At 32.5% G+C, this 69,942-nt stretch overlaps 11 protein-coding genes and 1 long non-coding RNA gene across 12 annotated transcripts; 9 read left to right on the top strand and 3 right to left on the bottom strand.

The window, feature by feature from the left end:
- Positions 1-2,479: 2,479 nt before the first annotated feature.
- LOC126683244 (L-ascorbate oxidase homolog) lies at positions 2,480-7,827 on the top strand. The gene is made up of 8 exons (XM_050379093.2): positions 2,480-2,752; positions 2,841-2,950; positions 5,317-5,587; positions 5,726-5,828; positions 6,217-6,562; positions 6,770-7,135; positions 7,272-7,350; positions 7,506-7,827. Exons 1-8 carry the CDS (start codon positions 2,609-2,611, stop codon positions 7,716-7,718), a joined length of 1,632 nt encoding a protein of 543 aa, XP_050235050.1. The 5' UTR covers positions 2,480-2,608; the 3' UTR covers positions 7,719-7,827.
- Positions 7,828-10,587: 2,760 nt separating this feature from the next.
- LOC126682788 (GDSL esterase/lipase At1g71250-like) lies at positions 10,588-13,231 on the top strand. Its single transcript, XM_050378547.1, has 5 exons — positions 10,588-10,850; positions 11,087-11,223; positions 11,982-12,230; positions 12,317-12,566; positions 12,913-13,231. The coding sequence occupies exons 1-5, from the start codon at positions 10,607-10,609 to the stop codon at positions 13,119-13,121; spliced, it is 1,089 nt and encodes a 362-aa protein (XP_050234504.1). The 5' UTR covers positions 10,588-10,606; the 3' UTR covers positions 13,122-13,231.
- Positions 13,232-16,494: 3,263 nt separating this feature from the next.
- On the bottom strand, positions 16,495-19,122 carry LOC126683346 (uncharacterized). Its single transcript, XM_050379207.2, has 3 exons — positions 18,504-19,122; positions 17,166-17,285; positions 16,495-16,722 (listed from the first exon to the last, which is right to left on the bottom strand). Exons 1-3 carry the CDS (start codon positions 19,059-19,061, stop codon positions 16,711-16,713), a joined length of 690 nt encoding a protein of 229 aa, XP_050235164.1. The 5' UTR covers positions 19,062-19,122; the 3' UTR covers positions 16,495-16,710.
- A 9,708-nt stretch (positions 19,123-28,830) lies between these two features.
- On the top strand, positions 28,831-32,782 carry LOC126680633 (rop guanine nucleotide exchange factor 1-like). The gene is made up of 5 exons (XM_050375783.2): positions 28,831-29,304; positions 29,617-29,733; positions 29,974-30,512; positions 31,449-31,802; positions 32,132-32,782. The coding sequence occupies exons 1-5, from the start codon at positions 29,043-29,045 to the stop codon at positions 32,561-32,563; spliced, it is 1,704 nt and encodes a 567-aa protein (XP_050231740.1). The 5' UTR covers positions 28,831-29,042; the 3' UTR covers positions 32,564-32,782.
- Positions 32,783-33,297: 515 nt separating this feature from the next.
- LOC126680634 (F-box protein SKIP23) lies at positions 33,298-35,843 on the bottom strand. The gene is made up of 2 exons (XM_050375784.1): positions 34,473-35,843; positions 33,298-33,497 (listed from the first exon to the last, which is right to left on the bottom strand). The coding sequence occupies exons 1-2, from the start codon at positions 35,697-35,699 to the stop codon at positions 33,486-33,488; spliced, it is 1,239 nt and encodes a 412-aa protein (XP_050231741.1). The 5' UTR covers positions 35,700-35,843; the 3' UTR covers positions 33,298-33,485.
- Positions 35,844-35,929: 86 nt separating this feature from the next.
- On the top strand, positions 35,930-37,307 carry LOC126680635 (uncharacterized). Its single transcript, XR_007641258.1, has 3 exons — positions 35,930-36,423; positions 36,891-36,983; positions 37,129-37,307. It is a non-coding gene; the product is annotated as an uncharacterized LOC126680635 (long non-coding RNA).
- A 586-nt stretch (positions 37,308-37,893) lies between these two features.
- On the bottom strand, positions 37,894-38,765 carry LOC130015533 (uncharacterized). The gene is made up of 2 exons (XM_056105860.1): positions 38,541-38,765; positions 37,894-38,325 (listed from the first exon to the last, which is right to left on the bottom strand). Exons 1-2 carry the CDS (start codon positions 38,763-38,765, stop codon positions 37,894-37,896), a joined length of 657 nt encoding a protein of 218 aa, XP_055961835.1.
- Positions 38,766-42,286: 3,521 nt separating this feature from the next.
- On the top strand, positions 42,287-43,496 carry LOC126681491 (uncharacterized). The gene is made up of 2 exons (XM_050377032.1): positions 42,287-42,533; positions 42,706-43,496. Exons 1-2 carry the CDS (start codon positions 42,287-42,289, stop codon positions 43,494-43,496), a joined length of 1,038 nt encoding a protein of 345 aa, XP_050232989.1.
- Positions 43,497-48,739: 5,243 nt separating this feature from the next.
- LOC126683387 (acetylserotonin O-methyltransferase-like) lies at positions 48,740-51,075 on the top strand. Its single transcript, XM_050379260.2, has 2 exons — positions 48,740-49,531; positions 50,637-51,075. The coding sequence occupies exons 1-2, from the start codon at positions 48,779-48,781 to the stop codon at positions 50,931-50,933; spliced, it is 1,050 nt and encodes a 349-aa protein (XP_050235217.1). The 5' UTR covers positions 48,740-48,778; the 3' UTR covers positions 50,934-51,075.
- A 3,692-nt stretch (positions 51,076-54,767) lies between these two features.
- Positions 54,768-56,913, top strand: LOC126680566 (heterodimeric geranylgeranyl pyrophosphate synthase small subunit, chloroplastic). The gene is made up of 2 exons (XM_050375706.2): positions 54,768-55,192; positions 55,995-56,913. The coding sequence occupies exons 1-2, from the start codon at positions 54,824-54,826 to the stop codon at positions 56,658-56,660; spliced, it is 1,035 nt and encodes a 344-aa protein (XP_050231663.1). The 5' UTR covers positions 54,768-54,823; the 3' UTR covers positions 56,661-56,913.
- Positions 56,914-58,524: 1,611 nt separating this feature from the next.
- LOC126680565 (F-box/LRR-repeat protein 10) lies at positions 58,525-61,532 on the top strand. The gene is made up of 4 exons (XM_050375705.2): positions 58,525-58,773; positions 58,846-59,051; positions 59,132-59,225; positions 59,878-61,532. Exons 1-4 carry the CDS (start codon positions 58,594-58,596, stop codon positions 61,333-61,335), a joined length of 1,938 nt encoding a protein of 645 aa, XP_050231662.1. The 5' UTR covers positions 58,525-58,593; the 3' UTR covers positions 61,336-61,532.
- A 1,782-nt stretch (positions 61,533-63,314) lies between these two features.
- LOC126682353 (lysine-specific histone demethylase 1 homolog 1) lies at positions 63,315-66,281 on the top strand. The gene has a single exon (XM_050378006.1). The coding sequence runs from the start codon at positions 63,362-63,364 to the stop codon at positions 65,702-65,704; it is 2,343 nt and encodes a 780-aa protein (XP_050233963.1). The 5' UTR covers positions 63,315-63,361; the 3' UTR covers positions 65,705-66,281.
- The last annotated feature ends 3,661 nt before the right edge of the window (positions 66,282-69,942 follow it).

The raw sequence follows: 69,942 nt of genomic DNA, 5'->3' as shown, positions 1-69,942 counted from the left end.
GTTAACAAATGGTTAACTAATGATTAATCAATAATTTTAAATTTAAAAAAAGACGATTTAGATTTTATTTGACGGTTGCTCTTGCAGTGATGAATGCGGAGGGGTTTGTAATAGAATTTTCAACTAGTTTAATTGTAATGGAGGTTTAAATTTGTAATATTTTTGTTTTTTGGTTAACCAATGGTGTTAGTATACCGCTGGGTGACCAAAATCGTATTTCTGAGATTAAAAAAAATATTTTTGAGAATAACAAAAATTATTTTTGAAAAAAAAAAAGTACAAATTGTATTTCTCAAAAAAAAAATTGAGGTAGTATTCTTGAGAATATTTTATCTTTTTTAAGTATATATCTAAAGAAGCCTTTTTAGTTTGTGTTTTACAATAAGTCAGCCCGCAATCTCATCCATATATGAGAATTATGCACCTCCTTATATTAGTAATATTTTTTAATTCCAAATTAATAGATATTATTTTTTATTTTAAATTAAAGACAGTTGTTAAATATTTAAATATTTAAATTAATTTATTTATTTTTCAAATAATTTAATTTCTTAATATTTTGTATTTATTTTTAAACCGTGTATTAATTTTAAGACGTATAAAGTATTTCTAATTTAAGAGAATACACGTTTTTAAGACAGAAATGTGAATACAAAAACCCAATCATATTAACAACTCTTTCTTCTCTGCCACTTTTATCATTGCTGGACTGCCCATTATAGCAGAATTCAATTACAATTTACGCGTCAATTATAGAAAAAGAATTTCAAAAGTTCATCACATCATAGCCGTTGATTTCAACTGTGGGTCCACTATAAAAAACGATCTCCGCCGTGTGATTCCATAAAAGTTGATTAGCTAAATGTCCCACATGGAACATCCGTGTGTCTCGTCCGTAATCACGGATGTTGTTGCGCCAATCACCACAATGCATGTGAATTTTTTTAAATTAAATCAAACACGCGGTTACCCTCTTCTTTTCATCTACATTAACCCTCACAATATCAATAGTATTTCCATCATAAACTAAAATTCTATTGGTGTAAGTGAGTCAATTTCACTCAATTAAATAAAGTTTACTAAAAATTAAATTTTCAAATTTATTTAGTATAGACGTAGGTGGCCACGGTTCATAATCTGACGGTTTCGAATCAGAACCATTGAGTCGTGCTTTAAAAAAAATTGAAACCGTCCTGAAACCGTCTAAGTGACGGTTCCATGACGGAGGGTTGGAACCGGACGATTGGGAACCGAATGGTTCCAATGACCGTCCGGTTTCGGGCGGTTTAGAAAAAAATTGAAATTAAAATTAAAATATAATTACCAAAAATTATAATTTAAAAAGAAAATAACACGCAAAGATAATATTGTAAGAAAATAATAGACTAAAACAATTTTTTAAATATTATGTTAATTGAAAAATTAACTAAAACAAAATATAAAATATATCTTATTGCAATAATATATATATATTAAAACTAAATAACGCTTTGTTGACGGGTTCAACCATTAAAATCCGCCCGGAACCGGTCTTTCTAAGGTTTTGGTCCAATTTTGGACGGATTTATGGGATGACCCGGTTCATGGCTAGCTCTAGTTTAGTAAATGAGTCATATCTTAGTGATAATTGATCATAATTTCGCGATAAACTCGTCCATATATTTATGCTCTATTTGATACATTATAATTTTAATTTTTAATTTTTAAATATTTAATTTCTAGTTTTATTAAAAAAATAGGTATATTATGGATCACTTAAAGTTATTTATATATAAAAATATATTATTTAAATTTTTATTAAATTATTAGATAATCTAGTTTTAATTTAAATTTATTAAATAAAAATGAGACTCGATTCGATTAGATTAAACTGATTAAACTAGTGAGACTTTAATAAGTTCGAAAAATACATAGTATGTAGATTCGAAAATAAACGAGTCAATCTCAATTTTTTTAATATTCAATTTGATTCGATTCGTTTACTCCAAAATTATTTTTAGTAGTCCAATTTTTTTAGCTCAACTCTATATGAAAATATAAATGATTAAAAAAAAATTCGCCTCATTTGTTTAGAGAAAAATCCTATTGTTTGAGGCTTTCTCTAAAACTTCGAGATAAACATGAAAAAAAAAATACGAGTGTTTATTAGATAATTAATACACATCTAATTTTTTTTAATAGTGAAATTTAATTATATTAATAGTTAGTAGTTAATTTTTTAAATAATTTCAGTAGCTCTATTGAAATTTGAAATTAAAATATCACTATTCCAAAGTAAATAAAAAACAAAAGTTTCATATTGTCAATACCCTTTAAAATGTCCAACCGACACGCTGAAAGCTAATTTGTTTCATCATTTTATTTCCATTTATATTTAATTTCTATTTCCATTTATATTTAATTTAGATGTTGTTTAGAATTAGTTGTACTTTCCCTCCTTTCTCTTTTCTTGCATTGCCACTTTAAATAAGTCCATCCATCTCTCTATATATCACAATTCCAACTTACACAAATTAATTCTCCCTTTCAACTCTCACTCATACTCCAATTTTATTTCTCACATTACTCCTTTTATTTCTCAAATTTCATAAAATATAATTAATTAATAATGGTTGCTATCTTAAGTTGGCAACTATTGTGTCTCTCTGCTATTTTTTCTAGCTTCCTCATTGCAAGTTCTGAGGATCCTTACATATTTTTGGACTGGAATGTTACCTACGGCGACATTTATCCGTTAGGCGTAAAGCAGCAGGTAATATTCATTTCATTATCATATGCTAATGTAATTTACGGGCTGTGGATCCGTTGTTAATCTTGTTAATTTGATCGAAAAATTGCAGGGGATTCTTATCAATGGACAATTTCCAGGGCCGGATATATATTCTGTTACTAACAATAATCTTATCATAAATGTGCATAATAGCTTGCCGGAGCCTTTTCTCATTTCATGGTGAGTAATCTTTTATATCTTTATTTTTCTCCATTTAGTTTCATTTTCCCGTTCTAATTGATTGAGTCTACAAATGAAATACTACAAATCAGAACTAAGTACAAAGAGAATAATGTATGTGAAGAATTAGAGTAAAAAAAATTTACATTACATTAAATCAGTGGCCGAATTTAAGATTTTATTACAATGAGACAAAAATAAATTTAGTCGAACTATACATTGTTTAGCTATTTTCTTTGACCGAACATGTTTTTGACTTTATTTATGTTTTAAATCAAACAATGTTGTTGTTTTGACTTAATTTCTTTTAAAAGTTATTCAATCTTTATTAAAATAATTATTCTTTACTCATTCGTCTCGTACATTTCGAAACTAGAGTGGAGCGGCCGTCTCACCTCGCTCCATCCTAATTCCGCTGTGCTAACATGTGTTTTGCGTCCAAAAATTGTATCTATCTGAGAAGCTTCATAATATACATTATACAGTCATACTGATGTGTTTCGTTCAAGTTTACACGGTTAGCTTTACTTCCTCTCAGGGTTTAGTGGTTATGTGAAGGGCACTAACATTTACCACACACATGCGATGCATTTATTTTGTTAATATTCTAAAACATAATCTGTGTGAACATGCACAAATTGGTAATCTAGCTAGTGCCACTGAGCAATTTACATGGAGATAATATTTTTTTTGTTAGTGTATGTTTCTCTCCTAATAAAAAAATCAAAAAAAAAAAAAAGTTTCAAATTTAAATAATCAAATTATATTACTTTATAAAGTGTCCACACAGTTTATTTTTAAAATTTCACTCTATTCGTCCTATTTTTTGTATCACTTTTTACACTCTAATACTCCATCCGTCCTGTTTAAAAAGAGACATATCTCAATTTTTTTGTCTCACATCAAAAGGCCAAATCATAATTTTTGTGTCATTTTTCAAGAAATTCTCTTTTATACTCTCATGTTCTCTTTCTATAATTAAAACTAATACTCTCCCACAAATTATAAAACATTAATTAATAGAAATAAAATAAGAAAAGTCAAGAACAAAGAGTATTATTTTTTAATTTATGTGCAAAAAGGATATGTCCCTTCTTAAGTGGCATAGAGCGAATTTTATTTTTAGTAGTAATTGAAATGAAAATTAGGAGTATTAAATAATTGGCTTAATGGCGTAAAAATTCATAAATTTTAGCGTGTTTTGCAAATTGAACATAAACTTTTTATTCATAAAAAAAAAACATAAACTTTCAATTTTGGTAAATTAAATCACAAATTTTTGATTTTTCGCAATTTTAGCACCGATCAATTTTCCTTCAAAAAATACAGAAAAATGCTGATGTGGACGCCAGAATAGTGGTTATTCCGGTGTACACATCAGCATTTTTTTTCACGAAAAATTGATCGTTGCTAAAATTGCCAAAAATCAAAAATTTATGTTTTAATTTGCCAAAATTAAAAGTTTGTGTTAAATTTATAAAACACGCTTAAGTTTGTGATTTTTTACGCAATTAAACCTAAATAATTTGAGACAGAGAATATTAGTGACAGTATGAAAACTATATGGTTGATTAGACATGGAATGAAATTAAGATTAAAAGCAAAAATACGGTGGTGTATATCTGGGTCCATGTGACATAATTAAATCCAACATTAATTCTGTTGTTGAAGATGTGATGTTTAGATTTACGCACAAAATTTTCCTTTTTGTGTTTTTGGTGGTTGCTTGTTGGGTTTGGTCTAAAACAACTGTAAAGTGCCATCAAACCTAGTTTTGACTTTGCCTTTGTTATTTAAAATTGTGATTATTACGCTTTATTGTCACGGGTCAAGGTTTTCGTCTCTTGTTTGTCTTTAAATAATTATTTAAACCCGATTGGGATTATTGTTTTAGAATTAAATAACATTTTCTTTTATAATTTTGAATTAGTTACTTAACTTCTTTTAACTGTTTATTTAAAAAAACTACTACAATTTTTTTATCAAAAGAAAAACTAATTATCTTTTTTTTTTCAAACAGCAATTTCAATATTAGAAACTTTAATATTTTATAATTTTAAAAAATATTATAATATATATTAATTTAAAAAATCTAATTAAATCTCGAACACCTATTTCACTTGGTTTAACTTGTTGAATTAATTATTTATTTTATTTTTCTATTTTGTGTATTATTATTCATTTTCATTGAATTTTGTCTTTGAAATCAGGTCCGAATATTTTGACATTTTAAATTCAACCCGAACCTCAATTTGACCGAGATTAATCCGGTTTTAACCGGGACAGCCCAATTCATTAACTTCTATTTTCTCACAAATGGTTAATACGACTTGCACTCAAATAATTTGATGTGAATAATGTGGCAGGAATGGGGTACAACAGAGGAGAAATTCATATCAAGATGGTGTATATGGAACAACTTGTCCAATCCCTCCAGGCAAGAATTTCACTTACACATTACAAGTCAAAGATCAAATTGGTAGCTTCTTCTACTTCCCATCTCTTGCCTTCCACAAGGCAGCTGGTGGCTTCGGCGGCATCAGAATCCTTAGCAGGTCGGTGATTCCGGTTCCGTTCGACGAACCTGCCGGGGATTTTACTCTTCTTATTGGAGATTGGTACAAATGCAACCACACGGTACATATTAACAAATTTTGATGTGCAACTTTATTATTAACTTAGTCAGTCCAGTCAAGTCAAGTTATTACTTTAGTACAATGTTTTAGTATATAGTTTCTTTGATAATAAAATATAACAAAATGTTGCAATAAACAGAAATTGAAGGCCATTTTAGATCGTGGTCACAGGCTTCCTTTCCCAGATGGAATTTTGATCAATGGTCAAGGACCTAATGCTACAACTCTATCATTTGAACCAGGTAATTTCTTCTCGAGTAATTTATTTTTAATATTGAGGATCAGAGACAATTAAACTTACGCTCAAGAACTGATTCTTGGGCTCTCCTTGTATCAGTGGCGTCTCAACTTTTTAAAACTATTTTTTTCATGTTTTTTAATTAAAATTATATATCAAACAAGTATTTTAACTGTTTTTTAGTAGTCAGTATGTATAAATTAAAAAAATAAACCTCAGATTTACTTATATTTCATGATAGTAGTATGTGAAAATGATACACTTACAAAATTGTTAACCATATCAATAACATTAAAACTGATTTTTAGCCGTGTTAGTAATCAAGTTATCCGAAAATTCTTAAAAGGAATTTTTCCAATATTTTAATGTGGAGAGTTATTTCCAAATTGCAGGGAAAACATACAGGCTAAGAATATCAAATGTGGGGCTGCAAAATTCTCTAAATTTTCGCATTCAAGGACACAAAATGAAGCTGGTTGAAGTAGAAGGAACCCACACAGTGCAGACAAGCTATTCTTCATTGGACGTTCATCTAGGCCAATCCTACTCAGTTTTAGTCACAGCTGATCAGTCAGCTCAAGACTACTACATTGTTGTCTCAACTAGGTTCACCAATAAACTCCTTACCACCGTTGGTACACTTCATTACACCAACTCCGCGAAGAAGGTTTCCGGTCCACTTCCCGGTGGACCCACCACCCAGATCGATTGGTCTCTCAATCAGGCTCGCTCCATTAGGTACTCATTTGTCTGGGTTAATATTTTTACGGTTACAGAACTATTATTTCTCTATAAAATAGTTACCGAATTATAAAAAACTACAAACTGGTTATTAAACTATTGTGTTCTATTAAACGGTTTTCAAACTATAAAAATTTATAGAACAGTACCGAACTATAACTTTTTTACAGAATAGTTACCGAGTTATATTTCACTGAATTTCAGGACAAATCTTACAGCAAGCGGACCAAGGCCAAATCCTCAAGGATCATACCATTACGGACTAATAAACATTACTAGAACAATGAAGCTAGAGAGCTCAGCTGGTCAAGTAAATGGGCAGCAAAGATATGGAATCAACAGTGTGTCATTTGTGGCAGCTGATACTCCGCTTAAGCTTGCTGATTACTTCAAAATCGGAGGCGTTTTTCGAGTTGGAAGCATTTCAGATTATCCGACAGGCAAGAAAATGTATCATGACACTGCTGTTATGGGTGCTGATTTTCGAGCTTTCGTTGAGATCGTTTTCCAGAATCATGAGAACATCGTCCAGAGCTGGCATCTTGATGGATACTCGTTCTGGGTTGTCGGGTAAGTGTTTCCTTAATTAGTTACTGTCATTTTATCCGAAAATTATTTCTTAAATCCAAACATTTGCGTATTTTATCAAGTATGCGTTCGAGTAGGAATGACTCCCTGATCTACAACTTGTGTTTGCATTATGCAGGATGGATGGAGGAGTGTGGACACCGGCTAGTCGTGGTCAATACAATCTCCAAGACGCGGTTTCACGTTGCACCACACAGGTCAGATCCTCAAAATATTTCTAAACTCTACCACTAAAAGTCGGGTGTGCAAAAACTGAATCAAATCGAATAATTGAACCAAACTGACAAACTAAATTCGATTCGGTTTGATATTATAAAAATATTGACATTTTGTAGTTTGATTGGGTTTGCAGGTGTATCCAAGGTCATGGACAGCAATATATGTAGCACTTGATAATGTAGGAATGTGGAACGTGAGGACTGAATTCTGGGCAAGGCAATATCTTGGACAGCAGTTTTATTTGCGGGTTTACTCACCTGTCATGTCTCTTCGAGATGAGTATCCGATTCCGAAGAATGCCCTTCTTTGTGGCAGGGCTAATGGCAAACCTACTAGACCTTTGTAAACAAACCACACTTTGTAAAACTCTATGTGATCCTATCTCAGGCTCTCATTCTTTGATGTTCGGGTAATTTTTTAGTATCTAATAATAATTCTTTCGTTTATTTAGTAAATTTTTTTAACTTAATGCATCCTATATCAGAATGTGAAAAGATGGTTAAATTCCATGAGTATTCTGAACAAGTGTATTATTGTGCAATTAAATAAGGAGCGTGATAGATTCATATATTTACTAAACCCGTCCGGTTATTCCAAAATCAAATAGAATCTATAACAAAGGTAGAAATTGTAATTGGGTGGCTTATGACGTAGCCAAAAAAGCCCTTAGAGATCCGTCTTTTTGTAACAATTCTCTAGTACAAGTGATGTGGCTAGATACGAGACTGTAATAGTCGATCTATCAATGAAGATTTTCATCTTTCCGGCAAAAAAAAAAACAAGGTGGGTTCATTATTAATTGATTTACAATGCCGGCCTTAATTGTTTGTACTGTTAATTGATTAATGTCTGATTTGCTTGTGGTTATTAGAGAATAAGAATCGACTGTCATAATGACAAAGGATAATAACAAAGACAACTAATGTTCCAGGTTTTCCCTTGTTTGCACTATACAAACAACTGAATCTATAGGTTTTAATTACAACTAATGACCAACAATTCAAACCTAATTAGAGACTGTGATTTAAACTGACACATTTCTAAAGAACTGCATATACTATGTTATTACAGGACGGCAGCATCTTTTAATGCAACTTATTTGTTTATTTAAGGCAAAAGATACAAAAAAAACCCGGCAGGTTTCACCAAAAGGACAGTCAAATCCTTTTTCTTTTTTTGGGCACAATAAAACCCTTTAAGTTCCATTTTCGAACATAAAAGCCATTCCGTCCATTTTTCTGACTAACGGTTGTTTATCTGCTGACGTGGCGATAGGAAAAAGGTTCACACACCTTTATTTAAAATACTTATCAATTTCATATTTATAAATTTTTTATATCATTTTATCCTCAACAAAAACTCAAACACACCTTCAATGTTTAAAATACTTACCAATTTTATATTTATAATTTTTTTTTTTGTATTATTTCACCCTCTTATTCCTAATTAACTTTATTTAATTTTTTTTTATTAAAAATTGAACCACCGTAACCCGACACTCCCGGAACAAACGATAACGGGCACAACAGATTAATGCTTTTCAAATCGAAAACCAATTAAATCAATCAAAACTAATTAAACACTTTGAAACGCAATTAAAAAAATAAAAATTTAATTAAACACATCAAAATACCAAACTAAATTTTTTTTTAAAAAAAAAACCTCGTCCGGAGGCGAAATCTCCGGTCGCGTCGGCCGGAGATTTCGCCTCCGCCGGTCTGTTCATGAAGAACAGACCAGCGACTATTCTTCATGAACAGACCAGCGACTGTTCTAGAAGAACAGACTAGCGCTGGTCTGTTCTTAAAGAACAGGGCACCGGAAAAGAAACCTTCGGACCAGAGATTTTTTTTCCGGGTGAGATTTTTAGGGAAATGTTTTTTTAAAAAAATAATTGTGTTTAATTATGTTTCGGTGAGAATAGGGGAAGTCGTTTTAAAAAAATAAAAAAAGGAAAAAGTTATCTCATTTGTTTGTTTCGAGATGGTCGGGTGACGTGGTTCAATTAGATTTAATTGTATTTTAAAAAATTTAATTGGTTTAATTATGTTTTAATTGGTTTTAATAAAAATATTAATTAGAAAGAAGAGGGTGAAACAATACAAAAAAAATAAAAATATGAAATTGGTAAGTATTTTAAACATTAAGGGTAAGTTTGAATTTTTGTTGAGGATAAAATGATATAAAAAAATTATAAATATGAAATTGATAAGTATTTTAAACATTAAGGGTGTGTTTGAACTTTTTTCCTATCGCCACGTCAGCAGCTAAACGTCCGTTAGTCAGAAAAATGGATGGAAGGCTTTTTAGTTCGAAAATAGAACTTAAAGGGTTTTATTGTGCCTAAAAAAAGGGTTTGATTGTTCTTTTGATAAAATCTGAAGGGTTTTTTTGTACTTTTTACCTTTATTTAACTAACTCTCCTTTTGCCATCAATTTATTGTCCAAGCTGGGATAATTAATTCTAAGAGTCACTAAACTTTCATTTTTTTTTTCATTTCTTTTATTAAATTTAATTTTGTTTTGTTACTGAATTTTTTTTAAATTAGTTTTCTGGTAAAAATTGCTTAAGTGGTAGGTGGATTTTGACATGTGCTAGCCGAAATTTGTTACTTTTACATTGAAAGCTTATAACACATATAATTTTATTTTTGAAGGGAGTTTTTTGAGCAAATAATGTATACATGGCAAGTTTTCATGTAAAAAACAAATAAATTTCAGCTGCCATCTAAGTATTTTTGGCCAAATCCGAAATGAAAACAAATTGAAGTTCAGTGACCTATAGGATCAGTTACCCCCTCAATAAGTGACAATTGTGATCATGAGTATTTTTTTTTTGTTTACTTAACTCGTAAAGACAGAACCTCAATTCAAAATCCTTCTTTTTTATGCTTCTTTTCTTATGAAATTAGCAATAATGCTAATGTTCCATTCTAAAACCGTACAATGGGATGACATTATAAATCATTAATTTAATGTGTAGCATTGTATCTATAGTCATAGCTAGAATTATTTAACATGGTCAATCCACCAGGCACTGAATAGGACAATCCGTCTAAAAAATGAAACTCTTCTAATTGTTGCAACATTGTACTAAACCGCCCAGTCGGCACATAATCTATTTTGTCCGAAACTATTATTTTTCCATATAAATTCTAAGTTAAGTTTCTTAGTACAAAAGTGAAGAAAAATACTTTTAAGTGAAGTATCTTTTTTTCATCACTACTTCCTTAAATGGGAAAGAAAATATTCTTTCTAGGCCTTATAAGCCTGGCTATTTTAGTTCTCATGATTAACATAGCAAATGCAGAAGTGCCGGCTGTTTTTATATTAGGAGATTCAACAGCGGATGTCGGAACCAACAATTTCTTGCCCGGAAGCACACACACATCTAATTTTTATCCTTACGGCATTGATTTTCCTTTCTCTAGACCGACTGGACGATTCAGCAATGGCTTTAACAGTGCCGATTTTCTCGGTTAGTATATATTAATATATCTCATTCTCACTAGTCCGGTTAAATATTTTTGCGGTTACTATAACTTTGTGTACACAATGGTTACATCATTAATATTATTAATGCAAATTTTATAATTCTACGCGATGAAAGTTCACTGTTTACGAGGGTCATGAGTTCAACTCGTAGCATTTCGTAACCTTATTAAATGAAAGTTGATTAATGTGACATTTGGCTGTAATGATTTTTTTATTCAGCAAAGCTGCTTGGATTCAAAAGAAGTCCAGTACCATTCTTCACGTTACAAAACAATACAAAATTAATCAACAGGCCGAGCTTCCGAGGAGCAAATTTTGCATCCGCAGGCTCTGGCATTATCAACATCACTGGACAAGTAAGCTCTTACATACTGACGTAGCATAATTAGGGGTGTGCATCGGTCGGTTCGGTCACCGAACCGAACCAAAACCGAATTAACCGAACCCGAAATGTTAGAGAATTCCAAAACCGAAACCGAACCGAATTATATTAAAACCGAACCGAAACCGAACCGAAATAATATTTCGGTTCGGTCGGTTATTTCGGTTAACCGAAATAACCAAATTTTATTAAAATTAATTATTAAAAAATAAAAAATAAAATAAAAAATAAAAATTTTAATACTAATTTATAATTTAAGTACATTTTGAGGGGTTTTAGTAACTAAATTCTAAAAACATTACAAAATTACCTTAACTTTTTTTAAAAAATTACAAAAATAACACAATTAATATATATAATTCGGTTATTTCGGTCGGTTCGGTTAATTCGGAAATTCCATCGCCAAAACCGAACCGAACCGAATTAACCAAACTTTTTAAAAATGAAAACCAAAACCGAACCGAATTAACCAAAAACCGAACCAAATTAAAATTTCGGTTTGGTTCGGTCGGTTAATTCGGTTTTAACCGAATACTGCACACCCCTAAGCATAATAGTATGTAGTTAGGCATTCGACAATCGTTGCTTCAAAACGAATTCCGAGTTTCGGAGTTCTAAATATGTGAATTTAGCCAAAATGAGATTGTTGCCCCATTTCTAAAAAATTAGATCCAGAAATCGCTTAATCCGCATATTTTTATATTCTGACAGAATTAGAAATATATTTTTCAGGTACCTAATGGACCAAAGATCAACGTTATATCACTAGCAATGCAGATTGAACAATTTTCCACAATCTACACACAGCTTGTCACCCATAAAGGTCAAGCTTATGCTGAAAATTTCCTCTCCAGATCTTTGTTCTGTATCAGCGTCGGCAGCAATGACATTTTCGGTTATTTCGCTTCCAACAGCAGTACTATTGTTCCGATACAAGAGTTCCTAGCTAGTTTAGTAGGTCAATACGAATTCTACTTAAGGGTACGTTTATCATTTTCATTTTTTCTGTTTTCCATTTCCGTGCTACATAGTTTATATCTTCATCATGAACCTATTTTGGTATGCAGAGCCTGTATAAACTGGGTGCGAGAAAGTTTGGCATCATAAGCATTCCGCCGATTGGTTGCGTTCCAATTTTAAGGACTCAGAATGCGACAGGAGGTTGTTTGGAGGGATTGAATGATATTGCTAGATATTTTCATTCAACATTCAGTTCCATATTAATCAAGCTCAGCTCAGAATACACAGACATGAAGTATTCCCTTGGAAATTCTTATGAGATGACTATAAATGTAATAGACAATCCAAGTCCATTCGGTAAGCAAGCTATACATTATCTCAAAGACTCGGGTTATTAGCCATTCGTAGTACCTAAATTTAATTTATATCAAACTCATAACCTAAATTTAATTTAAATTTCAGACGATGGTAGTTGAACAAATTCCGACAACTCCATGCTGATGTAGCATTTGGAGATAAAAATATTGTTCAATTACCATGTGTCACGTCTGCAATGCATCAACGCAAATTCAATTCACGGTACCATTTGATATAAATTGAAGTACGGTATCAAGTTGAAACTAGTCAAACGAGCTAATAACCCGAATACTACTTATGTTCATAAATGTATGTTTCGTAAATCTTATCTTTGAACGATTTTCAGGATTTACTGATGTGGCAACTGCGTGCTGCGGAGGTAAAAAGACAATGTGTGCTCCCAATGTAACATTCTGTTCGAATCGGAAGGAATACTTGTTCTGGGATTTGTTCCATCCAACACAGAAGGCGGCTTCATTGGCTGCTGCAACACTTTATACAGGCGAGCCACGATTCGTAGCCCCAATTAACTTTAAACAGTTGGCTGAAGCTTAATCAGTCACATTCGCGCTACCTTACAATAAAAGTAGTCATTCTCTACTATTTTTTGCTCCTAAATGAATCGTATACTGATTGATTAGTAAACTACTCTTCAATTTATGATATGTTCTGCGTTACATAATTATGTTTTCGTAAAAGTTTTCAGCTGACAATCAGCACAAGCTCGTAGCATTTCTTGATTAGAATGCTCCTTCATTTTATCTGGAGAGTATAAAGCTCGAAAATGCAAACGTGTAAACAATAAAAAAATTATTTATAAATATTAAAAACTATATATATATATATATATATAAATATGTATTTATGACCATTCATGAAATAAATCATTTGGGTATAATCAAAATTTAAATTCATAAATTAGAATATAAATATCTCAGCAGCACCATTTCTCTGCTACAATTATTTGATTTTAGGCCAACGATAACTGCTTATTTTACAGAAACAGTCAACGGAAAAACAATAGTATTTATTACAAAAATAATTAAAAAAACATAAAATTTCGAGTATAAGAAGTGGTTTTGAAAATGAAAAACGAAATGCCAAAAAGTAATATTCGATAAGTTTCCGTACAACGTAGGATAATTGTCATTTTCGTTGCCATTTTCGTCCCAGGTGCGAAAATAATTGTCAATCTAAGTGTAGCCTCCCAATCATCATTATACACAAATTTTGTTGTGAAATTCAACAACCATCCCACTGCTCACCTTCACTTTCAGCACTTTCAGGTTTTATGTATAATAGATGAAACTGGCATGAGCAGAACATAATTATTGCTTATTGTACAGCTTCATTATTAATGTTTTCAAATTTCATCCTTACAAACTTCAAAAGCATGTGCTGATCTAAATACAATCTTCCATTCTTTAAGTGACTGCAACACCTTAATTTGCTTTAATGGTTTGGAATTATTGTTTTAGCATTAAATTCTAGCCAATTATAGAACCTATGCCACTAGGCAAAATCATCAAAATGAACAAGAATTTACGGCCCCTACCATGAACTTAGTTAATTATGAACTTAGTCAATTATGAATGTTCATGTTATTAATATAATATCATTCTGCAGATGAGAGTATCTATAGCATGTGCAAACCCTTTGCTAATTAATATGTTATTATGCTTTTGGATCACTGTTAGCATTCCATGTACTTAAACTACAAAATTAAAAATGCAAACACATCGCGTGATAGAGCTCATATACAAACATGCAGCACATATATTATACGATATGCTGTGGAAATACCAACCAATAGAGATAAGATAAAGAAAAGCCACGCGATAGATAATATAATATGACATGAAAATACTGGAGATATCATTGAAGTGTCTGGGCATCTTAGGTTCTGATGCTTGATAGGAGTATTTTTACTCCTATCTTTAGCGTCGTTTCCGCATGCTTTATTAACGTTTTATCACGGTTTTATGGTATTTCGTATGCCTTATTACGTGTTTTAGTATTTCAGGTACTTAGGAGCATTGCGGAAGCATTTTGGTGCAAAAGTTGGAAAAGACGACAAAAGCGATGCGGAAGCTCATTTGCAAATCTGAAAAGCTGACCCCGGGGCACTAATTGACCAATTTGGACTAGCTAGAAGCCTCAAATGAACTCGTGATCTTCATGAAAGTTAAAGTAGACGTCCTGAGCTTTCCAACGGTTCAAGAATCGACTTAATCGGACAGTTCTACACCGAGTTATGAAGGTTTGAAGATCGAGATTTGGAGCAGAAAATGGCAGCTCGAATTGGGCTTCTCATTTAGCCCAAGGAGCTCTATTCAAGCTTGGGCTTGCTGGAATGGGGAAATCTTAAGTCAAGATGCATTAAGGCTTTAATAATTTGTTATTTTGGGCCCAACACATGTGTAATTGAATGTTTGTCTTTTTCCTTCTTTTGTAAGTACTATATATATGGGGCCTTATCTTTATTTTAGGTATAGAAGATTTTGCTAGACATTATTCTATTTTGTACTTTTGAATCTTCTCCTAATTTTAGAAATCCCCAAGTGTAGTCCTTACCTTCTTCAATAGAATTTCCAGATTTTCATATTTTCCTCCATTGTTGAATACTTAAGCTTTTTCTATTGAAGATTTATTCTCATTTTATTATTGAAGTATTATCTTATTGAATGTTATTGGCTTGGGTTTCTACAAAGGTAATTAGATCTATCTCTCAATGATTTATTATTCTATTTGCTTGATGTTTGTTGTTTTAGCCATGGTTGGCTAAACCCCATGTTTGGGGGTTAATTTGAATCTTAGTTGTGTATGATTGGGTTAGGGTTTTGGGGTTGTGTTGATTGTTCTAATTAAGGAACCTAAAGCTTGCTTAGATTAGCTACCTAAGTATTGTTCTTAAATTAATTCTCACCTTGAGAGAGGGTTTATTAGTTGGATTTGATTAATTAGAGACTTAATTAATAACACCATGAGAGTGGGTTAGTAATTAGGTGGCCTATGAGTTGTGATTTATTTGTTAATTGCCTCTATTTGCGTTTGGTGCTACGAGAGTAGGTTAAGCTCGATTAGTTGCGGTTTTGTAGCTCCTTGAGGCTCGAGAGAGCGGGAGTTGCGGTCTAGAACACTCGGTCCTCGTTTAGAACCCTAAACCCGATACCCTTGATTGCATGACCTAAGAGGATTATTAGCTCCCAAACCTCTTTATCACTTGAATTTCGTTAATTATTATAGTGTTTATTCGTTTCTTTAAATTAGTAAATTGTTAATTCCTAGACTAGCGTAAGTTGTTAGTAGTTGGTTGATTAGTTATTAAGCAAAAACACTTATTCTCTTGCTAAACGAATTGAATCGCAACTAAGTTCATTCTCATCGATAATCACTCTTGAATTCACTCCTTGTGGGATCGATAACTCGGACTTAGGTCCACTCTATTACAAGTTGGGGTTTATTCTCAACAATGCTCCTAGAGGCGATACCGAGAGTTCAAGTATAGGCACTAAGCAATAATTCTATAAGATGCAGTCAACTGTGAATTCCTCTAATAGTATATATCCAAATTGCACATTACATTTCCCCAGCATACATGACAATGTTATTCACCGAAAATTTATGATTCGAGCCATGAAGTTGAACACGGCTAATACATTCCAAAGGGTAGTAGTACACATAATAATCATAAACATAGCAAATTGTCACATAACATTGCAGCAATCTACAAAAGTAAACCAAATCAAACCTAAAAGACCCGCTTCTTGCACGCTATCTCTGCATCAGAGTAATAATAACGCGCATTCCAATTCAAAGTCACAACTAGTGCATATATATATTATTCAATCCTTTTTGCTACTTTAGAAAGAAGGCAAAACGAAGCAAATACCTTATCAAGTCGAGGGTAACTGCAACAGTAACAGTATAAGAAGAGCCCCACTGGGCTCAAAGATGGTAGATAATTAATTAAATCAGATTTTTAGAGTATGAGCAGATACTCCATAGGACAAGTACATAAAAGTTATAAACAATTTCAGCTCCATAACTTGTACATTCTCCTTAATTATATGCCTACAGGATCACTTCCTGATAATAAACCTCAGACTTAATTGCCAGGTCTAGTCTGAAAATGCAGAAGCATTCACTCACTAACCTGCACCATAAAAATAATTGATCATCAGATATTTCAGTTCAGCAAGAAGTTTCAAGAACCACATTCGAGCAAAGACATCAAATTTTCAAATCACAAGGTTAATAAACGTTAGCAAAAACTGTTGGTACAGGTTTGGCATCCCAACCTGATGAATCAACACTGTTATATTAATAGATTCTCTCATTTAAGTCAAAAAGGGAACAATTGGCATCATATATTCATCAAAAGAAAAATGACATCAATAAATTGAGGTCCTATTAATGTCAGTGATGAAGAATCAAAAAAAAAAGACAAAATCAGAGATGAAGAAATAACAGCTGAAGAAATCATTGAAGGTTATAAATTTATAAGAACAAGGAAATAAGAAAGGAAAAATTGTACATCGTCACATTTGTAAAGAAACAGCATGAGGAATAATAGAGGAGATGTGACCAACAATATACCTGATTAAGAGGGTTGTCTGGAGATTTCTTCCACAATTTCCATATCATGTCCTTGTACTGCGTATGAGTAAGGCCCGGTTTCTCTTCCTTAAGTTTAGGAAGCTCAGCTTCTTCAAAAGCCTGTAATCATTCAAAAAGATGCACAATAAACAAAAGGGACAAAGTGCTTTATATATCAGAAGATAATTTGTAACCTTTATAGTTTATTGTTTACACCCTACAAAATTTAGCCCTCTCCATGAAGTATTCATACACAACTAGGCAGTAAATTTTGATATATCGTGTTAAAACAGTAAAGAATCCATTTAGTTCATCCAGATGATAGAATTGAATGATAATCCTGATTCCATATTATCATTTGATCTTTTTCTTTTTGAGTATTTTCTACATTTTTGCATGTTAATGTACTGTTTCCAAATCATCAAGTCAAAATTACAAGTAGCTCTACAAATTCACTCAAATATGAAACTGATAAATGAACCTTAAACAAGGCTTCCAATTAATCATTCTCATTTTATATACACGAGAATGCAAAACATCCACAATTGGGATTTTATCTATAAACTAGAATACTGATTTAAGTGAGAATTTTCAGACAAATTTAAAATTAACTTAAAAAATAGTCTATCCCATGGCTTGTCAAAACTAAACTTAATTGCAGAACTAAATCCTACAATGAACAGAACCTTTGGGCCATTTATCAAGTATCTCTTTCTGAACAATCCATACTTGCAATGCCTTTTAGGAAAAGATAAAACCTTTAAGCTACAGCTAGTATATATATCCAATGTTCAATCAACCCATAAAGCTACTATGTCTAATCGAATAAGATTTCCATCAAGAACAATGTGCAAAACAAGAAACACATTTTCAAACAAAAATTTCATAAATTTCTAAGACAAACATCCTAGGTAGCACAAACATTTCATTCGATCAAGTGTTCCTATTCCGAAAACATTTCAAACAATCAGTGGCGAACCCATAAATTTGTTATAAGGTGGACAAGACTATATTGAAAGTTTATAAGGTGAATAAAATTGGCAAAACACAAAAGGCGGGCAAGTTATAAATTTTAAAGTGGTAAGACTATACTAGTAAATTCTAAATTATTATTTTTCAAAAGACTTCAAAATTAAATTATCAAAAAAAAAGACTTCAAAATTATAATTGCCCACTATCACCATATGCTCTTACTAAGTCCGCTCATGCATAAACCTTAAAATAACACTATTTTGCCGTGTCTGTGTCCAAATGTCCCGTTTTACATGTCCGTGCTACCTAGCAAATATCCAAACATTCTTAATATTGTAAATCAAGAAAAAGTAAGTAAACACGCACCTTAAAAGAGGCCTTAAGCCTCTTCTCAGGATGTCTATCAACAGGCAAACTATCAGCAACACTCATCTTAGCAATAGCATCCTCTACACTCCTCGCTTCAATTATCAAATCCTCTCTATTCGTATTCGCAACCGAAACCATTCTCTCATACTCTTCCTCCTCCGCAGTCCTATTCTGCTTTTTCTTCATCTCCTCCGCTTTTTTCGCCAGCTCTGCCTGCTCCTCTTCTCTCCGCTTCCTCAATTCCGCCTCCGTCATCTTCGGCACCGGAATCGCCACCCGGTTCGCCTTTTTATCCGTCTTCTTCATGGATTTTTCAATTTCCTTTTCTTCCAACTCAGCCAGCCTTTTTGCCTCTGCTCGTCGAGCGGCAGCTTCGGATTTTTTCTCCGATTCCTCCTCCCGTTTCTTGGCGGCGCGGGATTTTGATCCCTCCGCTTCTCGCCAGTACTGTTCTTCCTTCTGCCGTGCGTCCTGCTCCTTTCGCTCGGACTCCGTGGCGGTTTTGCGAGCACGGGCGGCCTCCGCCTTGCTGTTAACTCCCATCTTCTTCGGCATCTTTGGATTGGGAGATTAGGGGATTTTGATTTTGATTTTGATTTTGATTTTTTGGTAAGAAGTTGTAAAACTAGTAATGCGTAAAAGTTCTCTCCCACACCGTCCTTAAATTTTAGAGTAAATTGGACTCAGATTCTGCATATATGGTTAGATTAGGGCCGTGTAAAAGCCGAATTGAACCGAAAAATCGAACCGAGCCAAATTAAAATTTTAATATTAGTTCAGTTTTTTTAATTAAAATGATTTAGTTTGATTTTGTCAATATAAAAATTTAATACTCGATTTTCAATATGATTTTCAATTTTGTTTTAGCTTTTTGCAAACCAAACTGACCGAAAAACTGAATAACAAACTAATTATTATTTTAAAAAAATTAAAATTACTATTATATATATATATTTTAGCCTTTTAATTATACTTAATTTATCAGTTATTAAAATATTATTAGCGAATAATTTTTAAATTTTCATAATAAAAAAAAAACATTAGAAAAAAAATCAATTTTAAACCAAACCAAACTGAATTTTTTGGTTCAGTCAAATTTCGGTGTTGAACCAATTTCCAAACCGATTTGGTTTTGGATTTTGACATATTTTTGGTCTTTGATTTTTTGGTTCGGTATACTGTAACCCGACCAATGCACAGGCCTATATATGGTAAGACGTAATTTTGTTTTTTAAAAAATAAATTAAACCATGTCGTATTTTCTTTGTATTTTCATTAATATTATTAGGGGCGGGCAAGGGCGGCTCTAGGGAGGGTCGAGGAGGGTCATCACCCTCTTCGCATGAAAAAATTAAAAAATAGATTTTTGGGTATTTTTTAGTAAGGGCGGTTATAACCGTCCCTAGAAACCGTCCTTACATGTGTTAGGGACGGTTTTGCAAATTAACACATTTCCACTGTATTTGCAGCCGTTTGATTTTTCTAAATAGCCGAATGTAAAAGTTTCGACCTTCCGAAATCGGAGTCCTGGTTCTGCCACAGTATGGACCGGTTAACCGGTCCACGAGGATAATATAATAAAGTTAAAATTTTAAACGGTTAACCATTAAATTGGTAAACCATTTAAAACGGTTTGGTTCTTTTGTTTTGCTGTTTTTAACCATGTAACCATTAAAAAAGAAAATTAAAAAGATAAATTATATAGATAAAATTTTAAATATAGTCTAATAATTAAATTTAAATTTTTATTCTATTTAATTATTAAAATAAAAAATTTATATATACTTATTTCAATTAGGTGAATATTTTATTTATATACTCCTAAAATAAAAATATTTGGATAAATAAAATATTTTTTAAATATATTTTTGTGTTTCGAATTTTTATGTGTGTATATTATAAAATGCATTTTATTTGAATAATTAAAAACATATGTATATTTATATAATATATATATATATATATATATATTATATATTATAAAAATATATATTATTTATAAACCAGTTAACTGCGGTTTTTAAAACTCTAAAATCTAAACCATTAATCATAAAAGTTAAAAAATTAAATCTAAATCTAAACTCTTGGATCAGTTAACTATATTTTTTGGTTTGATTTTACGGTTTTGATTTGGTTAATCAGTTTGACTGGTTTTTTTTGCCCATTCCTAAATTATATTATAGTCCTTTCATTCAATTTGAAATTAGTTAACTAAATCAAAATAATAATTAATTACAAAGAAATTATAGTTTCTAAACTCTAATATATATATATATATATATATATATATATATATATATAACAAAATTTATTTATTTATTGATATAAGTCCGATTTCACATAACAATATAATAAGTCGTGCGAGTTCCATTGGATCAATGCATTGACGTGGACTCTTAGAACTTGCCAAACGTTAATAAATCAGACAAGAAATCTACTCGCGGAAAGACTCTCTAAGGGCATCTCCAAGGGAAGTCACCATTTTTCCCTCACCATTTTTCAATTTGGTGAATTTTCACCAAATTTACTCCAATAGTCATCACCAAATTCTTCACCAAAAAACATACTTTTTTACTTTTTAATATAATAATCATTTTTAATTCTTAACATTTTATACACTTTTTACCAATTACACCCACAAACTTATTTGTGCTCATATTCATCCGAATTCTAGTATTATTTATATTAAAAAAATAAATTGCTATTAATTTTTTTAATTATAAATGTCGTAGTATGTTTCGTTTACCAGATTATTGATAGAATATGTGTTCTACTTATTTATTATGTAATGTCGTAGTATGTTTCGTTTTTAAGTTATTATTTCGTAAAATTATCTATATAATGTTTTTATATTATTGTCTCGTAAAATTAATTATGTAATATTTTTTTAATTGTCTCATAAAATTATTCATGTAAGATTTTTATGTTATTATTTTATAAAATTAGTCATGTAATATTTTTATATCATTGTCTCGTTAAATTATTTAAAAAATAAGTAATTAATTAAATATAACTACAAACAAATTATATGTACCAAAATATAAATTAACCACATTATTATATTCAAAAAGTGAAATGGTGAAGGAAAAATTCCTTCACCATTTTTTATGAAAGAGAGTGTGAGGGAGTCACCAAAATGCATTTTGGTGACTCCCTTAGAGATGGGGAGTCATCAATTCCCATTTTGATGACTCCCCTTGGAGATGGTCTAAAGCTTATAAATAGGGGCTGAGTCAGATAGGATTCGCCCATTTAGAAGCTAGCCTGAATCTTAATTTTGTTAACTTTCTCATATTCAATTTGTCAGCTCTTAAATCTGATTTTTATTTTTCTTAACGATTTTATTTTTTATTTTTATTTTTATCAGCGATTTTGTCCCTCGGGTTTAGAAATTAATTTATCTCTAAATCTTTTAACTTCATTGACTAACACAAAAAATTGACGGAATGACTAAAATATTAACAGAAAAAAATAAGTGAGAACCATATAATTTAATTTTTAAACAGAAAGGGCTAAAATATAAATTATATTAAATATGAAGAGTCTGGTCTTAATAATTTATTCTAGTTTTTAGTAAGGGAAAAGGGGCAAATATGCCCATATCGTTCAGGGTATGGAGCAAATAGGCCCTCTTTAAATTTCGGATCTCAATTAAGCCCCTAACGTTTCAATAACAGACCATATAAGCCCCTCTGTTTAACAGAGTTAACGAAACGTTAGTTTCCGCCTATGTGGAATGTCCATGTCATATTCCACGTGGTCAAAATAGGGCAAATATGCATTTATGGTTTAAGGCGGGAGCAAATGTGCCCCTATGGTTTAGGATGGGAGCAAATAGACCCTTTATGAATTTTGATCTCAATTAAGCCCCTAAAGTTTCAAAATCAGCACATCCAAATCCCTTTATCTAACATCGTTAATAAAACGCTCTATGTTGTTACTTCATGCCTACGTGAAATGTTCATATCATTTAATATCTCAGATAAAAAAAATTCACGTATCCTACTCATTTTTACATTCAGAAAACATTTTATCTTTTAAATCAAATTTTTAAGGATCTTTTCAAAAATAATTTATTATATTTTTCCTCCTCGACTTTTCTCCTTTTGTCGGTTGTCCATCGTATTTACTACGTCTTTTTACCGTCACATTATTTTACAACGTTCCACTTATGTTCGTCGCTTCGAACTAACAAACACACCATATGTATGTCTGTTCAAATCTACCTAGGCTTAAACAGACATGTTGTTTGTAAGAAAGAGCTATGTACATCATTGGTCTGAAGCCCCCCATATGAAAAAAGTTTGAAAAAATTCCTAAATTTTTATTTAAAAAATAAATTATTTTTTGAACTTAAAATGAGGACACATGGAAAAATTTATCTGCGATATTAAATGATAGACATTTCACATAAGCATGAAGTAATAACATAAAGCGTTTCATTAACGAAGTTAGACAAAGGGGTTTGGATGTGCTGATTTTGAAACTTCAGGGGCTTAATTGAGATCAAAAATTCATAAAGGGCCTATTTGCTCCCATCCTAAACTATGGGGGCTATTTTCTCCCGCCTTAAACCATGAGAGCATATTTGCCTCCTTTTGAATACGTGAAATATGACATGGACATTCCACGTATGCGGAAACTAACGTTTCATTAACGTTGTTAAACGCAGGGGCTTATATAGTCTATTATTGAAACATTAGGGGCTCAATTGAGATTCGAAATTCGAAAAGAGCCTACTTACTCCATACTCTAAACGATAGGGGCATATTTGCTCCTTTTCACTTTTTTTTTTTAGTAATAATGATTTTTCAGTATTAGTTTGCACACAGTAAAAAGTAAGAACTAGAGTAGTGTAAATAAACGCGAGTGATATGACCATTGATCAAAACTAACATCAAGCTTGAAAAGGAAATTGAATCAGCCGCAGCCATCTGATTTTGATGATTTCAACAGACTTTTTGGCTGAGAAAATCAAGACAAAGAATAGAATACCACGTGTTAAGCTGACATGTTTTAGGCCAAACACACGTTTAGCTGACACATCAACATTATACCTCAAAAATAAAAACGCTAAATCTATACTTATATTATTAATTTTTATCATATATGATCCTTAATAAACATTTAGTAGTATTTTTAACTAATTATTTTATATACATGTGTCTTTTTATGGACGTCAATTTAAAAAAACGTCATCCTTCGAATTAGCATGAAGTACTAACATTTTATATTTAAAAGGATCATATATGTACAGACTAAATAGTAAAAATATGATTTAAATTTTTTTTTTAAAGAAGAATTAAGTAAAATAAAAATTAATAATATAAATATTTTAGGATAAATTTAGCCAAATAGAAATACGTTTAACGTAGTATCGGCTACGTACATCTATTCTCCAGATCAGAAAAATCTTTCTGATTACTTATGATCCACAGTTTCACAGTCAGACCTTATTGTGACCATTAGATTCCAGTCTTCAACTGGTCTCTTCCGCACATGATTCAACCCTCTTAATCATCTTAATTTAAGAGTAATCAAAGGCATTAATGACACTCTAAGTCTACCCTGCACTGAAAAATATGGTTATCATAGTCAATCAAACGCTTTGATAAACGAGCTTAACAACAAATAAAATAAGAAAACTTGCATTAATAGAAAAATTATTACACGCAACCGTTGCGTCATGTCATCCGTGTAACAAACCAATTGTACGTTAATCATATGGAAAAATTAAACAATAATTAAAAGATTATATATCGCAAATGTTCATTGGCTTGTTTTAATTTTTAAATATAAATGACACAACCAATACATCAGATAACACTCCTAGAAATAAACTCGGACTCAAATTCATATACTCCATTGGTTTCTTAAAAATAAAAAAAATTATAATTTATAATATCTCATAAAATAAAAAAATAATTGATATTTTATAGTAATTAAAAATAAAATTATTAATTGCTTCCAAGCCGGCCTGGCCGCGAGAAATAATTTTTTTCCGGTGTTGACCGGGTAATTGTATATATAAATATTAAATATAATATTTTATAATAATTCACTTTTAAAAAATATAAAAAAAATATAAAAATATTTTTACAAATTAACCTTAACTACTATTCTTTCTGTCCCGTAAAGATAGAGAAAATATATTTTTTGTCTCATAAAAATAAAAATAAAATATTAAGATATAAAATTATTAAAATGCCCCCCAAGACTTATTATATTAATATTAATTAAATGATAGTTCCAATGCATGACTTATATGAATCTAAAATTATATTGGCTAATATTTTATTTGTTGCAAATTGACATGTTATCTTATTATTTTCAGCGTTTTAAATTATACTTTTATTAATAAATTTTAAACTAAATACCTTATTTATTGGTAATAAATATATACAGTTATCCTCCAAATAAATTAAGTACTCCATATTCTAGCACATACTAATTGTTCTTTTTAATATAAATACCCACCAATAAAAAATTTATTAATATTTATAAAAATAAATAAATTATACTATAAAATAATAAAATTTACCTAAATTGACCCTATTATATTTAATTATCATATTTGGAAAAAACGATTTATCATTTTAAAATGGAGTGAGTTAATTTTAATTCTGTTAATACAAATATATTATTTTTATTTTTATTGAAAAGAGAAAATATAAAGTTTTAAATAATTCAATCATAAAACTAAAAGTAAAAATTTCAATCAAATAATAAAAAGTTATATTTATATTTTTCTATCTCGTTGACACTTCTTTTTAATTGTACATCTCATTGATCCTTTTGCTCCATTCAATGGCTATTTAAATTACAAACCAACTACTCATTTTTTGGATGATCCTGATTCGAATAAGCATCAAAAGCAAAATTATTATTAACAACAATTAAAATCTCCGCTCATAAAAATATCTATAAAAATAATTGGACCTTTATCTTTTTATACTCCTTTATTTTGATTTGATAATTAATTTTAAGTGTTCTAATAATCTTCATAAATTTGTATAAACATTCCGGAATATTTTCAGGTCCATTCGTAGCATTCTAGCGAAAAACCTAATTCGATTTTGAAGCTTGATTTTTTACTCTTTGTTAAGAGAGATAGACATACAAAATATACTACTATTAGAGTTACAACATTGACATATACTAGTGGTTACAAATATTACGCCATTCACGTCATCCGCGCTGTTTGTATCACTACTAGAAAACAGTCGATTTGCAACGGATTTTAGCGACAGATTTGAAATCCGTCGCTAAAATCAAAATTTGCGACGGATTCAAAATCCGTCGCTAAATCCTAAAGAAAATTGGCGGGATTCATCCCGCCAATTTGTTTTTCACTTTTAGCGACGGATTTTATAATCCGTCGCTAAAAGTAATACATTTAGCGACGGAATACCACATCCGTCGCTAAATGCTTACTTTTAGCGACGGATTACTGTCGCTAAAAGTATTATTTTTATTAAAAAAATTATAATTAAAAAAAATATTTATTAAAACAAATATTTATTAATAAAAACAATATTAATTATAAAACAATTTATTAAAAAATTATTTATTGTAATTATTTATTAATAAAATAATTATTTATTTATTATAATTATTTATTTAAAAATAATTAATTATTTATTATAATTATTTATTAATAAAATAATTATTTATAATAAAATTATTATATTAGAATGTGGGAGTAAAGTGTAATAGTAATAATTTGTTGTTTTTATTTAAAATAATTATTAAAAAATAATTTATTTTATTTAAAAATAATTAGTATGAAAAAATAATTGTTTTATATAATATGAGAGTAAATTGCGGGAGTACCTTTTTGTTATATTTAAATATAATATACATAGATAGAAAACAAGAATCTGAACTGGATAAGTTGGAGTCACGCGCGGGGGAACTACAAAGTTAAAGAGGAGTGGATGGGATGTGAAGGATGGGTGACCTACTGGGAAGTTGGAAAATTTGCGGATCAGTGCGGGTGTGTGTTGTATAGCCAGTGGGTGTGTGACGGTGGTTGACCGTTTAAATAATATTTCATTTTACGATTTTAATTAAAAAATAATTTTTATTATTTTTAAAAATTTGCTTAAATCCGTCGCAAAAAAAGAAATATTCGGTCGCTGCAAAATTAGCGACCGGACATTTAGCGACGGACAACGGAATTTAGCCATTTAGCGACGGAAAAATCCGTCGCTAAATGGCTGTTTTTTTAGTAGTGTATGTTAAATACATCGTCGTACGAAACTCATTATCATGGCGGAACGATGCCGTAGCCGCCGCTTCTGACACTTGTAGCTTTCTCCAAGACATCATTCCGTAAATCTTCAATAAATCTTTATCTTTATCTTCATACCTTCATGTGGGATGGAACCTAAAACCTCTTAGTCTTATACCTCACTCCTAACCTATTAAGCTAGGAGGTCATTGACGATTTTTTACTCTCATTTCCTAGTATTTTTTTATTAATCTCTTTTATTTTTTTGAATTAAAGAATATTACCATTGTAATCTTTTTCCTTATTTCCATACTTTTCTTCTTCCCCTTTTTATATGGAAAAATTTGAATTATTTTTCTAGTATTAGTAAACGTTCAATGATATTTCTTTTTCTTTCTTTTATCATTCTCTTCATCTTTCTTTTTTCTTTTTACTGTTTTTTTAAATGTTAACAATTCGTCCCGTAATTTTTCAAATCAAATTCGACAATTAATATCTTCTTCATTTTAAATTTTTAAACTCATTTATAAATTTATATTAAAAACAGTTAGTAATTTATTAATTTTTAATAATTATTTGTAATGAAATTTTGAACATTCAATTAATTGAATTAACAGTTTGATTTCAATATAATTCGATTATAAAAGATCATACAATTTTGATTTTAGTTATTTCAGTTGTGGCGACTTAACCGATCGATGCACACCGCTAATTTCTAATTTTGATTAATACAAACATGTACTAGGAGAGATTTTTAGACAGATTCAGTTTATCACGTCATCCGTGAACTAGTCTATCACATTATGACACGTTATTAAAATAGTGGCACTATCGTAATTTTATTTATTATTTTTTTATATTTTTGGATAAAATATTACAATAGTGCTATTATTTTAATAATGTGACATAATATGATAAATTTTATTTATAAATAACGTGATAGACTGAGTCTATCTAATTTTTTTTTCGTATAATAGCTAGATGGAGAAAATAAAAATCTCTTGAAATCCATCAAGGACACCAATTAATCCAACCCCGCTCATTTAACCATTTGCGTATACTCTGAGTCACACGCAATTCCTTTCCCTCCATCATCCTCCAAACATAAAACACAGACTGACGTGGCCGAAAAGAGTTAAAAAAAACAAAACAATGTAAGAAAAGGACCCCACAAATAAAGAAGCGTGTCGGGTGGTGATAGCCAGTTAAAAAATAAACTAAACGAATAGAGAAAATAATTGGCCAATCCATTTTTTAAGTCCCTGCACTTATCAAATGTTTTACTTGAGATCCCTATACAAAAAATATACTGCTTAAGGTCCCTGCATTTGATATTTTTCCTCATAAAATCCTTCTTTCTATGTGACTAGTGACGGTGTTAAATGTGTACTAAAACATATTCAATTTGGTTCCTGTTTTTTTTTTTGTTAATTACATTCCTTTTCTTTTACCATTTTTAATTATAATTTGTTCGATCAAATTTGATTGAAATGTTTGACAAACCCACGATTTCACCATTTCTTCACTTCTTATATCACCCACCAAATTAGTATCTAACGGACCTTTAACACCACGATGAAACTGCAATGAAGAAACTGGCGTATTCAGTTTTCACTATTACCAACTCTGCGTGTGTGTTACAATTGCTTTGGTAATTTTTTTCGTCCGATATCTAGTATTTGCGATTATTGTTTTACAATGCTATATCTAATGATAAAACTATATTATGTAGACCAATAATTAACACGTCCATGGTTTGAATCGAATTCTTCCCAAAAATGCATTAATAAAAAAATAAAAATTCAGGAACCAAACTGAATATTTTTCATTATACATTTAACACTGTCACTAGTTGCAAAGACAAAAGAACCTTTTGAGGAAAAAATGTCAATTGCATGGAGCTTAACTACCATATTATTATCCAGGGAACGCAAGTAAAACATTTGACAAGTATAGGGACCTGAAAAAGAATTTGGCAAAATAAACAGCGTGTAAACGGCCGTGCCTTTTCTGCTTGTCTCTCTCTGTTTTCACTAACACTACAACTGTTGCTGTGGAGTCAGTACTGTACTCACTGTAATTTTTAGAGAGATAAAACTAAGAGTACACTATGAGTTTGTGATGAGCATGCTTTTTCTTTTCTCTTTATCTGCACTACTTTTCTTCACCACCAATCATCACCACCGCCACCGCTAGCCGGCGGTCACCACCACAGTCACTTCCGCCACTCTTTCTTGATCCGGATTAGAGTATTTGATGACGATGTGTGTTTGAGAGAGATTATTCTTGGATCTTATTATATCATGGGGAGTGTGTCGTCAGAGGAGGATGAAGACAGATGCCGAGGAAGTTACAGTTTAAGTGCTGACGTAAGCGAGTCCGATAGCTGTAGTAGTTTCTCGTGTCGGCGGTTTGATGTCGGCGCTTCTACTTCTATCACTTCCTCTCCTCGTTTAGGTTCTAGTGTTGCCGCCGCCGGTTTTTGTTTTCAGTCGCCGATTATTCTTCCTAAAGATGTTCTTCTTTGGAATGTTAAGCCTGAGAAACGAGACACCGATTTATCAGGTCATTGCCTGTTTTTACTTTTTTTTTTTCTGTGTTTGATTTATGGACAATGAGGTGATTTAGTTCCTTAATTTCTGTTAATTTTGTTTTTAATTTCTTATCTACTGCAAGTGTAGATCTCTCTATTTTTCTAGGTAGCACGGACACAGAACATTTTTATGTAAAAATGAAGTTTGTGTCTGAAACGTAGTGTTGACACGTTTTCGAGACGGGACATGTTGATTGATTGAAGTGTCCGTAATATCTGGCTATTTTTTATTGTTTTATGTTTAGTAATTAATTTAATCAGTTTTTGATTTTCAATTTTCTCAGAAGTGGAACTGATGAAGGAGAGATTTGCTAAGCTACTTCTAGGAGAAGACATGTCGGGAGGTGGTAAAGGAGTTTGTACTGCACTCGCCATCTCTAATGCCATCACTAATCTTTCTGGTTTGTCTGCTCTCTTTCTTTTGTGTACAGAATTTTATCGTAGTAGCACGGAAACGGGACACTTGGACACAGACACGGAGAAATTGTATCATTTTAAGGTTTCCTGTGTAAAAAATGAAGTTTCTTGTCCGAAACATTTCCGATACGGGACATGTTGATTGAATGCAGTGTCCGTGCTACCTTGGTTAAATGTAATTTTAAAAACTCTGTTATTAATTGTTTTGCTGTCATTGATTGCAGCAACTGTGTTTGGCGAGCTATGGAGGTTAGAGCCATTAGCTCCAGCGAAGAAATCGATGTGGCGAAGAGAAATGGAGTGGTTGTTATGTGTGAGTGATTCCATTGTTGAGCTTGTTCCTTCTATTCAGAATTTCCCTGGTGGGGGTACTTATGAGATCATGGCAACTCGACCGCGTTCTGATTTGTATGTGAATCTGCCGGCTTTGAAGAAGCTTGATGCTATGTTGATTGGTATGCTCGATGGGTTTCACGAGACAGAGTTTTGGTATGTTGATAGAGGGATAATCGTAGCTGATGATGGTGACTGTGATGTGTATCCGTCGGGTATTTCTGGTGGGAGGCCTTCAATTAGGCAGGAAGAGAAGTGGTGGTTGCCGTGTCCGAAAATTCCTTCGAATGGGTTGTCTGAGGATGCAAGGAAAAGATTGCAGCAGTGTAGAGACTGTACTAACCAGATACTGAAGGCTGCTATGGCAATTAATAGTAGTGTGCTTGCTGAGATGGAGATTCCTACTGCATACTTAGAGACTTTGCCGAAGGTATATTTTGTGTCAAACTATCAATTTTATTAATTAAATAGATTTTGTGAATGATTACATAATATGTTTGTAAGAAAATCTTAGTTCTTTCCCCTTGCTGTGATAAACTAGCCTTTTAGAGGTTTAGATTTACAGAACCCAGCTCGAAATACTTATGGAACCTGCTCTTGTTTTCACAAAGCTTCCTTAAGGATAACCAAGCATATGAAAAAGTATTTAGGTATTAGGTAAAGAATACATTTTAACTCTGCTTGTAAAAAAACAGGACAGAAAAAACACTCGCTCCGCTGATGCAATGTGAGTCTAAATGGACTGGAACAAACGGCACAAATATTGTGTTGCGCACATACCGTGTTCAATAGTAGATAAGAGGCTATATTGCGTTACATATGAGAAAATGCGTGCTATTGCTAATCATGTGACACGAGATGTGATCAATAAGTTCTAAATCAGGCTAAAAATTATGCTTCTTCTCTGCATAAGAAGAAGTCAGTGTGAACTTTTGATTCTGATCGTCGTCTTTCCAGAGTAGTGCTCAATAGTGATCCTCATTGCGTGGCTAAACATGTTTTTAGGCTTAACTTCTTGAATAGAACTCTTTCTCTATATTCAAACTTGGTCATGCATCTTTCATTCAAATTTGTTAGCAGTTGATCCTACTTTGTAATGACAGCATTACATGATTACATCACTACAGATTTTGGTGCTCATCAGTTTTACTTATGAATATATATTTGTCTGAAACACTGCAACAACATAAATGGATGGAAAAGATTAAATAATTTCTCGTAATCAAACTTAATTTCGGGACATTGTCGGCCAGGGTAGAACTTGGCATACCTTGTTGATGAACATTTTATACTTTTTGTTATTTATTCTCCCTCTAATACATGCACTAACCTTTCCTGTTGCTTCATATTGTGCAATTATTATCAGAATGGAAAAGCTTGCCTGGGAGCTATAATCTATCGCTACATAACAGCCGAGCAGTTCTCACCAGAATGTCTTCTTGATTGCCTAGATCTCTCAACAGAGCATCATACACTGGAAATAGCCAACAGAATTGAGGCATCAGTGCATGTCTGGAAACAGAAAGATCAGAGAAACCAAACAAATCACACAAAAGTTAAGCATTCATGGGGCGGCAAGGTCAAAGGTCTAGTTGCTGATTCTAAGAAAAAGAATCATTTTCTGGCCGACCGAGCTGAGACCCTCTTACAGAGCTTAAGGCTTCGTTTTCCTGGTCTTCCACAGACGGCACTGGATATGCACAAAATTCAATACAACAAGGTATTTGCTCCTGCCTTTTCAACCATATCACATACTAGTTTTGATTTGTTTGACACTTTGACTTGTTGCATCAATACTTCACATATACCGTGCTGCATATCGGAAATCTTAGAGCATATTAAGTGAATGCAATCTGGAAAAGCCTCTATCACGAATAGCAGAGGGCCCGATTCAGTTGTTCCATTCATTTTATAGAAATATCTATAGAGCTTGTAGGTAAAACACAACAGATTGACAATTAAAGCAGAAATCTCTTGTTGTATGCTTTGCAGTTGTCTTATATTATTGGAAAAAAAAAGAGCAGAGTCAAAATGTTTGTTTTCTTATAGGATGTTGGACAGTCGATTCTTGAAAGCTATTCAAGAGTAATGGAGAGCTTGGCCTTCAACATAATGGCAAGGATAGACGATGTTATTTACGCAAACGATGCCATGAAACAAAGTGTTGAAGCAGAATCGGCTGCCGTATTTAACAGGGGTGGTTTCGGTGGCATTCCTATCCAGAAGCGAATGTCTCCCAGCCCTTTCTCCATCCAACACAGCCCCTTTACCTCTCCATTTGCGACCCCGACGTTCTGTTCGTCCACTCCGGTGGGTGGAAGCCCCGGAAGAGCACCATCCTCTCTAAAAAAGAACAACATGAAGGAAGCATCTGATCAGAAATTTGAGAAACCATGTGCAGCCGACTTTGAGAAGGTTTGGTCATACACGGGCAACCTCAGCTCGAGGAGAGTATCCGGAGATGCTCCAGAGCGAGATTGATTTTGCGGAATATTCACCATCTCAAGTGAAGACTGAATTACATAGATTTGATTAGGAGCCTAAGAATTGGTATCTAACCTTGTATATTCTTTAGCTATAGAAATATCATGTTTTAAAGTTTTGATCATATACCTCTTATGTCCCCAGTTGTAATAGCTGAGATAGAATACTGTTTATGCTATTCAGGAAATATATTATGATCTTCCTTTCTCATGGTTAGATCCAATGTAAACCAGAGCAGAAAAAAATTAGCATATGTTTAATCTATATGCATAAAAAATTTCAATTTTTAAATCAAACTGAAATTGTCAATTCAATTCATCGTTTCTGGTCTGATTCAGTTTTTTAGTTCAGTTTGCACTAAAACTAAACTGAACCTTTTAATTTTCAAAATTGAATCTAATTTAAAACCTAATCAAACAAATTTAATTCGGTTTGCAAACCCCTAAATTAAGAGCTGAAAGGAATAAGAAACAAATAAAGGTTCAAAATTATTAAGAAAACTGATTGGTTCAAAATAGAAAAACATATAATTTAGTTCTATATTAGCAACCAGATTAAGCTAAACCCATATTAACAAGTGGAACCCTGAAGTACTCCGGCAAGCAGAATATCGGGTAGATTCATGTTGATGGGATTCTAATTCTAACTAAACCATCAAAAGATGAGAATCTGAAATCTCTCAACTTTCCGGTATTTGCCAATTATAATCAATCCGATCAGACCCCTAAAGATTCAAGAAAAATTATGTTCATACTCATCGGGATTTCAAGGTTCTTCTATAAACAAAAAGAGGTCCAACTGTCCAAGATCAATAATAGTGTTGGTATCCAAGTTTCAGATCAGAACGAGATTTAACGGGTGCGACAATGAAATACATTATTTAAACATCATTTTTCATAGAAAGCTCTTCATGTCGACTTCAAGTTTGCACCTGTCACATTCATACAATCCGCAATTAGAATTGCATTATATGTACAACTCAGAACAGAATCTAAAAAAGACATTAATCTAAATCATTAATGCATTGTTAGATGCAGAGGCAGAATGCTAATGTGCAAACATAATCTAAGAGAATAATTATGAGTGAGTCTACAACTCAATATAACGGTAACCACTTTGAAGCACATGACAGTAGCAGTAAAAAATGACAACTAATGCCTAAGCTCAGCGTCCGTCTGGAAATAGGAAACTGAGTACCATTATAACAGAACTTCGAAGCAAATTTTGTAATAATGCAAATGCAAGCTCTCTAATCTGAGACAGAAGTATAAATTGTTTATCCTAGTTGGAGACTGCTTGATATAAGCTTTCGTAAGAAAATCCGAAGTGGATTGACAGCAAGATAAATCTAGGAAGTCCTCAGACCCAAACATGGGAAGGATCCATGAAGACTGTAGGAGTTATGGGAAATCAGTGGGCGGATGTTGAATTACCATGCTTAATCATAAATGGGAGATCTATAAAATAGTTTTCTCAAAGTTATGTTTCTGAGGACTCGTACCCCTAGAATGAATGTTCTCTTGAACTTAAGCTACTGAAGTACCAATTTGCATAAAAAGAGTATAAATTAGAGCACTAAACCTAGCATATAGCCTACCGTGATTCATGAATAGTTATTGTTTATAGCAATTAACTATGAAAATTAGTAGACTTAAGCCTTATTTTTCAAGTTGATAATCATCTGTACCTTGCACTGTACATATTTGTCCCTTCAAAAAGTCTAACTAAAGCATTAAGCTACACATGACTTAACTCTGGGTAAATTACAAAAGCATTACTGAAATGCCAATCAACTATTTGACAATACAGAGAACCAAAAGCAAGGACAGTAAAATTAAAGGCATGATACACAAAGTGAAACTTCCTAGTAATACTACACAGTACACATACAAAATAGAAGGCTTACTTCCGATGATGTTGAAGCAACCCAATTCGGAGGTGGCCAGAAAATCTTGGCATATTCAGGATAATTCCCTAATGGTCCAATACGACCACTCTCCATATCAAACACCCCAATATCTCGACCTGCCAATACTCCATCATCTCCCCCACTCGTACTTGGACTCTCATCCCTCGGATAAAAGAAATTATCCACGAAAAATATACAATTTCCTTTACATCCAGACAAATCAGAAACTGATGCAGAAAATGTCGAATCATCGCCCAGAAACAGTACACGATCATTCAACCTTTTTACTTCAATCCAGCTCCGCACTTCTTCATTTAACTTAAAAACCTTAAACTTCACCGTCCTTTCGCTCATATACTGCGCAAGATGCTCCAAAAACTCCTCACCAAAACTAAAACCCTCTTCCGCCGTATCAATACTCAAATACATATCAACCAACAACAAAACCCCGTCAGACTCGACCAAATACTTCTTATCGCCACCGAAAACCGGATTCCCAATCAAATGCAATTCCGAATCCACCCCGACAATCACAGTCCTACCAGTATTATCAACAGCATAAAACTTCTCTTTATAAACAATAACATCATCATAAGGAGAACTCATAACCGGTATAATACTCCATTTCTTATCACCAGTTCTAAAAATCGCCAATTTCCCGGAAACATGGATAGTAAGCAACACAAAAATGTCAGCATTTTCACAATTTTTCAACCAAATCATCACAACTTTCTCCATGTACAAATTCCCCGGATCGCTAACAGACGACGAATTATAATTCACATGATGCAAAACATATTCTTGACCCAATTCAAAAACCCTAAGATTAAACAAGTCCAAAACTCTCGGAAAATCATTAGGCAATGAATTTAATTTATACCTTGATAATGGATTCAAAAATTTCTTTGCCCGTGGCGGGTTACCGTTATCCTCTTCAATTTTGACTAACCACCCATTAATCAGCGGCTTTGTTTGGTTATGGGAATTGGGTATTCCGATCAGGAATACGGTTCTTCTCGAGAGGTAAAACCCGAAGGAAGTGCGCGATATGCCGTCGTTGGGGAGTACGCGAAGAGCGCCGCCCGATGAGCGGCGGTGTTTCGGGGAGATTGCGGATCGCCATGAGGAGCATACGGAGCGGAATCTGAGGAGATCAATCGAGGTGTCTAGGTGTTTTGAGATTTGTTCTAATAGGTCTTTTGGGAGATGGGTCCATTCTGCCATTTTTTATATTGTTTTTCTTTCTTGAGGTGTCTGTAGTTTTCTCAGGAAAGTGATGGAAAATGTACATGAGGATGAAGAAGAGGTAACGGAATATACATGAACATGTTTTAGGCTAAAATTGATAGAAATTGGAGGAAATTACATCCTATATCTCAAACATGTTGATTGTATACATTCGTGACCCATTAAATTTAAAAGTGCAGAATTCTCCCTTTTGTCCTTAATACTTTTCAATTATACATCATTTATTTTTCATCACCATTATGCCCCTAACTACCCACTAACACACTAACCTGTCTATTCTTTTAGCTTATGATTCTCCACGTCACTATGTCTTCCCCACTCACACACGTTTCTTCAAGCTTTCCCCATTTTTGAATTTCTTAAACCTTAATAACTGTCATTAATCGTTTTTATATAGTTGATTCTTTTCTTCATTTTACTTTTTAGTCTTCATTCGAGTCGTTCTTCTCCATTAATGGTCCAAACTCGAGCTTCAGACGCTGCTGCAAAACGAAAACCTCCTAAAATGAGGAAGAAGACGGTTCCTACCCATGTCACTGCAAAAACAGGTTTACCTAGATCTGATGAAACGAAAGAAAATGCGTCATCTAAAACGAGAGCAGTGGGTGGAACATCTAGGAAAAGGAAGGCAGCTGAACTAAGCCATGATTCGAAGAGGAAAAAACGAGATTCGGTTGAAAAACCACAGCAAAATTCAAAGGTTTAGTGACATTATCATTATTTGTTTTATTTTTGATTGTTTTGACTCTATTTTGATAATTTTTTCTGAAATCTGTCATTTTATTACTTAGCTAGGGTTTATTTTTTTTGATTTTTATTAGAGAAACATACCTATAGTAATTTTAAATGTTTCATGTTCATTTTTATGTTGTCTGTTTGCAATGACATTTGAACATTTAATCTGTTTTTTAGGGTTTATAAAACTTATATTTGTATTGTTATTTGGTAATGAAATTAACCTCTGTTTTATAGCTATCATATAAATTCTCATATGATTTTGCTTTTCTTATGTTGATTTGTGGTTGACTCTGTTTTACAGATTTCATAAAATTTTCATGTTATTTGGTTTATGTTATGTTGATTTGTAGTTGATTTATTGTTCTTTTTGTATTCTGAATAAATTATTTCTGTTTTTTGATTTGATTCTTTTGTATGAGTTGCACAAAGACATCAATGTTACTACTGGTCCGTATAAGGGAAAAAAAGATCTGATCCATTTGAAGTTAAATTTGTTGAAAATCTGCATACTCAATCTGATAAGTAAGTCTTTTCTTTTTATCACTTTGTTTTTTTTCATATATTTTATATTGAGTCAACTGTAAATAAACTGCATGTCAACTACATGTTAACCTGATATTTTATTATGTGTTTTGATCATTTTTATCTACTTGTGTTTTTGTTTTAGTGACTGTGGAATCCATATGGTTTGTGTTGCTGAATTTTTCATTGATGGAAAAGAAATGGGATCTGATTTTGTTGCTAAAGAACATCGTGCTCGCTATGCTTCCTCCTTGTATGCGTATGGTAATTGGAAGGAACATTCTAACATGGTTAGTGAAGATGAATGTCCAGTCAAGTACAAGAGGCACACTAAACAATAATTTCTTTTATGTATTAGACTTTTATTGTTGTGATTTTCTATTTTAGAAAAGTACTTTGGATATTAATACTGTTTTATTGTGTTTTATAGTTCATTTTTTATGAATGCTTGTAAGAATGTTTTTTTATACTTTATTAATTGTTTTTTTTCATTTATATGTCTTCATATGTGAAAACTATTTATTTTGATTTGTTTACAGATTTTCAAATCAACTATATGTCAACAGCAAGTCAACTGTGAGTAAAATAAAAAACTAATGAAGGATCATTTTGTTTTATATTTTTATATTTTTATACACAATTGAATCATAATATTAATATTCTGTATGTAATGTTTGTAAACTAAAAAAAAATTAAAATTTGTGTATGTAAACCCGAATTTAACATTAAAGAAATTTCAAATACTAACATAAGAAATTTTTTTATAAATTTTCTTTTCATGTTTCTTTGTACATTTTTCATGTGCTATAGAAAATTAAAAAGAATATTTAATGTCTTTATAACCTGTAAAAAAATTGAAATAAAATCCATGTAAACCCAAAGTAAACTGACAATCAACTGATGATAAACTCTAATTTGCCTTTGGCATACTTCTGCATGTCTTCCTATTTTGACCATACAGTTTACATCTGTTGCATTTGTTATGATTTGAAATCTCACTTTTAGATTTATACCTTCTCTTCTTAGGCCTTTCAGATTTTGTTCTTCCAATTAGTGTTGCTACAATCATTTCTGCCACTTCTTCTGGTATAGTCCACATTTTTTGATCTTCTATTGGATATACTGTTTCCTCATAAGTCTTCAACAATGTTTTTTTCTTATAATAACTCGAACAAAACTTATAAGGTTCTTGGTTTATTTCCCTTAGTATTGCCATTGCATGAGGGCATGGTATTCCATCCAACTGAAATCTTCTACACGTGCACGTTCTATCTTTGAGGTCGACAATGAAAGTTGTTGTTTGATCAAGCACTGATTTTAAGTAATCTGTTGAATTTGAAACCTGCATTTTATAATTGTAATTAACATCAACTAGAAATCAACCTTAAATAAACTGCACTAAAATTTATCTATCTCACCAAAATAATATTGAAGGAAAACTTACCACTAATCTTAGAGACTGGATGTAGTTATCATTCAGTATATCTTCTCCTCTTTTTGATAGTGATGTGAATGTTGACCTTGCTAAAATCTATTTGAATAGCTCCATTCTTGTACCAATGACCGTAGGTACTCTAGCAATGTTGTTATTGGAAGATCCTTGGCAGCTTGTATTTTTGAATTGAGAGATTCAACAATATTGGTCGTCGTGGTTGCGTGCCTGTTATTACCGTAATGAGCTCTTGTCCATTTGCTGTAACCAACATCGTTTAGATAAGGCCTCAATTTCTTATCTATTTTGTCTATCTTCTTCATGAAATAGTCGATATCATTCTTGCACATTGTATTAAATCAGGTAAGTTACCCTTCTGCCTCTCACTTGTTGATCCAATCTCAAATGTTGACTTTGATGTTGATTCTGAATGTGGAATGTCGGCATTCGACAAGGTGAATGTTGAATCTAAAAAACTCACTTCCTTTCGATGTTGTCGAATTACACAACAGATACTTCATGCAATCTGATTCATTCTTTTTGAGCTCTAAGTAGAATGATAAAGTTGCATTGTCTGTTATTTTTAAAGGTGGATAGTTGCTTCTGACTTGATATTTAATTTCCAGGATAGTTGACATGTTGTTGATTTAGAGTTGCTTGTATGGAATCTCTTGAATGATGTTGTAGTCACATGTTGTCTTGACTACTATTCCAATTGGCTCAAAGTTGATGTATTCCAAATTTTGATTCCATCTTCCATTGTGATGAACAAAAACTAAAATGTTCTCCATAACTATAATAAAAAATCAAAATATTCAAAAAGAAGCAGCTGGATATTATAAGCAACCTACATATGAACGTAATCATAGTAGAATTTATACTAATTAACATATCAAATATATTTGTATATATTAAAAAGCAACTAGATTTGTTTTACAGTTGATACAATTAAAAGTAAAAAAAAATCTGCATATTTCAACAATTTCAATCAATGATTCCAGAAATTGACATAAAATTACGTGCTAATGTGTATGATTCCAGAAATTCACAATCAATAATTTCAATCAACAATTTCAATCATCAATTTCAGTCTACAATTTCAATCAATAATTTATGTTTATACATTTATATATGTTAATCTAAACAATTCGCGATTTACAGAAAAAATGCATTCAAGATGAGCATCTGTATGATTTTAATTGTTCAATCTATAAATTGAATTTTTCGATTACCTTTGCTGTTCTTGATGATTTGTTGTTTGATGCTTTTCAGATCGAACTTTAAATCATAAATCGAGTTGATATTGAGCAGGAATCGTTGATTTTGGTTGATCTTTGGAGCTCGGTTTTTTCTCTAATGGCTGTTATCTTGAGCTTGAAGAAGACGTTTGTTGTTATTTTGGAAAGGCACTCTTTCCTCATTCATGATTGACTATATTTAAGGAAGGGTACTACTGTCCTTTTTTAAATGAAAATCTCCGTGTCTTATTATCTGAGGTATTTATGAAAACTATTTTTATTTTGTGAGAGATTTCTGCATTTATTAATTAGCTGATGTATAAATGCAAAAAAGGGGGCCATTTGGGTGATTTGTGATCTCAGCCCTAGAAATTGTGGGTTTCCTGGAAAAGCCCAGGCCCAAACATTGTTCAAGCGGAAATGATATTTGGCAAGGAAATCTGTAAAAATACTAAATTTTTTACTTAAATAACCAACATTCAAATTTAATTTAAAAAGTTTTACAAAAATATCATAAAATAAAAATATTTACTTTTTTACCATATAAAAAAAATATATAACAAACCTACCACATTTTATTAAAAATAAGGTAAAAGGTGCAAAAAAACCCTCGACTTTTCTTCAAAAGTACAGATCAGCCCTTTTATTTTTTTTGGGCACAATCAAACCCTCATGATTTTAAAATTGAACAATAAAACCCTCGTTGTTTTAAAATTGAATAAATAAACCCTTTTAATTTACTTTTCGGACAATTATCCCTTTCAAATATTTGGTAAATATTTTATACATTAAATTTTTTTTTGAACTTTTTTCCTATATGATTATAAGAGTCATGTCAGCCATTAACGAGCGTTTTTAATAATGTTGGACGAAAGGGGTTATTTGTTCTATTTGAAAACAAAGAGGGCTTAATTGTTCCCCAAAAAAGTAAAAGGACTGATCTGTACTTTTGTGAAAACTACGAGGGTTTTTTTGTATCTTGTGCCTAAAAATAATTACAAAACTATCAAGAACCGCGCATGTATTTTAGCCAAAAAACGCAGATCATTTTATACTTTTTCCGCTTAAAAGGGTGAGATGAGAAGATACAACTATAATTTCCGTCTTTTTTTTAATATTTACTTTTTGTTTATTTTTTATTTATATAATTTTTTATTTTAATTTTTTTAACGTTGGTTTTTTATTTATTTTTTATTCACTTATATACATAATATTAGTTCCAATAGATTTGAATGAGACATTTTTTCCTATTCGGTAATTTTTAATATTTTATATAGTATTATTATTACATATATATTGTCTTTATTTATTATCTATCTATAATATATTTTTTTAATGAATTATCTATAATATATTTATTTTATGTTTATTATCATTTTTGTTTTATTTTTTATTTATATATCTATATATTAATATAATTAAAAAATTGTGTTGTCTAACAATGAACATCAATTACCAATTTTAGGCGGTGGCAACAAACGCCACCGTAGATCCCCTACCACCACTACCAACCCAAAAGAAAAAAATCGGTTCATTATTTGATCCAAATCAAGTGGGCTGTCTAATCGTATAAGCCAGTCACCATTTGAAAAAAACATGCTCAATAATTGTAAACCAAAAATATATACGAGATGGTAAAATGGTATGGACTTGTGCGGAGCATTATTTTAGGTTGTTGATTATATTGCTAGATTAAGGTTTGAGTCTCGATTATCCTCAAACATTGATTTTATACAGATTTTATGTTATATTTATATGTTTATCCGCGAGGCTAACTACGGGTTTCAGAGATAACACTCCCGATAGTTTACCGCCGGTCACAATTTATGAATTGGATCGTGACGCCTCATGTACTTTGATCCAAAAAATAAAAACATTGAAAGTAATAGTAGAAAAAGCACTGGTTTAAGCCATTTATTTGGTTGTGAGTTCTTTGCCTTAAAGCTTGACATGCTGAAAGCTTTCGTAGAGTAGACTGGAACTTCATTCACTTAGTGCTCAGTAGTCTGGGTTTCAATCCAAGGTGGACTAACTGGGTCATGTCCTGTATAACTTCAGGTAAGTTGACTGTTATGGTTAATGGCATTCCTACCCCTCTCTTTAAACCTTCAAGAGGCATCAGGCAAGAGGACCCCTTATCCCTCTACATCTTCATCCTAGTGTCTGATGTGCTATCTAGACTCATTCATAAAGTGAGAACTGAAGGAAACTACATCGATTACAAAATCAACCCTCGATGCCCTATCATAAGCCACCTCCTCTTCGCCGATGACACCATTATCTATGGAAAAGCTACACCCAAAGAAGCCCACACCCTCAGTGCCATTTTAGCCTATTATTCCAGAGCCTCCGGCCAAAATATCAACCTTCACAAATCTGAATTTTATTTCAGCCCCGACACCCCCCAACCCCTTAAAACCTTTATCTCCTCCGGTCTCGGAGTGGGTGAAGTTCTTAATATTGGCAAGTACTTAGGGATACCTTCTAATTGGGGAAGCTCCAAAGTTCAAGCTTGCAATTTCCATCTAGAGAGAATTCTGAAACAGCTTTAAGCATGGAAAGGCAAGCTACTGTCCCAAGCAGGAAGAGAAGTCCTCCTCAAGTCTATTTTCCAAGACATTCCAACCTTTCTCATGACAATATTTGTGCTTCCCATATCAGTCACAAAGAAGCTAGAAAGTCTGGCGTCTAAGTTCTGGTGGAATGAAGATGTCACCAAAAGAAGCATTCATTGGCTCCGGTGGAGCAAACTTACCAATCCCAAGCTGGAAGGGGGCATAGGCTTCAAAAGAATGGCTGAATTAAATCTCTCTCTCGCTGCTAAACAGAGCTGGAAGCTCCTAAATGATACAGATTCCCTGTGGGCAACCACCCTCAAAGGTATCTACTTCCCCCTATACCTCCTTTGCTGATGCAAAACTGGGATCCAAACCCTCTTGGGCCTGGCATAGCCTACTGAAAGGAAGAGAGGCTATTTTGCGAGGGACTCACTAGCGAATTGGAAATGGCCAATCTATAGAAATTTGGAATCATGGCTGGGTTCCGGATGCAGAGAACTTCAAACTCCATCATCCTACGACCAGACCAGAAAACATCAACCTTGTTGCAGACCTCACCCTCCCTAACAGCAGCTCTTGGAACCTGGACCTCATTCAAGAAACTTTCTCTGAAGAAGAAAGCAAGCTGATCCTATCCATTCCTATTGGGCATATGAACGCTGCTGACAGCTTGATATGGCACTATACAAATTCAGGGATTTACTCTGCTAAATCAGGCTACAAGCTCCTTACCTCCAATCCTGGTGGGGATAACTCCCACCTCAGTTCTTTCTGGAAATCCATCTGGAATCTTGGAGGCCCTCCGAAGCTTAGCTGCTTCATCTGGCGTTGTGCCACCAACTCGTTTGTAGTGCAATCCAATTTCCAAGCGCGTAACATCTCAGCTTTTGCTACCTGCAAAGTCTGTAACCAGGAGGATGAAACCCTGACCCACATGCTCTTCCACTGCCCCACCTCCAAGCAAACCTGGTTTGCTAGCAACCTGGGAATTATCACCCAAAACATGAATTTCAACTCTTTTATTGATTGGTGGATAGATGTCTCTGATTATTTAGCTAATGCCAGCATGAAAGGTCAAATTTTGCGTGTAGCTTATATTTGTTGGAATATTTGTCTTGCCAGGTATGCTCTTATTTTTCATCAAAAAGTTGTCGATCCTATTGCTACAGTAAGAGCTGCTCTCCAAGGTTTTACCTCTCATCCAACCAGCTGCAATCAGCTCTCAGCCCTTAGGCCAAGCTCAAGTCCTACTGCCAAATGGCTATTACCTCCCTCCGGCAGATAAAAGATCAACACTGATGCCTCTTTGGACAGCAACACAAAGCTTGGAACAACAGCTGTTGTCTGTAGAAATCACCACGGTGATCTCATTTTTGGAAAGGCTAAAAGCTATTGTTGCATATCAGCGCTTACAGCCGAGGCCCTCACTCTCCGGGATGCAGTCAGGTCCGCAATCTACTTCCAATGGCATCAAGTCGATTGCAAATCAGACTCTTCAGTTGTGATAAAATACTGCAATTGCAACAACAAAATTATTCCGTGGGATATCCGGTCAATTGTGGAAGAAATCCGGGCTTTATCCTCTTTAATTCATTCTTGTAACTATTCTCATATTAGCCGTACCCAGAATTATGTTGCAGACTGGGTTAGCAAAGATATGCCCTTTTTGTAGAATGAGGGATGGTATATGAACCCTCCCCCTGATCTCCAACGAATTTTGTACTCTGAATCTTCCAATTGATGATATTATAATCATTCTGTTTAGAAAAAAGATACAACTTCAATTTTTGTTTTCTATAGTAATATTTATTTTCTGTTTATATAATATTTATTTTTTAATTAATTTAAGATCTGTTTTATATTTATCATGATTTATTTATTTATTTTAATTTTTAATTTATATTATGTGTATAATTTTAGTTCCAATAAATTTAAATTATAATTACTTTTATCTTATTCAATAAGTTTTTTATTTTGGCTAATATTTATTTTTGGTTTATATTTTATTTTCTAAATATTTTCATTTATTTTATATTATTTAGATGTATTTATTAATATAACAAAAAATTATGTTGCTTAACCACGAACTATATGGTTCATACGAACGCTGTTAACAAATCATTTATTTTAAATTTATCTTCCAATTTTTTCGGTTTATTTGGATAATGTTATGTTACACAATTATTTACTATTGTATTATTTTTTTGAAATTTTTCTTTATTTTATAAAACATAAACTTTTGAAAAAAATTACGTTACACTATTTCTTTTTTAGTTTGTTTTATGTTTATAGGATATAAAAATGGCACGCTTCTATTTTATAAGTAGAGAGAACACAACGAACTGTTATCTTTTTTTTAGACAAACATAAAATTTTCCTTAATTAAATAATAAATTTATTTATCGTTTATCTTTCGTTTATTTTTTGTTTATTTATTTATTTAAAATTTATTAGATTCATTTAACTATAAAAAAATTGCTTAAATTATTTAATCTGATTTGAAATGTAATACTAACATATACAATTTTATTATTTAACATATACAAAAATTCAATATTAAATCATTTTGATCTTTTGTAATTAATAATTTGACCCGTAAACAATTATTAATTTTTTCTTCATAATTTATTTCTAAAGGAGAAAATAGCAGTTTTACCCATATGACTTAAATGAAACTTTCTCCATAACATTATATAAGGAGTGGAAAAAGTTACAGTTTGACCCAATTGAGTAAAATTGAACCTTTATCCATCTCCTTCAACCTCCAACCTTCAAATGCAGATCTGATTTATCTCTTTCTTTTTCTGCTTTCGACCGACTCCATTTTTGGCTTAGAGTTCTTCTTCGTTACTCCATCATAAATTAATCAAAATCCGTCAAATCGTGTCCTTCTTTTAAATTTCGGCCTCTGAGTGAGTTATGGATGGTATGGCAGTGGTTAATGGAGGCGGTCATTGGAACAGAGAATAAATAGGAATATTAGTATTTGAATGAATAATAAGCTCGAGCTTTTCTTTCGTCTCCAATGGTGGACAAAATATATTCTGCCATTAAAGTAAACGGGATTACAAATTCTGGTATGGATGTAAGACCTTAAAAAAATATGGAAGAAAGAGTTTTGAAAAAAGGACATTTTTGGTAAATTTCTCTTTAATTTACTTTTATAATGATACATATTTGATATTTCTAAATTACCATGTAAGGAACAATCCATTATTTTTATACCATTCATATAAATAGAATCTTAATAATATAAATTTTCATAATTACTATTATATTTTTTCTCCTTAATTTTCTCTCTCCTTCTTTCTCAACTCACATTTTATACAATTCTCAAATCTGTGCACTGTTCTGTCTTTGCCGTTCTGTCTTTGCCGTTCTGTCTTTGCCGTTCCGCCTCTGCCGTTCCGCCTCTGCCGTTCCGCCTCTGCCTCACCGCCATTTTTCTTTTATCTTTTTGATTTTAGATCTGAAATTTTTTGTTCGTTTTTTTATTTTCAGATCTGTATTTGTTTATTTTTTTTACTGTTTTTTCACCATTTAACATGTATAAAGAGTATCTTTAAAGAATCTAATACTCATTTTATGTTATGTAGAATAATTTTGTGATTTTATGGAATAAAATTCTGTTATTTCTACATTTTTTTTGTGTTTTGTTGTATTTATATGTTTTTTTATTCTGCGGAACGATTTGTTGATGATGATTGACTGCTGAATTATTGTAATATTACAGTGTTGTTGGTTTTATGTTAACTTTATATTGATATCAACTGATTTTTTTTATTTTAACATTGACAAATAAGATAATATTGTTATGAAATAAACTAAAAAATTTAAATTAAATTAAATTGAGACTAGATAATGATATGGTAGTATTGGGGAAGAAGACAAATAATGATGTTGAATTATTATAATGTTACAGTGTTAATATTGTGTTGATTTTCGGTTGATATTTTGTTGATTTTAGCATTGGTGAAGAAGACAAATAATGATGTTGAATTATTGTTATATTACAATATTGATATTGTGTTGATTTTCGATTGATATTTTGTTGATTTTAGCATTGGCGAAAAAGACAATAATTATGTTAAATTATTGTTATGTTAAAATGTTGATCTTATGTTGATATTGTATTGATTTTATGTTGATATTTGTTTGATTTTAACATTAACGAAAAAGAACACATTATATGTCAAATAAAATAAAAAAATTAAAATTAAATTAAAAAAATGTTGAAAAATATAAATTACTGTAAACAAAGATTTAAAAAAATCTAAATTAGTTAGTTTATTACATATGTTGATTTTGTGTTGATTTTGTGTTGATATTAAAACTGACGAAAAACATCAACAGTAAAAAAATCGAAATCCCAAAAAATAAATCAAAAAAATTTAAAAAAAATTTAAAACTAAAATATGTGATAAATATTAAGTGCAAGAATATAATGGTGAAAAAAATAAGGGTTAATTCCATAAAAAGTCACGACCTTTACACGAATTTTCATTTTAATCACGACTTTTAAAAGTTGTCATATAAAAGCACGACCTTTCATTTTTTTTTCAATCTATCACCAAATTATTTTTTGGTGTATTTTTGATGACGTGGCTATCATAATCCGGCAGATTTGAAAAAAAATAAAAGGTAAAATTCATCGGAAAAATAGTCCGTGATAGATTTGAAAAAAAAATAAAAGGTCATGGTTTTATATGGCAATTTTTAAAAGTCGTGATTAAAATGAAAATTCGTGTAAAGGTCGTGACTTTTTATGGAATTAATCCAAAAAATAATTAAAAACGATGAAAGAAAATGTTGAAAAATGGGAGTTAATATAAAAAGTAAAGTTTTTTCAAAAAGTAGTACAAAGAAAATAAAGTTAGTATGAAATGTAAAGATTTAGAAAAGGTAGTAAATAAGTAAATGTTGAAAATAAAGACAGTATTTCATATAAAAAACCCAAAATACTACTCCCCGTCTCAAAATAATAGTCAACTTTTTCCTTTTCACATAGTTTAAAAAAATACAATTAGTGCTCTAACTTTTCACAATTTTACATTAATTTTTCCTATCATATTCTTATTAAATGTTATGACTAATTTACTTTTTAAACTAATAGCAATAAATGATACACTTTAAATAAAGACAATAGGAAAGAATCAATATCTTAAATTGTGATTTACAGGTAATATGGACAACTATTTGGGACAAAAAGAAAAAGAAAAATGTATTATTATTTTGGGACAGAGGGAGTACTATTTTTTAGAGAAAAATTGAAAACTACCCAAATTGACCATAATATTCTAAAGGAAAAAGGTTCAAAAATGATCCCCATATATACCTTGTGTCTCTTATTGGCACCTCATGTATTTCGGATCTCAAGTATGATCTTAACGTTGTGAAAAAGTATAAAAAGAACACAAAAAATGAACGGCCTTAAACAGAAATGTGTACGGCATTAAACGAAAATGTTAACTGAAGGGTCATTTTTGATACTTTTTAAGATGTTAGGATCATTTTTAAAATCCAAAATATGAGGTGCTAACATGAGATACAGGTTATACATTAGGGTCATTTTTGTACTAACTATGTAATTTTACTCATGCGGCGCCTACGTGGCGCTGATGTGACATTGTCAAACATTAGCGCCACATAAGTGAAACTGTGTAGTTGGACAGAATTGAAACGAAATCATGCGTTTCAGGACAAATTGAATAAAATTAAAAAGTTTGGACTTTTTAGAAAATTTCATAAAAGGCTTGGCCTTTTAGTCATTTGACATTTTTTATAATTTAAAAGAAAAAAAATTGTAAATAGAGATATTAAAAAAAGGGTTAATTACATATAAAATCACCACCTTTACATAAAATTGTAAAAATAACACAAACTTTAAAATGTGGCAATTCCGGGCACCACCTTTCTTTTCTTTTTTTAAAACAACATGGACACATTTTTAGTGGTATTTTTGCTGACGTGGAATGACACGTGGCACTCCCATCGGGTGTCCAAGTCAGCAAAATTTTATCTAAAAACGTGCATATGTTGTTTTTGAAAAGAAATGAAAGGTAATGCCCTGAATTGACACGTTTTAAAGTTCGTGTTATTTTTGAAAATTCGTGTAAAGGTGATGATTTTATATGTAATTAACCCTTAAAAAAATATACAAAATGGAATAAGAATCAAAATTTGACAAGTATAGGAATTGAAAAGATAACTTTTTGAAACAGGAGCATCATGAATAAAAATGGTACATTTATGAATAGAATATAATTCTTTTAATAATTTGATATATTTTTGATGAGATCTTCCTCATCAAATGTCAGGCTTGAAGAATCTCGACAAAGATATAGGACCAAGCTGAACCACTCCACATAAACTATTATTGAAATGAACGTGAAAATGTTTTTTAATAATAGTGGACGTTACTTTTATCATCATAATCGGATTTAATTATTTATTCATGTCTCTTTCAATAATAATTTTTTACTGGCATTGCAGGTGCGACTTGATCAGCCTATATACACTCACATTTTCATATTTGCTGATAAAACATAACCCAAAGAAAATAGAAAAATGAGTAATGAGAAAGAAAATGGAGAAGAAGAGGCACAAGCAGAAGTCGAAATGTGGAATTACATATTCGGATTTACGAATATGGCAGTGGTGAAGTGTGCTATTGAGCTCGGAATTTCGGACGCCGTAGAAAATCATAAAGAACCCGTAACTCTCTCCGAATTATCGTCAACTCTCGAGTGCGATCCACCCGCTCTTTATAGCATCATGAGGTTCTTGGTGCATAACAAAATCTTCAAAGAGAGCCCCACCCACAAAGGCGCGACGGGCTACGCCCACACGCCGCTCTCCCGCCGTTTACTGGGCCGCGGAGAAAGCAGCATGAAAGCTTTCTTACTTCTAGAGAGCAGTCAGGTAATGCTATCCCCATGGAACTTTCTAAGTAGTCGCGTTCGCGCGAACGGGAGAGCGGCTTTTGAGGCCGCTAACGGTGACGATGTGTGGAAATTTGCAGCAGAAAATACTGATCACTGCAGGCTAATCGATGATGGGATGGCTTGTAACGCAAGAAATGTTGTGGGTAAAATTATTGAGAAGTGTCGAGAGGTGTTTGATGGTGTTCATAGTTTGGTTGATGTGGGTGGTGGTAATGGGACTGCTATAGGGATGTTGGTTAAGGCGTTTCCATGGATTGATGGCATTAATTTTGATGTGGCTCATGTTATCTCGGCTGCTAAAGAATGTGATGGTGTTACTCAGGTTGCTGGTGACATGTTTGAGTGTGTTCCAAAAGCTGATGCGGCTTTCTTCATGGTAAGTGTCACCATTTATTCCAAACAAGGAGAGGTATTTAGAATCTATGGTACTTTTTATGAAAATAATGATAGATTCTACCAAAAAAATGACTTTTTAATTAGGAAAATACTAGTTTATCCAATATTTTTAGGTTTAATTGCTCAAAAAGTCTAAACCTCTATGTGTTTTTACAATTTAAACTAATTTTTTTTCTTTTTGTAATACTATTTCCAATTTGACAATTTCTTTGCAATTTTATCCAATTTTTGCAATTTGACAATTGCCAAATTGTCAAATCTGACACTCGTGATACTATTTCATTTTTGTAATACTATTTCATTCGTGTAATACTATTTCAAATGAAATAGTATTACAAAAAAATGAAATAGTATTACAAAAATGCCCTAATACTATTTCAAATAGTATTACAAGTCTGGTGGTAATGGGACTGCTATAGGGATGTTGGTAATTTTTGTAATTGCCAAATTGGATATAAGTGACATTCGTGATATATTTGCCAAAAAATGAAAGGTGGTAATTTTTATTTTAATCACGTACTTTAAAATTACAAATAAAATTACCACCTTTCATTTTTTGGCAAATCTATCACGAATGTGAAAATTTGATAAATCTTTGTTGACTCGACAACCGGAATCAACAAAAAAAAAGAGTAAGATGAAGTTATTTTTTGTGTTAATTAGGATATTAGTCAAATTAGGACATTTATTTGAAAGGAAAAAGATACCGGATTTTCTCATCGGTGACAAAGATGACGATTTTATTTGACACTTTTAAAGTACGTGATTAAAATGAAAAAACATACAAAGGTGGTAATTTTGTATAGAATTTAACCTTTTATTTTATTTGGCTAGTCTGATTATTTTTAGCTTTAGAATTGCTTTTTATTTCTTTAATCACAAAAAACTAGAGAATTTAGAATTACATTTTAATATTTCTTTTATTGTTTTTAGATCAGAAGTTAATACCATCTTATTGTAATTCATCGTATATCATACACGAATACATAATATATTGTATTTAAATTTAAAATAATATAATGAATTATTGTAAATCCAAGCAAAGGTGACATTTTGAGGTTGACCTTATAATATAATATATACAGTGGGTTCTGCATGATTGGGATGACGAAGAATGCATCCAAATATTAAAGAAATGCAAGGAAGCAATTTCAGAAAGCAATGGGAAGGTGATAATTGTTGATCAAGTGATCGGCGATGTAAAAAATGATAAGTTTGAGTTCGTTAGGTTAATGTTAGACATGGTCATGATGGCTCATACTGTCAAGGGCAAAGAACGAACCGCAAAGGAATGGGAATATGTACTTCAAAAGGCTGGTTTTAGCTCCCATACTATCAAATACTTTGGTGCTGTGCCATCTATTATTGAAGCCTTCCCTTGATTTTTAGCTTGATTTTCTTCTGTTTTTTTTGTTGTTGTTTGTATAATAAATTTGTGGTTCAGTGTGTTCCTAATTTAAAGTTTCTTAAACTGTACTCTAATGATTTCATTTATGTAATATGAATAGTTCTGAAGCTGGTTAATTTGGTGTGTTGCTAAATTAGAAAGATCAATGATTAGTTCTTCTTTTTTGAAATATAAAAAGTTTCATTAAGGTATATCGAAAGCATATAGAGATATTAAAATACTTTTTTAAGGCAAATAAATCAATTTAAACTTTAGTATTCCACCTGATTATATAATAAATGCTTGTTAAAATATCAAAGTGGACATGATATAGTACTAAAAAGATAATTGAAAAACGTTGAGGTGATGATGGTATCCATCGTGTATTGATTTTGGAGGCTAGAGGCACGTCATTTGATTCTGGTCCTGTATGAATTAAATAACTCAACCACAATAAAATAATGAAACCAAATCTTATATTTTCATAACAAATCTTAATGAAAGAAAAGTTTTACTTAAATCGATAAATTATTGAGGACATCTGTTGATACAGATCGCAATATTAGAGAGAAAATTCTCTGTTTTCTATGTGGATTGCCTCTAATGGAATGGAAAATTCTAGTAATTAACTTTTTTTTAATAGAGATAGAACTATACTATTACAAACTAACTATAGATACTACTATTTATAAATTTAAACGTCATTCACGCTATCCACATCGTTTGCGTTGAATACATTTCTATTCCGAGCTCGCCAAATATGGCGGACGATGCCGCAGCCCGCTTCTGACGCTTCGATAGTAATTAATTATCTCTATAGGTATGAGGAGGGGGTAGTTCATTTTCCATCCACAAAGAGGAGGAGATAGAAGAGACAATAATCACCCTATGGAAATTTCCATTCTCACGGAAACCCGATCTACATATGTATAATATAAAAATAATTATTACTCCCTCCGTCCCAATAGAGTTGTCCAATTTGCCTTTATCACACAGTTTAAGAAAGGCAATTATTGTTTATGGGTTTTATAAAATTTTCCTTACTTTTCTTATCATACCCCTATTTAATATAGGGTCCACTTACAATTTACTTTCAATTTATTCATTAGTGGATTTTAAATAGGGGTTATAAAGTAAAATTGAATGTAAAGGTTAGTTACTTTTTGAAAGTGGACAATAGTTTTGGGACAAAAAAATTTCTCAAAGTGGACAACTCTATTGGGACGGAGGGAGTATTTATTTTATGAGTTTAGGTGCGAAATACTACTATCCCATGATATTTAAGAAAAAAATTATTTATCCCTAACGTTTGATCATTTTTTCCTTTGTCAGTTAATTCCATTAGTTGACTTGATCAAAGGGTCTTACTATTAAAAATTAGAATTGAGGTACAAATATGACCCTAAGGTTTGTTCCGTTTTATCACCTAGCCTCCTAATATTTTTCGAATCTAAAAAATAACCCTAACGTTACCAAACTGGAACAGATTAACCCCCGTCTAACGGCAGCGTGTTTGAATGTTAAATCTGCTTATGAGTTTTAAACGAGTTACGGAGTTAAATATCGCTATGTTGTCTAGACAAGTTTGGAGAATACTCAATTTGGAAAATAACCTTATGGCTAAAGTGTTTAAAGCTAGATATATTCGGAACTCTTCCTTTTTAGATGCTAAGTTGGATGCAAATCCAAGTTACGTTTGATAAAGTATTTGTGAGTCACAAAACGTGATGAGGAAAGGTGTGCGAGTCCGGATTGGTAATGGAGATAAAACTCGAATTTCGGGAGACCCTTGGTTGAACGATGTCTACTATAATAAGATTGATGGTTTGGCTCCACCGGGGATGATCAACGCTAAAGTCAGTTAGCTTCTTGATATCGAAGGCAATACTTGGGATATTGGATTACTTCGGGATATGTTCGATAACAATTTGGTTAATAAAATTCTGAAGGTTCCTGTGAGCAACCGCAATGTCAATGATAGGTGGAGTTGGATGTTTGATGTTAAAGGTGGTTTCTCGGTGAAGAGCTGTTATCGAGCTCTATGCGACAATTTTTCTCATTCCTCGCCAGTCATATGGACGAAAATATGGAATTTGAATATCCCACATCATGTTAGGAATTTTCTATGGAGGTGTTGTGCTGGGTATTTGCCTACTGTTGACGCTCTAGCAAGCCGAAGAGTTTTTACATTTTCTGATTGTGCAGTGTGCAGCTCAACTCCTGAAACTGTCAACCATTTATTTCGTCGCTGCTCTTTCGCTATGGATACTTGGGCTCGGTCTGGTCTTCTAGTTTCTGGCGAAGACATCGTTGAGTTATCTGATTGGTTTGAAGGTCTACTTGTGAGTTTATCCTTGGCAGATACCTCTCTTTGGCGGGATGATCTGCTGGTCTTTATGGCTGAACATAAACAAAACAGTTTGGCAAAATGAGGGTGACGCAGTTGAGAAGGTTACTAATTCAGCTAGCAACAATTTGACAGCTTGGTCTATAGCGCGTTCTCCTTTACGCATCGAAGGGAACAGCAGGTTAGTGTTCTGGGCGGTCTTGTCGGGTGAAGAGCCCATGCTGTAGGTAGATCGAAGGTCAATGTTGACACAGCCATTTTTAACGGGTTGGAGAAGATAGGAATTGAAATTGTGGTCCGTGATTATTTGGGTTCGATTGTTCAAGTTAGACAGCTTGTTATTCCGGGGTCCTTTTCTCCTGGATTGACTGAAATAATGAGTGTGAAGAGTTGAGTTGGATTAGGGGACTTGATGATGTGATTATCGAGTCGGACGCTGTGGATGTGGTGTTGGACATTAAAAATCCTATGTCTAATGATTCTGACCTGTTAGTTGAAGATTGTTCTATTTTAGCGAAGCAGTTTTGTAACATTGATTTTATTTTTGTAAGACGATTTGCGAATCAGGTGGCGCATGTTTTTGCGCAAAAAGCCCGTTTCTTGTCAAGTCATCAAGAATGGTTTTCGAACTATCATGAGTATCTTATGTCTATAGCTACTTTCGATTTATGTTAATAAAATCTATCTTTTCATCAAAAAAATCTTTGTTTTATTTCACTAGTCATTAAACCAGATGGTTTAAAGCTTTAACCGGTTCAACATTTTTCCAATGTTGATGATTTGTTGCATTTCAAAGAAATTAATCAAAACTTATAGATACATGTGAGTTAGACAAATCACTCTTCCAACTTAAATAAGATCGCAGGTTCAAACAACATTCACGTATGCAGAAGTTTAAAATTCGACGTTCGAATTTACCTTTTTTAAGAGACCTACACAATTCGAATGGAAATTAGTCTGAATGTGTAAAACTTAAAGATGTTGTGTTCAAACAATTCATATACCAAAAAAAATAAAATGAAAAAAAGGGTATTTGCGCTTCATGAACTTGTGACCTGAAGTCATTTAATTTATTTTTTATTTTTTGAGCAACTAACCACTAAACTCTTCAATTTTAGGTCAGATTACCCATAACCGTATTTTTAAAACGCGTGTAATATAAATATAAAGTAATGGATTCGAGAAATAAATTAGAAAGCTCACTAATTGTTGCGATAAAATCATCCTAAACCTAGTTTTTATAATGAAAATCTAAATTATAATAACTTGACCTAAAACTGAAGAATTTAAGGGTTAGTTGTTCAAAAAAAGTAAAAACTGAATTAAGTCGTATGTTTAAAGTCCGTTTTGACTCTTTATTTAAAAAAAAAAAAATTTAACCGAACATTTGGGTTTTAAATTAGGATCAAACTGGATGAATTGCTGGTTTCCGGGGGGAATCGGTCGAATCGGCCGGTCCACTCCGGTCCTTAAAACAGTGAATCTAACTACGTTATGTTATCACTGAAAACATACTGTAAACCAAAAACAAATAGACAATGGTTTTCTCTTCAGTTATCTCGTCATCACTTTCCCTTTATCTCCCAAGAAAACATCACCAACAACGACAAACACTTCGACGACCAATCCAATGTTGTTCATCATCGTCGTCTATGCCAGTTTCAACCCAACCAAGATCGACCCAGTTCGATTTAAAGACATACTGGGTCAATTTGATGGCCGAGATTAATCAGAAGCTTGACCAAGCTATTCCGGTTCAGTTCCCAGAGCAGATCTATGAGGCCATGAGATACTCTGTTCTCGCTAAAGGGGGTAAGCGGGCTCCTCCGGTTATGTGCGTCGCTGCTTGTGAGCTCTTTGGCGGTGACCGCCTCGCCGCCTTTCCTACTGCCTGCGCTCTTGAAATGGTTAGTCTTCTTTTATTTGATTTTATAATTCTTTCGAAATAAATATTTGTTGGGCTATTTTGTTGAAATTGTCGACGGAATTCAAATATTTCGTAGAAACAAAAGAATTTAGATTGGTTACCAATTGTAATTTCTTGTATAGGTAGCATATATACTTCATTCAATTAATGTGTCCCGTTTCGGAAATGTTCCAGGCACCTGATGTTTGGACACGAAACTTCATTTTGTTAATAATATTGTTTTGTCGTGTCTGTGTTCAAGTGTCCCGGGATCCGTGCTACCTAGAAGAATGATGGGTTTCAAGTATTTTTCTTTATTTGGAATTGATTTTGTAATGTGATGTGAAAGTTGCAATCTTTTGAGTTTTATTTGTGGAATTTCATGTGGGATAATTGCCTTTGGCATGGTTTAAATTTTGTTACATTAGAGAATTAAATTAGTTTAAAGGGAATTGAGCATGAAGATAGCCAATTCTGATTCTTCAAGGCGTAACTATTGGCAGAAAAAAACAATTGCACTTCGAATCTACTGATTGTACTCTTTGAAGTTGCACGAAAATTTGTCGAGTTCTGCATTTCGGCATTTCATTTCTATTTTCAGAAACTTTTATGTAACTTGGAAAATTTATATTTATAACATATTTTTTTTAAATGCGGTTTACAGCATTTCCATATTTGTGCAACATAGATTACTCTCTTTATGAACTGTAAACAAGAAGTATTTGATTTTTTTTTGTTGTATTTCCTGCATGAAGGATGATTATGGAGTTGTGTTTGATTACTTTGTACTCTGGTTTTAACAGGTGCATGCAGCTTCATTGATTCATGATGATCTTCCTTGCATGGATGACGATCCATCACGCCGAGGGCAGCCCTCAAACCATACAGTGTATGGTGTTGATATGGCAATCCTTGCTGGGGATGCACTTTTCCCGCTTGGCTTCCGCCACATCGTTTCTCACACACCAACCAATCTAGTTCCAGAAACGCGCATTCTCCGTGTGATTGCGGAGATTGCTCGTGCTGTGGGTTCCACAGGGATGGCTGCAGGGCAGTTTGTTGACCTTGAGGGGGAGCCCAATTCTGTAGAATTTGTTCAAGAGAAGAAGTACGGTGAAATGGGCGAGTGCTCTGCAGTATGCGGAGGATTACTCGCCGGCGCTGAAGACGATGAAATACAAAGATTGAGAAGGTACGGAAGAGCAGTTGGGGTATTATATCAAGTGATTGATGATGTGTTGGAAGCAAAAACAATGAGGACGGAAGATGAGGAGAAGAAGAACAGCAAAGCTAAGAGTTATGTTAGTTTATATGGGGTTGAGAAGGCGATGAAGGTTGCAGAAGAGCTTAGAATCCAGGCGAAGAAGGAATTGGACGGGTTTCAGAAGTACGGTGATCGTGTCATGCCACTATCTAGCTTTGTGGATTATGCTGCAGATAGAGGTTTTAGTATTGGAGAATTAAGCTGATGGTAAATCTCAGACTTACTGCTACTTTTTCATCACAGCATCAACCTGATAGCTTGGCATCCAGAAGTATACAGAAGACCGTTGTTAGCGATCAATGGCTGTGATTTATTGTTTTGTTTTTTCTTTCAATTCCTTTTATGCTATAGTTCTCTTTGACATGCTGATGTAAGCAAGTTAGTTAGGTAACAGCCCTATGTAAATGACTGTTGTATACTGTACTCGGCTAATTTTCATTCAAACAAGTTTTAAATTAGGAGACAGAAGTGAATGACACAGCGAATGGCAATACAAAATGCGGTATCATCTCTGTAAGGTTAATGAATGGAGAAGTCGATATCCGCTATCAAACTCTTTCTGGCGGTTACGGTATAGGGTCAAGTAGGAGGATGGACTGGTCCGGCAGGAGGCTACGGAAAGGAGGTGAAAATGAAGCTTATACAAATCAGGAAAAAACAATGGGATAAACTTATTTGTATGAGGAATCCATTTTCTGCCACTGAGCTAATAAAGAGATGCTAGTCTAGAATTTCAGTTGCTTGCTGTTGCTGCCATCTTCAACTCCACAACTCTTCAAAGCCTTCAATTTTCTGTAACCTACATGTAAGCTGATCCACATCACCGATATGGAAATCCCTTGCAATTGAACTCTACTCATTTGCTTATCAACCTACAAAACAAGTAGAAATAATTGCAAACCTGCAAATTGGTAAAATGGAACTTTTCAACTGTGACAAAAAAAATGACAATAAAACTTTCTAAGGAAGGAGTATAACTTAAGAAAATGTATTGGCTTTTGATAGCATCCAAAGCACTATTTTTTTATTTCTTTTATATTTTCTCAACTAACTTTTAAGAATAATTGATCCTAATCATTACTGAAGTTTTAAACTATTTTCAGTGATCGAACTATTCTTTTTTTCTTTCTGATCATTGAACTTTTATATTTTTTTTTTCATTTTGGTATTTCTGGCCAAAAATATTTAGGTGGCAGCCGGAAGTTGACATGTGACAACCGGATGCTGGTTTTACTTTGAAAATTTATCACGCATACAAAATTTTACTTTTAAAAAAAGTTTTTAGGTCAAATTATGTATACGTGGCAAGTTTTTAGGTGAATAAATAAACAAATTCTGACTGACACCTAATCATTTTTGACCCGAAAAATATCAAAATGATAAATGATGAAAGTTCAGCGATCAAAAAGAAAAAAAAATTAGTGACCGAAATGAAAAAAATTAAAACATCAGTGACATTCATGAACAATCACCCAACTTTTAAAGACCGAAGTAGTTTTTAGAATTAAATCCAAAGGATCAAATCACTAATGATATAAAATATAAGCACCAAAATATCTTATAAATACACGAACATTTGGGGATTAAAAATAATATCTTTACAAATAAAAGCACTCAAGTGTACAAATTTAAGACATGCTTTATTGTAGATAAAAGGTATAAAAAAACTCTTATAGCTTTCTCAAAAGTACACATAAACTCTTAAACTAATTTTGTGCACAATTAAGCCCCCTTTGTTTTCTAAATAAAAAAAATTCTTTCATCTAACGCCATTAGAAATACATGTTAATTGCTGACATGTCTCTCATAACCATATTAAAAAAAAGTTCAAAAATAATTTTAATGTTTAAAATATTCACAAAAAACTTAAGGAGTTAAGTGTCCAAAAAGTAAATTAAAAGGGCTTTAGTGTTTTTTCCAAAAAAAATTAGAAGACCTTTTTACATAATTTGAAAACATCGAGAGATTAAATGGACTAAAAAAAACGCAAAAGGTTTATGTCTTCTTTGTTAATATTTTAAAGGGTTTTTTGTTACTTTTACCATTATTGTAATAAGCCCGAACAAAACCAGTTGCTTTCATCTGATCTCATCATCTTCTATCTCCAGAACTGAACCAACCCTTTGACCCAAAAATAAATGGCGAACAGCCAAAAAACCAAAGATGAAGAAGGGTTAGATCAGTTACCGGCGGCTTTAATAGCCACCGTCATGACAAAGCTAGACATGGCGTCGATCTGCTCCGTCGCCTGCACATGCAAAACCTTCAGTCTCTGTGCTTCTCACATTCTCACTTTCATCCCCAACTTCCACCTCTCCGTAAGTTCATCACACAAACCATTTATTTTAACATTTTTTAAAAATTTAATGTTTTTTTCATTCTTGTTTCAGGATATTGCCTTATCAATTGAATTGTTGAGACCCTTACTGCCACCTAATCCTTACCTCACCAGTTTAAAGATTGACTGTTCTCGTCTTGAAGATTCTGCGATCGATCTCTTGATTCGGCCGTCGTTGCGTGAGCTTTCGTTGCATAATTGTGCGGATTTTGGTGGCAAATTGCTGTCTGAGATTGGAGGGAAATGTGTGGAACTTAGGTAATACATGTTCATGATTAGAAGTAAATAATTAAGGATTGTTTGTTTGTTTTGTTTTGTATGGTTGATTTTGTTTTTAGGCATTTGTATTTGGGATCGGTGGCGGAAAAGAGAGGACAACCTATTCATATATCTGATTTGGAGGAGTTACTCACTGGCTGCACACAATTAGAAGTAAGGCTTTATTGCTACATTAATCGATTCTTTTAATGCGAGATTAGACCCGAATATTATAATTCAGGTAATTACTAATTAGTGTTTAAATGTGAGAGCAGACGCGCATTACTTTTGGCCTTTTATTCTAGTTCTTAAGCTGCATTAATGATTAAGTACTGATGATGAGGATTTGTACTATAAACGCAAAGCTTTATTTGTGTATGGTGCATTCAATTGGGTTGCGTCAATATCCACCGCGAACATCGCTTTTGGATTACCTTTGAATTTCATTTGTCTGCATGATGTTTGCCCGTTTCTTACATGCTGTGGTAATTTAAATGATTGGAAGCATTGGCACAATAGTAAGCTTGTTGATTTTTTACTATAAGTCGGCCATTGGAATAGTCTCTTTAGAAAAAAATAAATAAATTTTAAAAAAAGACAGTGGGAAGATAATATTCGAGAGATCATGGATGGCCCTTCTCCAATCCTTGTAGACAGATAAAGTTTTTTGTTTCCATATCAAAGAGTCAATCTGATCAATTCCAGGGTATATATGTCCTTGATGCATTAGCTACATTTTATAGCTCAACATTTAAGTATGAAATTTCTTTCCATTTCAGAATCATATATCATTCTTGACTTCTAATGCGATGTTTCTTTTTGGCAGGCATTGACGTTGATGTTAGATGTTTCGTTATTTCTGCGACATAATTTTGCTCGAGTCTGGGCATTGGCCTCAGCAAAACTCACTTCTCTTGAGATCGGCTATATTTCTTCAGTAATGGTTACCGAACTTCTCAGTCCAAGTGTGGGACCCTATCAACCACAAAACCATGTTCGACCATCTATCTTGCCCGGCATTCAGAAGTTAACCCTCTCTGTAGACTATATTACTGACACTATGGTTGGCACAATATCAAAAGGTCTCATGTCTTTAACCCATTTGGATCTTCGAGATACCCCTTTCATCGAACCAATAATTACATTTGATCTTACCAACTCTGGGCTTCAGCAGATTAATCAGTATGGAAAACTGAAACACCTCTCATTAGTTCGGAGCCAGGAGTTCATCATTACATATTTCAGACGAGTTAATGATCTCGGAGTCCTTTTAATGGCTGACAAGTGTGCAAACATGGAAAGCATATGTCTGGGTGGCTTTTGTCAAGTTACTGATACTGGATTTAAAACAATCTTGCATTCATGCTCTAGCTTATACAGGCTTAGGGTGTCTCGTGGAATCCATTTAACCGATTTGGTATTTCATGATATGTCTGCAACATCACTTTGCTTAAGTCATGTTTGCTTGAGATGGTGTAATCTCTTAACTAACCATGCAATTAAAAACTTGGTAGAAAACACGCGACTTAAAGTTCTTGATTTGAGAGATTGCAAGAACCTTGGGGATGAAGCCCTCAGAGCTATTAGTGTTCTTGATGAACTAAAGATTTTACTACTAGATGGATCTGGTATAACAGATTCGGGATTATCTTGCTTAAGAGGGTCAGTCATAAGTTCATTAGTTTCGTTATCTGTGAGAGGATGCAAAAGGCTTACAGATAAATGCATCTCTGCTCTGTTCGACAGCTCTTCTAACTTAGAATTGCAGGAACTGGATGTATCAAATCTTCCTAACCTCTCTGACAATGGAGTTCTCTCCCTTGTTAAAAGCCGAGTGCCCATTTCAGCGCTTCGAATGAGGCAGTGTCCACTTATAGGTGATACTTCAATCATGGCATTAGCGTCGATGCAGGTCGATGAAGACAGAGGTCATGGGAGTAGCTTGCGCTTGTTGGACATATACAACTGCGGTGGAATTACTCAACTTGCATTTCGTTGGTTGAAGAAACCCTACTTTCCAAAGCTGAGATTGCTAGGAGTGACAGGGAGCGTAAATAGGGATATAGTAGATGCTTTGGCTAGAAACAGACCATTCTTGCACGTCGCCTGCCGTGGTGAAGAGCTGGGAATTGACCAGTGGGATAACTCTGACAGTTTGTATGTACATATGCATGACTATGACGAAGTAGATGAACTCGAACAATGGCTTTTGGAGGGAGAGTTCGAGAACGATGACAACAATGATGAAGAGATGGTGGATGCTGAAATCTATCCAGTATTCTAGCTCCAAATATAAGGTGTTCTTGTTGTATGTGTTTGTATAGTTTGTAGTATTTGTGAAATTTGTAATTTCTTGTAATCCTTGTAACTTATATACGTCTTGCCAGGTTTGAACACTATCTAATAGCTGTCGAATTCATATTCATGTACAAATTATTATGTATACTATCATTAAGATTTAAAGGATCTTTTCTTGTATTATATCATAAATACCAAGTTGATGCTTATATCTTATCATACAAAACATGAGATATAATGTTCTAAAATCAATGTGATTTTTTTTATATATTTTCTGAATATCACAATTTGAAGTATCACATTGACAAATATTTCGGTCGTTTGAATATTTTACAAATTTTAGTTTTCAGTTTTAGATTTTAAATTTTAGTTAATCGCTTAAGTACATTTTTGTATTTTATTTCATAAAATTTACAAACTATTTTATTAATTTTAACTAATTGGATCAAATTTTATTATGACCAATTGGTTCATTTTTAATTTTATTATTCATCTTATTAGTTGGCTTATTAGTAATTCAGTTTATCATGTATAATTGAATCAAATAAAAACTTGTCATAATAAATTTCATTGAGAATAAAAGGTTTCTTTTACTAAAAAGTTATTTTTGTTGTTCTTTTCAAAAATATAAAAAGAACCTAACAACAATTATAAAATAAATTAGAAACTTGAATTTTCAAAAATATCACCTTTTTTAACAAAAAGAGGCCAGTATTCCGATTCACTAAAAATAATTAAATTCATCAAGTTTTAAAGTTCGTATCGTAATTACAGAAGACGCTAAAATTAATGATTTATTTTACAACTAACACTATTTTTAACTAGAGTAGATAAAAATTAATATTAAAATTTTCCACATAAGATATGCTCTTAAATTTTAGTTTCAGATTACTCATGAACTTTTAAATTCTAAACTCAATATAACTTATTTCTTAAATTTAAAAATTGTATAATTTATCCCTTTAGACAAATTTTATTTATATTTCTATTATAGTAAGAATTCATTTGTTGTAATAAAAAAGAATTCATTTCAATAGATCTTAATATTTAAGGGTTAGATTGCATCAAGGTAAAGTTAGAATTAAATTCTTATCATAAAAGTTATAGAATATAATGGTATTTTATTATTTATTTATCTTTTGATTTTGGACGTATAAATTATTCAGGATGGATTCTAACTATAAGACGATATTTTAAAAAAAAACTTATATCTGACTAATTCACATTCGAGCCGTATTGTTTTTTATTTACTCCGATACGCTAAAATAAAGATAATAAATTGTTTTTTTCTTTTAAATATAACTACTTTTTCTTTTTTTTGAATAAAAATAATAGGCTTAATTTCTTAAAAAAAACCCCACCTTGTATTTTTTTTTCGTTTATACCCTGACCTTATAAAAACACCATTTGTACCCAATTTTGAGTTTTTATGTTTCATCTCTACCCAAAAGCATTAAATTGTATTCTTTTCATTTGAAAAAGAGTTTAAAACAATCCTTTATTTTTAACTTATATACTATTTAGATATTAATGTTATTAATAGTACAAAAATACCATTTTCTTCAAAAAATTAAAATAATTTTAATTATTTTTTATTTTTTAAAAAAATATTTCCGATTTTTTTTTAATTTTTTAATTTTTTTTTTAAAATGTTTCCGACAAAAAATTTAAAATAATAATTTTTTTTTTATTTTATAAAATTAAAAAAATAAATTAATTATTTGAATGTATTTGATTATTTTTTAAGTTTAAGGATTTATTTCTATTTTTAAAAATAGAAAAAAGTATGTTTTAAACTCTTTTTCAAATGAAAAGAGTACAATTTAATGCTTTTGGGAAACATAAAAACTCAAAATTGGGTACAAATGGTGTTTTTATAATGGTTAGGGTATAAACGAAGAAAAAGTGCAAGGTGGGGGGTTTTTAAGAAATTAAGCCAAAATAATAAATTGTTTGATAGTATAATTAAAAAGCAGCGGTGTTCCGAAAGCATTCAGCAAAACAACCCAACAATGGAAACAGAACCATCAAATCATCCACCGCCTATTCCTTCCGACAACCCCATAATCTCCGGCGAATCATCACCGGAAACCGACCTTACGCTCTCTCCTCCTCCACCACAGTCCCACATTACCACCACCGGCCCCCAAAACAACAACACTCTCACCGACTCTCAAGACGATTCCTCCGACCCACCTCCCAACCAACAACCCAATAACCCCAATTCAACCGCCCCTACCGCTCCTCCTCCGCCAAAACGCCGACGCCGCAGAAAAAAACGCTTCTTCACCGAAATCAACGTAAACCCTTCGTTCCGCCGCCACAGAATAGCCGGAGGGTTATCCAAAGAAGTTGACGTTGAAGCACTAATCGCCATCTCCGTCGGATTTCCCGTCGATTCTCTAACCGAAGAAGAAATCGAAGCGAATGTCGTGTCAACAATTGGTAGCACCGAACAATCGAATTACATAGTAGTTAGAAATCACATTCTCTCCCGCTGGAGATCAAATGTGAACGTGTGGCTGACGCGCGAGCACGCGCTCGAGGAAATTCGCGCTGAGCATAAGATTTTGGTGGACTCTGCTTATGATTTTTTACTAGAACATGGTTATATTAATTTTGGTATTGTACAAAAACTTAATGTGTGTGCAGCTGAGAAACCAAATGTAGTTGTTGTTGGTGCTGGTTTTGCTGGATTAGTTGCGGCTAGGCAACTACTCGGTATGGGTTTTAAGGTTGTTGTTTTGGAGGGGAGAGCGCGGGCTGGCGGTCGTGTTAAGACGATGCAAATGAAGGGCGACGGAGTGGTGGCTGCAGCTGATTTAGGTGGGAGTGTGCTGACCGGGATTAACGGGAATCCCCTTGGCGTTCTTGCTAGGCAGATGGGTTTACCTCTTCATAAGGTAAGAGATAATTGCCCTTTGTATTTACCTGATGGAAAAGCTATAGATAAAGAGATTGATTCTAGTGTAGAGGTTTCTTTTAATAAGTTGTTAGATAGGGTTTGTAAGCTTAGGCAGGCTATGATTGAGGAGGTTAAATCCGTTGATGTTAACTTAGGGACCGCTCTTGAAGCATTTAGGCATGCACATAAAGTGGCTGACAATCCACAGGAGAGAATGCTGTTGAATTGGCATCTTGCGAATTTAGAATATGCGAATGCGTCGTTAATGTCTAATTTATCTATGGCTTATTGGGATCAGGATGATCCTTATGAGATGGGTGGTGATCATTGTTTTATTCCCGGTGGTAATGATACTTTTGTTAGAGAGATCGCTAAGGACCTCCCTATTTTTTATGAGAGGACTGTGGAGAGTATTAGATATGGATGTGATGGGGTTATTGTTTATGCAAATGGGCAGGAGTTTCGTGGTGATATGGTGCTTTGTACTGTGCCATTAGGTGTGCTTAAAACGGGATCGATTGAATTTAACCCTGATCTTCCACAAAGAAAGAAAGATGCGATTCAGCGATTAGGATATGGCCTATTAAATAAGGTGGTATTGTTGTTTCCCTATAATTTTTGGGGTGGAGAAATTGATACATTTGGGCATTTGACTGAAGATTCAAGTATGAGAGGTGAATTCTTCCTGTTTTACAGTTATTCTTCTGTTTCAGGGGGTCCACTTCTAATTGCTCTTGTTGCTGGAGAAGCTGCAGTTAAGTTTGAGACGAAGTCTCCAGTTGAATCTGTTAAAAGAGTACTCCAGATTTTGCGTGGTATTTTTCATCCTAAAGGGATTGTTGTTCCAGACCCGGTTCAGGCAGTGTGTACACGCTGGGGGAAAGATTGCTTCACATATGGGTCCTACTCTTATGTTGCAGTCGGGTCTTCCGGAGATGATTATGATATTCTCGCCGAGAGTGTCGGAGATGGAAGAGTATTCTTTGCGGGAGAGGCAACAAATAAACAGTATCCAGCAACGATGCATGGAGCATTTCTAAGTGGGATGAGAGAAGCGGCTAACATATTAAGAGAGGCCAAGAAGAGGTCGTTGGCTCTCACTGACAAGGAATATAATGACATGGAGGAAAATGACGACTTGACTAAACTTTACAAAACCCCTGATTTGACATTTGGAAACTTCTCTATTTTGTTTGATCCGAGGACAAATGATGTAGATTCTCTGTCATTGTTGAGGGTCAAATTCGAAGGTCCGAAGTTGGATTCTAGCTTTCTGTGTCTCTATGGTTTAATTTCCAGGAAGCAGGCCATGGAGCTGAGTAAATTAGAAGATGATAGCAAGAGGTTGGAGACATTGTATCTCAACTTTCAAGTAAAGCTGGTTGGAATGAAAGGTTTATCTCAGTTTGGGGACGATCTACTTAAACACATCAAGGCTGCGCGTGCCTAAATGTCAGGCTCTGAGATTAACACATGCATTTGGAATATAAGGTCTCCTGTTATCATTTTGTGATTGAAGGAAAACTTACTAAATTATTACAACTTCGAGTTTCTTTCCAGTGGAGCTGAATTGATCCATCTGGATCTAATTATGTGGGCAGTAGTTCAGGTATTTCTGAATTGAATAGAAGTCAATTATGCATAAGCTGGTTTCGGTTTTCGATACATTGCATCTTGATATTTGTTCTGGATTGTAATCAGAACATCGACTCGACTTGACTAGGAATTAGTGTAGGATATTGCAGTAGTTCTTCAATTGCTTTCAAATATACCAAAAAGACTGGAGCTGATTTTATTTCAGTGAAGTCTGTACATATTAGGCCTTTTTTTTCTTCGAAATGGCTACATTTGGCTTCTTGATTCAATGCATAGAGGAAATCTAGGACCCTTTTCACTTATCCTATTAAGTTAAAATTTCTGTCCTAAATGTGAATTTTTTCGTTCAGATAGTTTAAGAATGTCTGATGTATGATATGGAAGATATGATAAAAAGAAAAAAAGCACAAAGGCAAAAGCTTTCTGCACTATGTTCTCGTGGGGAATGACTCCATTCAAGTTCAAATTCACTCTATTTTTCTCAAATCTATTTGATGGACGACACGTAAATAAAATGATATTTAATACGATAATTTTTTTTATCATTTTGTTAATGTGTCATTCATCTAAGTGTGTATGAAGAAAATGTAGGAAATTTTAGATTTGTGGGGATCCACTTCCATTTTCAGCTGCTATTAATATATGATGATATCAAGCAAGAGAAATTCTTTATTCAGATCTGTTGCATAAACACATGGGCTTGTATAGGCCTTCTCGTTCCCGGGTAAGAGCATCACATTATTCTAGATCATCTCTTCTGTTTATTCTTATAAATAGTAAAAGTTAGAGAAAATTACACCAAATCACCCAAATATTCAAATTTTTGTGTTTATAACTCAGTTTTTTATTTTTTGCAAAAATCTCTCATTTTTCAAAATATCTTTCCACGCATACCTTTTAATTTTTGGATTTCCTATTTTATCCTTATGATATACCCCCCTTCTTCTTCTTAACATAACAACCAGTAATGGCAACATATCAGTTACCATTTCTCAAAATAAATTATTAGAATCTATAGCAGCCATGGCAGCTGAAACAGCAATTGAATAGCTCACGTCTCTGTCTGTCTTCTTCAACCTTCATCTCATTTCTATTAACACTGTGAGCGTTAGTAATCATGAAAATCAATTGCTTGGTGGTCTTAAGCGAGACCGAAGGTGGTCGGAGGTAGGATCAATGGTGGTCGGAGGTTGAACCGCCGGTAGTCGGAGTCAAAAAGAAAAATTATAGATCTTACTATTTTTAATTAAAAACTCAACAAGTATGTACTTTTTATAAGAAGTTTTTCTCATGTTTCTATGGTTTGATCATAAGTTTCATTTTTTCTCTTTTCCTGTAAATGAGATTCCATTATAGCCAAATACAATTGGTTTTGAGTGTTATTACTGTCTTTGTTTGGCCAAATTTAGAAGATGAGTAGTAAATGAAATTTAATGGAGAATTAATTCCATATTTTTTTTATTTTGAGATGCCTTTATTTTGTTTCTATCATACGATATGTTTGGCTATAGTAGATTGCTATGCAAATATTGATATAATTCATGTGTTAAATCGAGTTGTTGATTTAGGATGTTGCTGCATCGATTTAGTGGGTTGTTGGTTTGCCATGGAATATGTGGACTGACTGGGCAATGCAGCGCGCTAGAACTGGAGTATTGTTTTTTTTTTTGAAATAGAGAAATTGATAATTGAATGGGTTTTTAAGGAATCATTTGTAAGAGTTTTGAATCAATTGTGAATTATAATTCTTGATATTTTGTTGTTATTTGCTGGGATTAAATTGTCTATTAAATGACATTTTATATATACAAATTGAATATTTTTTTTAAGTGAAATGTATCTGATAGTCTATAAAACCAAAAATCAACCTGATGTGAACCTGATGTGAACCTATATGAACTACTTTAATTTGATTTCTAATATAATGTATCTAGCTGCTTTTTACAATTTTAACTGACATTTTATATCGAGAGAATTTTGAGATTTGATGTAATATACATATTAAATATATCTTTTAAGTGAAATGTATTCGACAATTTATAAAACCGAAAATCAACCTGATTTGAACCTGATGTGAACCTATATCAACTGAACTACGTTAATTCAATTTTTAATAAAATTTGTCTAGCTGGTTTTTACAATCTTAACTGACATTTTATATCGAGAGAATTTTGAGATTAATGTAATATACAAATTAAATATATCTTTTAAGTGAAATGTATCTGACAGTTCATAAAATCAAATATCAACCTGATGTGAACTTTATGTGAACCTGATGTGAACCTATATCAACTGAACTATTTTAATTTATTTTTTATTAAAATTTGTCTTACTGCTCTTTACAATCTTAACTAAAAATTTATATACATAAATTGAATATCTCTTTTTAGTGAAATGTATATGACAGTCTATAAAACCGAAAATCAACCTGATCTGAACCTACATGAATTGAACTATTTTAATTCAATTTTTAATAAAATTTGTCTAGCTGCTTTTTACAATTTTAACTGATATTTTATATCGAAATAATTTTGAGATTTCGTGTAATATACAAATTAAATATATCTTTTAAGTGGAATGTATTCGACAGTTTATAAAACCAAAAATCAACCGGATGTGAACCTGATGTGAATCTATATCAACTGAACTATTTTAATTCAATTTTTAATAAAATGTGTCTAGATGTTTTTACAATCTTAACTGACATTTTGTATCGAGAGAATTTTGAGATTTAGTGTAATAAAGAAATTAAATATATCTTTTAAGTGAAATGTATTTAACAGTTTATAAAACCAAAAATCAACCTGATGTGAACCTTATGTGAACCTATATCAACTGAACTATCTTAATTCATTTTTTAATTAAATTTGTCTTGTTACTCTTTACAATCTCAACTAACATTTTATATTGAGAGAATTTTGAAAGTTAATGTAATATACAATCAATTCAATATAAATTTATAAACTAATTTAATACAGTATTTATTTAACATAACATATAAAACTATTACTACACATTAATATAAATAATATTTTTATTTTATATAACAAAAATAAATTTAATTTAATTGGGAAATAATAGAAAATAAAAATAAATGGGAAGTTATAAAGGAAAATAAAACTGAAACAAACTTAATGACACGAGAAATCTGTATTGCTTGCATTTAGAACACTTTCACAAGTATGAACATACTAAATAAGAGGATAAAGAACATTTGATTATAACTAAGCAGTAAAAAGATTAAAACTTTCATAATTATGAAGTAAGCATTTTTGTCTCTCTAAAAAAAGCCTTTACTTCTCTAATGTATCATTAACTTCTCTTATAGCAGCTCTGCCTTCTTCATTTGCAGATGGACCTCCAACCACAAGACATGGCAATGGAGGTAAAATAAAATTCTCTCTGATTCAAATTTCAGCAAATTTCCAATCATCAATCTCAAAAGCTGGCCTTTGAAATCACTCAATTTCAACACTACAAGCAATTATATTATGTTGTGAACAGATTGTTAAAATGAAATTGACGATGAGAATCCATCTCGGATTCCACCGTTCATCACTCCCACTCCGGCGACCACCTCTGATTTCACTATTCCTCCCAATCCAACGGCTTTTGTCGCTGATCTCGTGGCTGCTCCTCCTCCCATCCTGATTGTTCAAAGTTTAAATCCCTACTTTTATTCTTAAGATTATTTTGATGAAGCAAAGTTTATTGACTTAAATCGCAGGATCTTGCCGATCGTACACCATAACTTCAACAACGCCACTTTTTTTTCTTACCTTTATTTTTGGGTCACGTGTTTTAACAGAGAAGGGCATTATTGTCCAACTTCCTATATTAAGTAGTCCATTTTAGGATATGGGAGATTTTTTGAAAACTTTTCTTATTTTTTGAGAGATTTTTGCCAAAATCAAAATGTTGAGGGAAAAATACAACACTATAGCATTTTTGGGGGATTTGTGTAAAAAAACCCCAAAGGTTATTAATGAGCTGAGGTAGTAAATCTCATACTACTTGATGGAGATACAAATAAACATGTGGACACTTAAAGAGTTGAATAGTGACACTAGATGACTTATACATTCATATAAG

Source organism: Mercurialis annua, linkage group LG5 (assembly GCF_937616625.2).
Source record: "Mercurialis annua linkage group LG5, ddMerAnnu1.2, whole genome shotgun sequence".
Taxonomy (NCBI): domain Eukaryota; kingdom Viridiplantae; phylum Streptophyta; class Magnoliopsida; order Malpighiales; family Euphorbiaceae; genus Mercurialis; species Mercurialis annua.
This window is presented reverse-complemented; position numbering and strand designations above follow the sequence as displayed.

Coding starts and splice junctions, on each gene's coding strand:
- LOC126680566 (XM_050375706.2), top strand. CDS start 54,824: ATGGTTTTCTCTTCAGTTATCTCGTCATCACTTTCCCTTTATCTCCCA. Junction 55,193..55,994: donor CTGCCTGCGCTCTTGAAATG/GTTAGTCTTCTT, acceptor TGGTTTTAACAG/GTGCATGCAGCTTCATTGAT.
- LOC130015533 (XM_056105860.1), bottom strand. CDS start 38,765: ATGTGCAAGAATGATATCGACTATTTCATGAAGAAGATAGACAAAATA. Junction 38,326..38,540: donor TAGAGTACCTACGGTCATTG/GTACAAGAATGG, acceptor TATAAAATGCAG/GTTTCAAATTCAACAGATTA.
- LOC126680633 (XM_050375783.2), top strand. CDS start 29,043: ATGGGGAGTGTGTCGTCAGAGGAGGATGAAGACAGATGCCGAGGAAGT. Junction 29,734..29,973: donor TGCCATCACTAATCTTTCTG/GTTTGTCTGCTC, acceptor CATTGATTGCAG/CAACTGTGTTTGGCGAGCTA. Junction 30,513..31,448: donor ACTTAGAGACTTTGCCGAAG/GTATATTTTGTG, acceptor AATTATTATCAG/AATGGAAAAGCTTGCCTGGG.
- LOC126683387 (XM_050379260.2), top strand. CDS start 48,779: ATGAGTAATGAGAAAGAAAATGGAGAAGAAGAGGCACAAGCAGAAGTC. Junction 49,532..50,636: donor CTGATGCGGCTTTCTTCATG/GTAAGTGTCACC, acceptor TAATATATACAG/TGGGTTCTGCATGATTGGGA.
- LOC126683244 (XM_050379093.2), top strand. CDS start 2,609: ATGGTTGCTATCTTAAGTTGGCAACTATTGTGTCTCTCTGCTATTTTT. Junction 2,753..2,840: donor CGTTAGGCGTAAAGCAGCAG/GTAATATTCATT, acceptor GAAAAATTGCAG/GGGATTCTTATCAATGGACA. Junction 6,563..6,769: donor AATCAGGCTCGCTCCATTAG/GTACTCATTTGT, acceptor ACTGAATTTCAG/GACAAATCTTACAGCAAGCG.
- LOC126682788 (XM_050378547.1), top strand. CDS start 10,607: ATGGGAAAGAAAATATTCTTTCTAGGCCTTATAAGCCTGGCTATTTTA. Junction 12,231..12,316: donor AATACGAATTCTACTTAAGG/GTACGTTTATCA, acceptor TTTGGTATGCAG/AGCCTGTATAAACTGGGTGC. Junction 12,567..12,912: donor AGACAATCCAAGTCCATTCG/GTAAGCAAGCTA, acceptor AACGATTTTCAG/GATTTACTGATGTGGCAACT.
- LOC126680565 (XM_050375705.2), top strand. CDS start 58,594: ATGGCGAACAGCCAAAAAACCAAAGATGAAGAAGGGTTAGATCAGTTA. Junction 58,774..58,845: donor TCCCCAACTTCCACCTCTCC/GTAAGTTCATCA, acceptor TTCTTGTTTCAG/GATATTGCCTTATCAATTGA. Junction 59,226..59,877: donor CTGGCTGCACACAATTAGAA/GTAAGGCTTTAT, acceptor TCTTTTTGGCAG/GCATTGACGTTGATGTTAGA.
- LOC126682353 (XM_050378006.1), top strand. CDS start 63,362: ATGGAAACAGAACCATCAAATCATCCACCGCCTATTCCTTCCGACAAC.
- LOC126681491 (XM_050377032.1), top strand. CDS start 42,287: ATGACAATATTTGTGCTTCCCATATCAGTCACAAAGAAGCTAGAAAGT. Junction 42,534..42,705: donor GTGGGCAACCACCCTCAAAG/GTATCTACTTCC, acceptor TTCCGGATGCAG/AGAACTTCAAACTCCATCAT.
- LOC126680634 (XM_050375784.1), bottom strand. CDS start 35,699: ATGGCAGAATGGACCCATCTCCCAAAAGACCTATTAGAACAAATCTCA.
- LOC126683346 (XM_050379207.2), bottom strand. CDS start 19,061: ATGCCGAAGAAGATGGGAGTTAACAGCAAGGCGGAGGCCGCCCGTGCT. Junction 17,286..18,503: donor GGCTTAAGGCCTCTTTTAAG/GTGCGTGTTTAC, acceptor GAATGATTACAG/GCTTTTGAAGAAGCTGAGCT.